At 50.3% G+C, this 71,133-nt stretch overlaps 1 protein-coding gene across 1 annotated transcript; it reads right to left on the bottom strand.

Annotated features, from left to right (window-relative positions):
- Nucleotides 1-30,530: 30,530 nt before the first annotated feature.
- On the bottom strand, nt 30,531-54,061 carry FAM50B (family with sequence similarity 50 member B). Its single transcript, XM_060163955.1, is given in 9 exon segments — nt 30,531-31,016; nt 31,018-31,073; nt 31,075-31,146; nt 31,305-31,558; nt 31,561-31,681; nt 31,683-31,786; nt 51,190-51,326; nt 53,164-53,297; nt 53,990-54,061. Coding segments are annotated over 9 exon segments (1,425 nt in total). The 3' UTR covers nt 30,531-30,541.
- Between the last annotated feature and the right edge of the window lie 17,072 nt (nt 54,062-71,133).

The following is a 71,133-nucleotide window of genomic DNA, read 5'->3' on the forward strand; positions in this document are numbered from 1 at the left end:
ACACCTCTTGTCTCTTGCCTATAAACTGGGTGGTAAGATACTAGTGGTCAAAAATTGCTTGTTACACATCTTTCATGCTTAATGGAGTACTGAATTGAAATTGCTTATTTTGTGGACCTTTGCCACACCTGCCCCAGCAGGAGCCGGTAAATCACTGACCCAGGATTGGAAACTGAGTCCAGACAGGTTGGCTAGTCCTACGTACATCATTGATACAGGTTTGCACTAAATAAAATATTTACTGGGTGGAATATATACATTAATTATCCTAGAGATAAAAATGGGGGGAGATACAATTTATTATGGAAAATTTCATAAAATTTTCATAAATATTGAGAAGAAAAATAGTATAATAAATCTTCATGTATTCAGCACCCAGCTTACCAATTATCAACTAAAAAAAAAAACCCAATTATCAACACATACCCAACCTTTTTACATATATACACTCCCTGTGGATTATTTTGAAGCAAATCTCAGCTATCACATTTTGTCTATAAGCACTTCACTATGGCCCTCTAAAATAGTAAAACTCTTAAAAAAAATAACCATTATAACAATACCACCCCTAAAATAATTAACAATTAGCAATTAGCATCATCAAATATCCATTCATTTAAAATATTTTTCAGATTGTCTCATTTTTTTTATAGTTCTTTCAAATCAGGATCCAAAGAAGGTCAAATCACTGTCATTGACTGATATGCCGCTTAAGTCTCTTTTAAGCTAATCTCTGATTTCTCCCTTTCTCTCCCCACCCTTTGTATTTGTTGAAGAAACCAAATTATTTGTCCTGTAGGTCTGGGTTTTGCTAATTGCATTCCCATGGTATCTTTTAGCCTGTAGCTCTCAATGGTGAAAAACTGAAAGCATTTCCTCTAAGATCAGGAACAAGACAAGGATGTCCACTCTCGCCACTATTATTCAACATAGTTTTGGAAGTCCTAGCCACGGCAATCAGAGAAGAACAAGAAATAAAAGGAATACAAATTGGAAAAGAAGAAGTAAAACTGTTACTGTTTGCAGATGACATGACCCTATACATAGAGAATCCTAAAGATGCCACCAGAAAACTACTAGAGCTAATCAATGAATTTGGTAAAGTTGCAGGATACAAAATTATGCACAGAAATCTCTCGCATTCCTATACACTAACAATGAAAGATCAGAAAAAGAAATTAAGGAAATAATCACATTCACCATTGCAACAAAAAGAATAAAATACCTAGGAATAAACCTACCTAAGTAGGTAAAAGACCTGTACTCAGAAAACTATAAGACACTGATGAAAGAAATCAAAGATGACACAGACGGAGAGATATACCATGGTCTTGGACTGGAAGAATCAATATTGTGAAAGTGACAATACTACCCAAAGCAATCTACAGATTCAGTGCAATCCCTATCAAATTACCAATGACATTTTCCACAGAACTAGAACAAAAACCTTAAAATTTGTATGGAGACGCAAAAGACCCAGAATAGCCAAAGCGGTCTTGAAGGGAAAAAATGGAGCTGGAGGAATCAGGCTCCCTGACTTCAGACTATACTACAAAGCTACAGTAACCAAGACAGTATGGTACTGGCATAAAAACAGAAACATAGATCAATGGAACAGGATAGAAAGCCCAGAGATAAACCCATGCACATATGGTCAACTAATCTATGACAAAGGAGGCAAGGATATACAGTGGAGAAAACACAGTCTCTTCAATAAGTGGTGCTGGGAAAACTGGACAGCTACATGTAAAAGAATGAAATTAAAACACTCCCTAACACCATACACACAAATAAACTCAAAATGCATTAAAAACCTAAATGTAAGACCAGAGACTATAAAACTCTTAGAGGAAAACATAAGCAAAACACTCTATGACATAAATCACAGCAAGATCCTTTTTGACCCACCTCCTAGAGAAATGGAAATAAAAACAAAAATAAACAAATGGGACCTAATGAAACTTCAAAGCTTTTGCACAGCAAAGGAAACCATAAACAAGACAAAAAGACAGCCCTCAGAATGGGAGAAAATACTTGCAAACGAAGCAACTGACAAAGGATTAATCTCCTAAATATACAAGCAGCTCCTGCCGCTCAGTACCAAAGAAACAAACAACCCAATCCAAAAATGGGCAGAAGACCTAAATAGGCATTTCTCCAAAGAAGACATACAGATGGCCAAGAGGCACATGAAAGGATGCTCAACATCACTAATTATTAGAAAAATGCAAATCAAAACTATAATGAGGTTATCACCTCACACCGGTTAGAATGGGCATCATCAGAAAATCTGCAAACAACAAATGCTGGAGAAGGTGTGGAGAAAAGGGAACCCTCTTGCACTGCTGGTGGGAATGTAAATTGATACAGCCACTATGGAGAACAGTATGGAGGTTCCTTAAAAAACTAAAAATAGAATTACTGTACAACCCAGCAATCCCACTACTGAGCATATACCCAGAGAAAACCATAACTGAAAAAGACATATGCACCCCAATGTTCATTGCAGCACTATTTACAATAGCCAGGTCATGGAAGCAACGTAAATGCCCATCGACAGATGGTTAAAGAAGATGTGGTACATATATACAATGGAATATTACTCAGCCATAAAAAGGAACGGAATTGGGTCATCTGTAGAGACGTGGATGGACCTAGAGTTTGTCATACAGAGTGAAGTAAGTCAGAAAGAGAAAAACAAATATCGTATGTTAATGTATATATGTAGAATCTATAAAAATGGTACAGATGAACTGGTTTGCAAGACAGAAATAGAGACACATATGGAGAGAACAAACGTATGGACACCAAGGGGGGAAAGCGACGGGGGTGGTGGTGGTGGTGATGGTGATGGGATGAACTGGAAGATTGGGATTGACACGTATACACTGATATGTATAAAATGGATAACTAATAAGAACCTGCTGTATAAAAAATAAATTTAATTTAATTTAAAAATTCAAAAAAAGAAAGAAAAAGAAAAAGACATCAGGGAGCTAAGAGGACATTGAAGCCAGGAGCCAGAAGCTGGGGAGGTGGCCTGGAGGCAGAGGCGCTGCTCCAACTAGAGGTGCTGACTCAGCAAGGGGCACCAAGGGGCCTCTGGGCGGAGCTAATGGTCTATTTGTTGACCTGCTGCTGGTTACACAGTGTGTTTACTTGGTGGAGATCCACTGAGATGGACTCATGATTTGAGTACTTTTCTCTTTATATGTTTTGCCTTAAAAAAAAAAGTCATTTAAAGGCTTTGGCAATTAACAAACTAGGGTTTGAGGCCCAGCTCTGCTGCTTGGAAACGTGCCCTCAAGAAAGTTCATCTTTTTCAAAACCCAATCTCTTTAGGTGTAAAATGTGGAGTGTAAGTGACAGCCTCATGGGAGTGTTCTGAGGTGTAAATGAGAACTTGTCAAGTGGCCTGTCAGGTGCCTGGAAGCTGGTGGGGCTCAGAGAACAGCACCTCTGATGATGTGTTGCCTTTTTCTGAGAACCTGCTATGCCGGGTGCTGCGTTTCTATCTCACCCTCTGCGGTCTGTGCCGTTTCACAGAGAAGGAAGCCAAGGCTCAGCGTGGTGAAGGCCTTGCTCTGGATGGTAAACGGCAAACAGCAGGGCTGAGATTCTGACTCAGGCCTTGTCCAGGACCAGGGCTGGGAACCCTTGTCTATATGGCTGGCAGATTAGTCATTACATGGAGAATCCACTTCCAGATCTGGCCTCTGTTTCTGCTAAGTGGATACAATCTCAAGATTAACTTCTAGATTCAGCCTTGTTTCACAGTATTTCCAGTTTGCCCAGATTAAACGTACTTGTCCCGATGAACTCTGTAGAAAAGGGAGGCATTTAATCTCATCTCAAGGTGAAATTGAGAAATGTGGTAAATTAGATTGCAGAGTAACCAAAATAAATCTTTGCCAAGCTCAGAGGTAACTCAAATGTTCATTTGTCTTTTTTTTTTTTTTACATTTTAATACTTGAATCATTGGAATTCATTTTTTGCAGCAAATATACATTATATTTTTGTATTATTTATTCTCATGACTATGAAATCACACCTGTTTATGCATCCTCCACGTTCCATACCCAAATGCTTATGATCAGTGAATTCATATTTTTACTTTATGTAAATGTTCATTAGTCTTAAAGAAGAAGGGGGAGGGGGAGGGGAGGAGGAAAGGGCTTCCATTTTCCAGGGCCAGGATGGAGGGGGCTGCAGTGGAGGCTGGGGACGTGATGCCATGAGCCCATCCCAGAGCAGAGTTTAGGAAGCAGCTTCTGGAATGTGCTGCAGGTCCCAGCCACGTGAGCCACGTTCTGCCTTGCTGGCCTTGCAGCCTGGAGAGGCCGACGGGCTTGTGCGCTGAGGCTCGTGCGCTCTCGTCAGGCGCGCCTTTGCGGGAGTTTAGGTGTCTGTCCCGTCGGGAGGAGGCATCTCCCCTCAGCAAGCTAGTACTTCATGTTTTTGTTTTTGTTTTTCCCTTGAGTTGCCTAGTAAACACTTCTACTGGAAAATTCCAACCTTGCCTTGGATGAACTAAGAGGAAAAGCAATGTGTCCACACCCAGGCCAGCCCAGCCAGGCAGGGCAGAGGCCCTGGGGACCAGCTTCGTCGACGTGGCCACACAGCTGCAGCTCCAGCTGGAACTCGGGGGCGTCTGGACAGCGGCACGGAGCGAGGTGGATCCCGGGGGGCGTTGACATTGGCCCCAGGCCCTCCCCTCTGCTCTCTCCAGCCCTTTCATACTTGTTGCTCTTTGTACACAGTCCCGGCACTTATCACTTAACACATCTGTTCTCCCGACTCAGAGCCAGAGGCCAGCCCTGTTCACTGGGCATCTCGGGGGCCTACGTGGCATTTATATGTAATCAGTGCTCCTTGCATGAAACCAAATGGTGTGAGATTGACGTGGGGGACGGTCGGCACGAACCAGGACCGGGGGGAGTGTCCCAGTGTGACCTCCCTGGAGAGCGGGTAGGCACACAGTACCTGGGGGGCCCTCGCAGGCGAAATTAGAGTTATTTGCTTTTAAATGATTATTCTTTTGAACAAATTGAAAGAATGTTGTCAAATATACGCTCCGATGCACTCGAATCAGATGATGGCGAAGGTTGGTGAGTTTGGCAGACGCGGGCTGGGAAGGGGTGCAGGGTGGGTGCCAGGAGGATCCTCGGGTCTGTCCACAAGGTGGCGCTCACCTCTCGTTCTCAGTTCCCATCCACCAATAGTCTGTCCTTAAATCGCTGCAGGACAATTAGGATGACACTGCTGTGTCCGTATCTGGTTTCAGGCACCACCCCCCGCCTGCTCTAGAAGATTTCAGACACTCACGTGTGGTCTCGTGTCCCCAGGAGCCTGGCCCAGAACCGGCCCGGGTTAGCTCACGCACAGGTGTTTGGGTGGTGACAGGGTGTCTGCTTTGAGTAACTTGCTGTATTGGAACCTGTGGCCTTAGCTAGTGGGACCGTTGTCCTTAGTCTGTACTGCCCCTGAGGTGACCTGTCACACTGACCCGGTCACTGCAAACATGCCTGGGCTTTTTCCGTGCAAAAGTGTCAATTTACAAGAGAAAGAGTCTTGGTCTCTGAATTACATGAGAGGAGTTTTTAAAATGCAGACTGAACGACCCAGTATAAACAATGAGGAAAATCCTCCTTCTTTGCCTTAAACTTCCATACCATCCCTGTGGACACAAGGGGTGCGCCTATACAATTGTTCCATTGTCAGAGAGAACGAGCTTCATCAAGTTTCTTCCCTTCAAACGATCTTTCAAACTGCCCCGCAAGAACGTTGACCAGGCATCTCACAGAACAATGAGACAAATTCCCCAGATGCTAACTCGGCCTCTTGACGAATCTCCAGATTCTTCAGGTTGAACCCAGTTGTCACTAGTTTTGAGAAAATTTGCAGTGACCATCCTTCCCCACGTCGTGTGACAGGGCCGAGCATTGTGTGTCCTACTTGGTGTAGGAGTCTCCGTAAAAGGGGAAACAATTCCCAGCCCGAAAACATTTAAAACAGTGCGCCCGTGGGCAATCTTCTGAAATGTCACCAGCTAACGAAAATAATCTGTCACGTTTCTGCCCTGCCTTACAGTCCATGCGCCCTTACACCCCGAGTAATCCTGTGGTACCCTGTGAGGGGTCCCGCAGATAGATTACTGTCCCACCGCGGACAGGAGGAAATGAAGAGTCAGGAGGTCAAGTGACTTGTATAATGTCACCGAATAGGTGAGTCTCAGAATCCGGACTAAGATCCACCTTGCCCCAGTCCCGGCCCCTCTTGCTTCACGTCCTTTGCTGTTTCCAGGAGCCAGGCACCTTCCTAGGTGTCAGGGACACAGCCGTGAACAAGATGCACAAAATCTCTGCTTTTGTGGACATCTTAGTGGGGAAATGTGGAGGCACAAATGAGTCACAACGTAGGTGTTTTAGTAAACGGTGATGGGGGCTTTGGAGAAAAAGACAGCAAGGCAGTGGGGCACCCGGAGGGGGAGGGGGTCTGGTGCAGTTTTAAGGGGGCTCAGGCGACCTTTGAACAGAAGCCTGAAAGTGGGAGGGAGTGGGTCACACGGAACCTGCAGGAAACACTCCCAGGCCGGGAAACGGTGCTCACCCGGGCAGGGCCGGGGGCAGCGCAGGCGGGCTGGTGAGGTCAGAGGGGGGATGGAAGCGGCCTGAGGAGGGCGCGGGTAGGGGCCACCGTCCTGGTCTTGGCTTGGAGATAGAGCCCTTACAGGGTTTCAAGCTGACGTGTGATATATTGCTTCCGTTCTAACAGGGTCACTCTGGAAGTTTCCCTTACAACGTAAATTTCCAATGAAATCCAGGGAAGCAGCGGTCCAGGTAAATGTGGCTAGGCTCACTTTCATTGTAGTCCTCCTAATGGCACAAGGATGGGTGCCTGCTCTGGGGGTCCCTGGTAAGGGGCTCGCTTCACCCACCTGGTCTCATCCTACCCTTACAATCAGCCACACGATGTGATGGCTATTACACCATTTTACAGATGAAGAGACTGGGGTGCAGAGAGGCTGAGTGACCCGAGTTTGAAGGTGACCAGCGACATCCCTTGAGCTCAGACTAGACTCAGTTGTCCCTCTTGTGCACATGTGCTCATTAGTGGCTGAAATGATCTTTGCAGTGGAAGAAAAGGTGATCCTTGCCCAAGTGCCTCATAAGAAATGCACTTACGGGCTTCCCTGGTGGCGCAGTGGTTGAGAATCTGCCTGCCAATGCAGGGGACACGGGTTCGAGCCCTGGTCTGGGAAGATCCCACATGCCGCGGAGCAACTGGGCCCGTGAGCCACAACTACTGAGCCTGTGCATCTGGAGCCTGTGCTCCGCAACAAGAGAGGCCGCGATAGTGAGAGGCCCGCGCACCGCGATGAAGAGTGGCCCCCGCTTGCTGCAACTAGAGAAAAGCCCTCGCACAGAAACGAAGACCCAACACAGCCATAATTAATTAATTAAAAAAAGAAATCACAAGAGGCTTTATAAAAAAAAAAGAAATACACTTACAATAAAAACTGGCGAATATTTTAAGTGTCTTATTAACACAATGGCAGTGTCCCTTCATGACATTTGTATGTGCCATTCAACCTGCAAATCTTATTTTCAACAGTGAATCTAGTAATATGTAATAATTTTTAACAGAGGGCCTCTGATTAATCTTTGGTCCTATTAAGAAAACCAAAAACAGTTAAACAGCATTTGCAAATATAATAATTTGATTTTCTTAATTATCTGATTAACAAGCAAATCGTGCCAAGCACTTAAGTAATTATCCCTGGAAAAATAACAAACAGAATCTGAACACATGACGAATTTTACATTTTCTTAAAATGTGAACGTAAAATGAGAATCTGAGACAACTATTTAACTGCACGCTTTAAATTAGAATTTCAGGATTGACCTGGCACTCCAGCACAGAATTCTCTGAAACATAACAAATCAGAAAAAACCCAAATATTCACGGGCTTTTTCTTAACCCCAGTATTTCAAAGATAGGTTTGATTTATCGTCATCATTTTTACACCTAATCCTGTATCTTGTCAAGACGCGACGCCGCGTGCTCACTGAGGAAATGATGATGTCATTCCCAATGAACTTGGGGTTGAATTCCCAGGTGAATTCTGGAGACCCCTTACCACTGGCTGAGGTCACAGGATGTGCAGGAGAATTAGTCAGGAAGTGTGGGCCAGAGGTAGGACGTCCAGGGAGAGTCGTCTTGACGGCCAAGCTGCACCTGGTTCCATACTTGCTGTGTCTGGTTCTGTACTTGCTGTGCTGGTTCTGTACTTGCTGTGTCTGGTTCTGTACTTGCTGTGCTGGTTCTGTACTTGCTGTGTCTGGTTCTGTACTTGCCATGTCCATGTCTTGCGAACAGCTTGGTTTACCCCCTTGTCCCCTACATTCCGTTGTATGTCATCTCCTTCCTGCCATTTCTCTACCCCACGTGAATGGACTTCACAGTGTTACTTCTGGCTGAATTCTAGCTTCTTTTCATCTTTTGCACATTTGCTGCAGCCATAATGTACAGGCATTTAGATGATGCTGGACGGGGCTCTCTCTCTCTCCAAGGCTTGGTGTGACTGTGACCACAGTTTGGAGTCAGGCCAATGGGGAGACCAGGGCATGTGTGGTAGACAGTGACAATGAGGAAGGAGAAAGCAAATCTGAGTGACCCTGAATGACCTTGAGGCAGGCAGAGGAGCGGGACGTGGGGAAGGTCTGTGAGGTATGTACTGGCTGGGCTGGGGCTGCAGAGAGCCGGGGCCGGGGCCGCAGGTTCCTGAGATGACGGGGGGACACAGGAGCCAGCAGGGTGGCTGCGTGCGCGTCTCTGAGCCGAGGTCCTGGGACCCCCGGGGGGAGGGAGGAGTGAGGGCGCAGCCAGGGAACCGGGAAGAAAACAGTGACCAGAGGCAACGGTGGGAGAGTGAGAGGTCAGGCGCTGAGCACACGAGGGGCTGCGAGGGACGAGGATGGGGCTCAGCGCCCTCAGTGAGGCAGGCTGGGCCGGACGGTGCTGCAGAAGCAGTCATGTGTGTGCATGAGTATGCGTGTGTGTGTCTGCGTGTACATGTGTGTGTGAGTGTGTGTACATGTGTGTATGCGTGTCTGTGTGGGTTATGTGTGTGCGTGTACGTGTGTGTGCATGTGTGTGTCTGTGTGTATCTGAGTGTGTGCGCGCACCTATGTGTGTGAGTGTGTGTCTGTGTGTGTACATGTGTGTGTGCGTGTGCGTGTCTGTGTCTGGGTTATGCGTGTGTGTGTATGTGTGTGTGCGTGCCTGTGTGAGTGTGCATATCTGTGTGTGTGAGTGTGCATATCTGTGTGTGTGTGCGCGTGTGTGTCTGTGTGTGAGTGTGCGTATCTGTGTGCGTGTGCATGTGTGTGAGTGTGCATATCTGTGTGTGGTGTGTGTGTGTGCGCGTGTGTGTCTGTGGGTGAGTGTGCATATCTGTGTGTTGTGTGTGTGTGTGCATGTGTGTCTGTGTGTGAGTGTGCACGTACTCCCATTCCTGGGTCGGGCACAGCTTTTGCTGAAGCTGCCGTGGCTCGTCCTCCTACTTGCCTTTGGGACACAGAGGAAATGGTCTGACCAGGATGTGTGTCCATCTGAATGGCCGCGTCCTCAGAAAGATCTGCCCACAGCGCAGTGACATCATGACACTGGAATTCCCTTCACTCTGGAAGACGTGAAAACAGCTGCACACGATTCTTTAGGGTCTGGTAGCTGTAGTTCTCCATGTTTATGGAATTTTCTTTTACCTTAAAGTACATTAAAAATACTGACGTGGCAATATAAATAACCTCTATTCTTGTTTTTAAAGCAAGAAGTCTCTTGAATTTGTATTTCTATTTAAAACCAAACCCCCAAGGAAAGCCCAAGCATACACAAGTTCCTCAGTGCTCCACGCACCTCTGTGGTCCCCAGCAGAGACAGCGGCTTCCCCGGGGTCCCCCAGGGTACAGGCAGCCCCCTGGACCCCTCCCCTTAGCTCTGCAGACAGTGGGGAACAGAGCTGGTGCCGCAGCCCTGCAGTGTGTCCAGATGGGAAGCCCATATTCTGCCGTGTTGCCGTGTCCTGCACCCCCCGGCCGGGCTCACCACATGCACGATGGGCTTGTGGACGCAGGGATATTTCGAAAGCAGAAGCCTTTGGCACAATGACTCTTACTCTGTTTGCAGAAGAGAGTTGCCATCCACACAGAAAATTATAGTTTCTATGCATGTGGGTTTGGAATTTGAACAAGAAGTGGCTTTGTCCTGGAAACGCTTTATCATAGCTGAAAATTACGACTTCTTTCTTTGCCACATCACCAGATGCACAGAAGGCTCAGAGAGAGGAAAGCTCTGTGTTCACTGCTTGCAAAATGCAAAAGCCACATCAGGGACGTGGCCATCATCTGAACCAGCATCTTGTCTGGAAATAATTATGCCTCACGAAGAAAGCTAAGGAAATCTGCAGTGCACAAAATACGACATCCAGACCCCAACGAAGGCGACAACATTCCCTTACGCTTTGGACCAGCTGGGCCCAAGACCCTCGGGGTGGAAAAAGCAGGTTTTGCCCACAGCTTCAATTAGAAACAGAATCAGATAAAATTAAAAAAAAAAAAGAAACAGAATCAAAGTCACGTTCATTACCCTGTTAAATAATGATGTATACATGAGGAGGGAAGCTTCCAATAAACTGAAAAATCATTTTTATTGCTCAGTTTGAGACCGGGATTCTCGTAGCACTAAAACCATTCCAGATTCTTCTAGTATGTTCCTTCTGTCTACACAAGGGGCATGTGATTAAAAAATATGTAGACTTTGCAGACCCCATTCATCAGTTGGGAAACTGAGACACAAAAGAGGCATGAGTTTCCTCATTCGGTCTGGACTCAGTTCCTTTCCCAAATCGAGGAAACTGTGCCGTCCTGCTGACCACGTGGGCAGGTTTGTGGCTAATGCACGCTGCGTCTGGGGCTGTGGGAAATGTGGGATGGGGCAGCGTGTCCTGCTTCCAGGCCCTGACACGTCTCTTCCTCTGTATTCCGCCCACAGAGGAACAGTGGGGTTCACAGTCCCAGCCCAGGGGGTGAGCTACGAGTTCAATAAAGAACAAGCCAGCCGTGCAACCAGCTTTGAGTCGCACAACAAACTAGGCTCTGATAAGATGGCGCCCTTGGAAGGGAGGTGGGAAAACGTGTCGGTGTACCCAGCTCCTGCCGCTGCCTCAGCTGTGTCTGAGAACACAGGTGCGTGGGGAGAGGGGGTGGGGAAGCCAGGGGCTGGGGGGAGGGGGCTGGGGAGTTACTGTCTGATCTGCACAGTTTCTGTTTTGAAGGATGGAAAGAGTTCTGGGGATGGAGGATGGTGATGGGAGCCCAACAGCGTGGAGGTCCCTAACGCCACTGAACTCACGGCACACTTATAAATGGTTTAAGATGATACATTTTATGTTCTGTGTGTTTTACCGTAATTAAAAAATACATTTAAAAAGAAGCTAGTGGGGGGACTTCCCTGGCGGTCCAGTGGTTAAGACTCCACGCTTCCACTGCAGTGGGCACAGGTTCAGTCCTTGGTCAGGGAACTAAGACCCTGCATGCCGCATGGCCCGACCAAAAAACTAAATAAATAAAAATTAAAAAGAAATAAAAAAATAAAACCGCTAGATGACATTAAAAAAAAAAAAAAAGCTAGGGCATAAGTCAAGGAATCAGGATTCCTTCTCCTGCCCCACGCACAGTTCTGGCCTGGCAGCCAGACTTGTGAATACAATGGAATTTCACTCCTGTCTTTAAGTTGCTTATACGGTAAAGATAAAGGGGTTTTATGGATGTAATTCAGGTCCCTAATCAGTTGACTTTGAGGTCATTAAAAGGAAGATCTTCCTGGGTGGGCCTGACCTAACCAGGGGAGCCCTTTAACAGAGGACTTCCTGAGAAGAGAGATGTGAAGCAGCGGCTCTCCTGTCTGCTGAGCAGCAGGGAAGGGGGGCCCTGTAGGAGCTCTAGAGCCACACCCATACAGTCACAGGGACCTGAGTGCCACCAACTTGGCACTCAAGTTGAGCACTTGGAAGGGGACCCTCTCTTCCAGCCAGAGGAGACCCTGCAGGGGCCCCACTGCCTTGCGTGTGGACTCCTGACCACAGGACCTGTGGGTTACCGTGTTTGTGCTGTGAGTGGCTGGGTCTGCGGTGCTCTTGCAGCAGCAGCAGGAGATGAATGTGACCTTGCGGTCGCCTCACCGGGCCTCTGCTGCGGTACACGCGCCGGGTACGGCCTCTCCCTGGAATCCCACGGCCAAAGGTGCCCACCCAGCGAGAGGGAAGCATTGCGTGGGAGACAGGCGCAGACGACCTTGCTTTATTTTGATTAAGTAAATGTGGAGCTGAAAGAACCCAGTGGAAGAGCGCAGCCAAGCTCGTGTCCTACAAACACATCAGCCTCTCAGACGAGACAAGGGCATGGGTCTTATTAAACACACTTCAATACTTGACATCCGCTCTCCCAAGCGTGGATCTGACCTTGGGGATAGCGCTCTTCTCGTGTGGCCTTGCCCAGGATGGGGAGAGAGCTGAGCTGTGCGTGCTTGGAGCTCGGAAGCATTGAAAGGGAAGGTGGAAACAGTAGCGAGAGGACGTGGACGCCGTCTGTGGCCACAGGCAAGTCACCTGGTTCCTCATCTCTGCATCCACACAGTGGTATAATCAGAGTGGCGCATCAGCGGGTCTCGTCCAGGCTGCGGGGAAGGCGATGCACCCGGGGAGCCGAGGTCCTCGCATCAGCACTTCTATCCCGTGGACTTCGCGCCAGCTCCAAGCTGTTCCTGACGAAGCAAGCGCGTACTGGACCAGGAGCCGGCAGGAGGATGCTGGACCTGCAACCCCTGTGAAGTCAAGGCCATTGAGTCCCAGCGGCCTCTCGTGTGGGGCATAAGCTGAGTGAGTGAATGAACAAACGAGTGTAGGTTTAACCAGGCATCGTGGTCTCTGGAGCTGGAAGGCAGCCTTGAAATCAAGGTGCGCGGCAGCTGCTCCAGGACCACCGGGCCCGCGCGCGGTGCCCCGCCCCCCCCACCGCCCAGTCTGCTTCCACTCCGGTCCTCCCACGGTCTGCCCTCATGGGAGCCCGAGCGCTGTCTTGGACATCAAATCAGACCATGTCACACCCCTACTTAAAATCCTCCAAGGCCTTCCCACCTCCCCAGCGTAACCCACGCACCCCTTACCTGTGCGTGTCGCCGGCAACCGCCCGCCTCTCCGCGTGGGGTCCCGGGCGATCTGAGCCGGCTCCTGCGGCGTGCCTCTCGCACCCCTCCGCTGGAACCCTTTCCCACCCTCTCTTGTCACCCAGGCTTATCCTCAGAGAGCCCTTCCCCGGCCAAACTAAGTGCCCCTCCCGCCCCCCAGGGTTCTCCATCACGTACAGCTGAGCAGGGTTTACCAACCAGGGGAGAAGGAAAACTGGAAAGAACCTTGAGGGGTTGGACTGAAACTAGAAATATCCGTATGAACTCATGCAGAGTGTGTGTGTGTGTGTGTGTGTGTGTGTGTGCGCACAGAATTAGACATGGAAATTTTTACAGACGTCTGTGTGTGTGAACGTGGTATATATATATGTGTGTGTATGTGTGCATATATCTGTTTTCACACACGTGTGTATGTACACACGTACATATACCTACACATATTTCCAACCTCTGTCAGCTGGAAGGGCCTAGAAGCAATGACACCCCAGTAGCAGCACGCACACTGGTGCTCAGATCTTAGTGGGAGCTAGGGCTGCTTCCAGGGCTGGGGTAGGAAAACCACAGGATGAGCCTGAAACATCTTTTCGTGCCAAAAAGTAAGGAAGCACGCAAGAACGATGGGAACGTGTCAAAAGGACACAAGAACCAGCTTGAAGGGGCTCCCACTGGCTGATTTTTAGAATAGTTTAAGCATCAAAGGAAATAATCGGATTACAACCCACTGTATGAGATGGGAATCTGTGAGTCGTGAGTCCATACTGATAAAAATAAGTAAGTAAATAAATAAACACATGAAGAGAAGGGAAAGCTGTTCTTTTTTTTTTTTTTTTTTTTGTGGCGATACGCGGGCCTCTCATTGTTGTGGCCTCTCCCGTTGCGGAGCACAGGCTCCGGACGCACAGGCTCAGCGGCCGTGGTTCACGGGCACAGCCGCTCTGCGGCATGTGGGATTCTCCCAGACCGGGGCACGAACCTGTGTCCCCCGCACCAGCAGGCGGACTCCCAACCACTGCGCCACCAGGGAAGCCCGGGAAAGCTGTTCTTATAGCAGAATGCCAACCAATAGATGTAGAAGGAACAATGGAAATAAATAAGTACTACTAGGCAATAATAAGAATAATGGTTGACACATGTGTATGTCACTGGTGGGTGGAGGTGTGATGAGAAACAGGATATTGTAAAAATATTGGACCATCTCCCCACAAAATGATTAATCAGATGCAAGGAGGGAAGGGGCAGACACAGCCTAACTCGGTGATCAAGGTCACAGCACCACAGCTGGGACAGGAGGGCACCATGAACACAGCATCCCTGCAGTGGTGTTCCTGCTGGTGGAGGGGCCTGTGCCCTTGACGACAGTCAAGGATCCTAGAGGCGGGAAGGCTGGGAACTGGTCCAGATGGAAAGAGCCTAGTGGGGCCGAAGACCCACTGCAGTGTGTGCTCCATGTAGGAGCCTCTGTGGGGAAGGGAAAGAGAGCCTGCTGAGCCGGCCGGTGAGACGTGGGCAAGACCTGCAGGTGGGATGGCTGTGCTGTGTGGACTTTCTGCCTTGGAGACTCATGTGTGGCAGTGGAGGGGAGGGCCCTTGTTGCTAGGAGGTAGCAGGGAGAATATTTAGGGGTGATGGGACATGAGGTCAGGAAGACTATCAATCTACATATCATCTATCTATCTTTCTATCTATCATCTATCCATCCATCATCTATCCATCCATCATCTATCCATCCACCATCTATCTATCCATCAATCATCTCCCTATCATCTATCCATCTATCATCTATCCATCCATCTATCTATCCATCCATCTATCCATCCATCATCTATCTATCCATCTATTATCTCCCTATCTATCATCTATTTATCTATCTATCTATCCATCTGCCTATCCATCTATCATCTATCCATCTATCAGAGAGAGAAGGTGATGAAACAATGCAGTAACATTAATGATTATTAACAACTAATTACATAATTGATAACCATATTAAAAATTTGGAAATCTAGGTGAAGGTAATTCTTCGTACTATTCTTGCTTTTCTGTGCATTGGAAACTACTTCAAAATAATACTAAAACTGGATATGGTAATGCCTTCTCTATCCACCTTCCAGGGTTTTTGAAAAGACCAGACGAAATCATGTTAAATCTCTATTAAAAGGTGTTTTAATGCAAAAATATGTAATTATCTTGATAATATATCTGCCTATTTGTTTATTACCCATTTCCCTGAACAGAATGTCTGCTCCACATGAGATCAAGGCCCTTGTCCTCTTATTTCCTGTTGTTTCCCCTCCATGCCTAAAACACAATAAATATCTGTAGAACACATAAGCGAATCACAGAAATGAGCTCAAATTTTCACTCGTCATCATGACAGTACCATGGTGTCTATGTTAATAAAGAGAAAATGTAATCGATTTTCTCTTAGAAACCTTTATAATCTAATAGTCTATTGACCTCCTACTCAAATAATTACTGATACGTGACTGTGTAGATACTGGTGTGTAATTAGGTATATTCATTTGTGTGACAGAGTTTGATCTCCCTTAACACAGGGGTTGAAGATAACTCCCAGTTAAACAGAGCGGATAAAACCTGAGGAGTAAGCGTGCATTTTCTACTATAGACACCCCCCCGAAGGGACACTGACAAGGCCCGAGGATGCCAGGGTATCGCCCTGCTCAGAACTAGGCCTTGGGTTTTGTGCCATTGCACGAGCCACCACTGTGAGCCTCAGAGTAAGGAAGTGATCTACGGAGACCATTTTCTGGCAGACAGATCCTCTCGTTGTATAAGAGTTTGGTTGAATTTTCAAGGTTGGTGCAAAGTCACAGATGGACCCGTGAGGGAGGGAAGAGGAACAAAGAAACAGTGGTTCCTCTCGAAGCCAAATCAATGTGAAGGATTTTCCGGTTTGTTACTCCAACTGCTAGAACGTTCCAGGGAGTTGGAATTTGCCCCATTGCTCAACTGGGAGAATCTGGTCCTTTTAAAAGGACAACTTCAGCCCCTAAAGTCCTAAGATGTAGTCTGAAGACATAAGAGTGTCTGATACAAGAGCACTGTATAGCTCTTTCACTCTCTCTTATTAAAAATACACACTGCAGGGCTTCCCTGGTGGCGCAGTGGTGGAGGGTCCGCCTGCCGATGCAGGGGACACGGGTTTGTGCCCCGGTCCGGGAAGATCCCACATGCCGCGGAGCGGCTGGGCCCGTGAGCCATGGCCGCTGAGCCTGCGCGTCCGGAGCCTGTGCTCCGCGACGGGAGAGGCCAGAACAGTGAGAGGCCCGCGTACAGGAAAAAACAAAACAAAAAAAAAAAACACTACAGAAATAATTCTTTCCTTTTTCCTCTACTCCTCTTCAGGGTACCTTCCTAAACCTCCACAACCCACAAGTCAAAGTTACTCCCAAGATTCCCTATTTTCTTTTCCTCTAACTGGGGAAATGCCTTACTCCACCACTTTCTGCTCCTGCCTTTCACTTTAAAACTGTTGCTTTAATCTAGGAAAATGGATTTAAAATAATCTTAGAAACTGAGAAAGGCTGTACAGGGACATAAAACCTGGAGAACACCCTCAGTATTTCAAGATTAAATAGAATCATGGATTCAGGTAGAGAAACTCCTGGACCATGAAAATTCTAACATGTGGAGGAGTAATGTGACTAAAACATCTTTATTTATGTATCTGGCTCCATTTTGTTTCTACGTGTATTTGGCCTTTTCCTTCTCACCTACATCTAATTTGTGTCATTTTATTGAAGTTCGCATGTCTCTTTAGTTCACCTTACCTTCTGTTTGTTTATGTAATACCCACGTTTCCAACCAACTTGTGAGCAATCTTTAGTTACATTTTATTTACTGCAGAATCATCAACAGAGGCACTGGAATATCAAAATCACTTTCATGAGCCATCTGTTGACAATATTCTAGATCTTCTTGGAAGTCATATCTTGTTACAAGAGTGATTCATACGAACCAGATGTCCAACGATATGGAAATAGCTTAGTAAACGGCAGTACTTAAAGATCATGGAATATTACGCGGCCATTAAAGTTATAGGTATATGATCTATTTTGAAACATAGAACCATGTAATAGCTTATGGAAAAAATAATACATAAAGTTTATGTACACTTTGATTATAATTATGTTAAATATTTATATATCAGAGAAAGAGTTCAAGATAATATGCAGAAATGGTGCCTGACTCATCCTAGGGCCTAAGCGGTTTTCTTATTCGTCTTTCTTTCCTTTTCATTCTGTTCCCTCAAATAAATACTCCATGATCTGTTGCCTGGTAGATCTCTAGAACCAAACCAAGGAATAAGAATCTACAGTTCTTTGCTCCCTAGTTTTCAGTTTTCTCTCCCCTAATAAATTTCTAGGAAAATCATTGTTAGGACATTGGTATTTCTAGAACTGGATAACTGGATTTAGTTACTCTAAAATCAGCAGACAATTTTGCTAATGGAATAATATACATGTTCATTGACTGTAGTAAAAAATGGAATGATATATATCTGTTGACAATAGAAAAAGGTGGAATAATATTGATACATTTCTGTTGACTGTATTAAAAACTAAAGCTGAATAACGCTTTCAAGCCCATTGTAGCTAAAAGAGGGAAACATGGGGGATTTAATTCGTTGTCAAATGATAATAGTACGTAAAACACACAACGAAAACAAAACCCCCAAGCTACCTTGCCACAATCTCAGGGCAAACAGATCTTCAAACCAGAGCAACGGGACTGGTAAGGGCAGGGACCTCAGATTCGCTGTCCAGGGACTCACACATTTGATTTCCTACCTGCGGGAGCAGTGCATTCACCTGTTTAGGAACGACACATAGATCTGGTCTGTTTAACAGTGAGGGATATTCACGTCCTCCATAAGCCGTGGAGGTAGGTTAGACCCAGGTACAATCAGTCTGAATTAGCATAATTCATGGGGCGTCATTACTCCTGAGTTCACTCGGTGACCCGAGGCTGAGCCAGGGACTGAGACCTGCACGTGCATTATTAATTCTTCTACAGACCTCTGGCTCCCATGAGGTTTGCCATCAGTTTTTGGCCAGGCCCACAGTCATCCGGTGGCTTGAGTCAACCACTCTCCAGGTGGCTCCCCCCAGTGGATGGCAAGATGGTGCCGGCTGTTGGCCGGGGGGCCTCAGCTCCTCCCCACGTGCTCCTCTCTGCAGGGCTGCTCTCACAACACCTGGTGACCCGTTCCCCCCAGAGCTGGCTGGGCAAGAGTCTAGGTCAATGGCCCTCAACTGGGGGCCGTTTTGCCCCCTCACCCCAGGGACATTCAGCAATGTCTGGAGACATTTCTGATTTTTACAACCGAGTAGGAGGTGCTACTGGAATCTAATGGGTAGAGGCTAGGGATGCTACCAAACATCTTATAATGCACAGAACATCTCCCCACAATAAAGAATTATGTGGTCCAAAGGGTTCGTGGTGCCACTGTTGAGAAATCCGGGTTATAGGTGGAAGTGGCAAAGTCTTTCACGGCCTGGCCTCAGGAGCCCTACACTGTCACTTCCCTGTATTCTCTTGGGCACACAGGGCCGGCCCTGATGCCGTGTGGGAGGGGTTACACAGGGGTGCAGATACCGGGAGACAAGGATTATCGCGGGTTCATCTTGCAGGTTCGTTAACACAGCACCAAGTCTTGAGAGTGGTCGTCTTTCTGCAGTGGGACTTATTTCCCTCTCTCTGCTTGTCTATATTTTCTGAATTTACGGAATAAGAATGTACATTTATATAATAACATCTACCTGTAACATTACATAATGCAAAATAAACATCAAAAACACTGCATTAAATCCCTGTAACACTACCTAGTGTTTTGTGAGATGTTATCCGCTGAGAATCATGGGGTCATTGGCCGCACGTACATGATAATCTGACATTACAGGCTGTTTTTAATAAGAAGGTCAGACAGTAGCCAGGAGGGGTGGCTGGGATTCCTATTGTCCCCTTTTGGTGAGAAGACAGAGCCATTGTTCCTGAGCATCTAGAGACCACTGCTTCCTGGAAGCCTAGTACCATCTGGGCTCTGACGAGAGCTTTCCTTGGTGTCCATTTTCTCTCTAAATCCTATTTTCCTGTTTCAAAACTTCAAGTAAAGCCAAAGCACCAGGCAACACTGTTATAGAAACTTTAGCTGACACTGTCCTTCCCTTTTCTGTTATCTGAACGAGTTATTTTTCAGATTGCCTCTGACTCAAAGGGTAAATTCCCTTCCTCCTCTGCAAGGCTGGTTGGTGGTCCAGCGGGGTGCGCTGGGTTTAATCCTTCTTCCCTCATCTGGGGTCCTGCTCCATCGGTCACTCCCGTTCTCGGGTTATCATCAACTTCTCCCTCACTATTGGCCAGTTCTTCTCAGCACATAAATGCACTTAAATCTTTCCATTCATTAAAATAATAATGATGAAATGGTACACGTCTTCCTTCTCTCCCACATCTGCCACTGGCTAGTGTCCAATTTCTTCTCTTCCCCAACTTCCTACAGAGATGCCTATACTCCCTGCTTTTACTTCTTCACCCCCAGACCTTTCTTGTCCTCCCCAAGGTCAACACGGAGTCAAGGCAGAGATTTTTTGCTTGTATTTGCCCGTGTTTCTCAAAGACCGGCCCCACTCACTTGCAGTAGAGTCACCTGGAGGTCAACTGAGCTGAACCTCTTGGGTAGGGGTTGGGCTGGACTTTGCAGTTTTGAGGAGCTCTCGGGACTCACGGTCCCCAAAGTCTAAGAACCACCATCTGGCCGCATAGGTGAGAGACCTTCTTCCCACAAACTGTTATGTCGATGCTGCTTTCAAAGGCAGAACTGGGTCTGACTCGCAGCAGAAATTCTTGTGACGTGAAATCACATATAACGAGAAGGAAAAACACAGCCTACAAACACACATTTTGGTCCTGAAGAACATTTTTAGAGTTTGATCTCACTTCCGTTTTCTTTTTTCAATACCTACTTACCATAGAAATTGAGATTAGTCTTGGTGTTTCGGTGTGAAGGCGGAGGTGGAGGAGATTTGCATCTCTATCCAGCAGCACATCTCAGAATGACCCATCTTATCCACCAGGGAGGGAATGACTGTGTAAACGTGGAAGTGGGTTTGGAAGATCAAAGTGTTTACCTTGAACTCTGTCACCTCATCCCCTACAGCATCAGATTTTATCCGTGACTTTAGGTGGGTGATAGGGTTAGCAATGTGCTGTCTTGAAAACCCTAACTTCTTTAAAAAGACAAAACTAAACTAACGTGTCAAACCAAACCAATGCCCTAATCTACTGGTTAAATATTTGCATTTCTGAAACCTGGAGGTCGCGGACTGGCGGAGCCCTGGGACGCAGGTGGTGGAGACTTGCAGGAGATGACAAAGGGCCGCCAACATCAGGAGGAAAGCGCAGGCTCCTGGGGTCCCTGTTCCCCAGGGAGGAATTCCTGGTAACCCTGCCAGGACAGCCCCTCCACGTCCGCCTGCTTCCGAGCAGACAGGGTCCTGCGTGCACAGGTGGAGGTTCGGGGCCCCTGCCACTGGCTGCGAAGAGCCTGCCTCAGCTCATCCCCTTCTCAGCTCAATGCCCCAGCCCTGACCCCACAGCCCGGTCCTCTGGTGACAGGAGACAGGACAGTCTCCATCTGGCAGTCCCGTCAGATCAGAACATCCTTTCTGGGGAGGACACTGCTTTGCACTGGCTTTTTCCAAGGCAGTCCCGGGTCTCAGTTCCTGGGCACCCATGGAAACACAGAAGGAAATGACCCATGTCCCCTTAGCTCACCAGGTAACAGCCCCGAAGCAGCCCACCGACTGCCCTGTTGAACACACTCGTTCAAGGCCACCCAGAGGTCCAGTGTGAGCGGCATGCTGGTGTGACAGGAGCCGGATGTGGCTCAGAGGACCTTAGCGTCCTTATTTCCTCTTTCTCGCAGGCAGCCTTGAGTTGGAGAGGCCGGGCTAAAGCCGGCATCTAGGCATTTAGAGGCATTAAAGGTGGCTGGAGTGATGAAGAGAAGGAGGGAGGTTATAAAGGAGAAGTCGGCAGGTGATTATGTCACCAACAGGGGGAAATGAGGGATGCAGTTTCTGAGCAGGGAAGGGCTCTGTCCTTGGCAGGTAGACTGGGACCAGATCTGGGCCGGGGTTCTAATGGGCTCTTGGAAAAAGCAAAGGAGGTGTGGTTGGGTGAGCTGGGAGGGGTAGAGGGGGCAGTTTTACAATTTTCAAAAAGTTTTCTCCCTCCTCCTGCTTCCCATCCCCAAACTGAAATGAAACCAGTTGAGTCCAGAAGGATTCAGTTAGGAGGGAGGCAGGTTGCAGAACCTCCATTTGCAGGTTTGGAAGGCAGTGCCTCGGTTCGGTGCCGTGACAGACCGTGTCCCATTGGTCCGAGGGAGAAACTTAACCCCACAATTACCTGATTTGAAAAGAGGCTTTGCTGTCTTCTAAAACATTCTGTGTTTAGTTAGTAGACTTTCAACTTTTTAAAAACAGGAAAAGATTCTAGGCGTGTTTCCCAGGATATACCAATGCATGTAAATTACCACAAAGAACGCATAGGAGATGCTGCCACTGTAGAGAGAAAGCCTAGCTTGAAAGCAATTGTGGAAAAATAGAAGTGAGGCCTGTGTTCTCTTTACTTTGGCCTGTCATTACTGCGGACAACAATTCAAAAAATCTAGAACACTGAAAATTGCATCTTCTAAATCTGTACATTTTGAAGACATATATGGAGTATACATATATTTTTTAAAAGCATGAAAAGGGATAAATGGAGATGAAAATATTTTGTGGGGTGTTTTTGAAGACAACGTGGGGAAAATGCTTTAAGAAGCAAAAAGAAAATGCTTCTTAAAATGGTAAATTTTAAGAGCATATTACAAAATTGCATATAAATAAATATTTCTCTTTGTCCCGTGTGGGATAGCTGGTCCCTGACCTTCTTGAAGCTCTCCGCACTCCATACACCCACAACTGAGGAACTGCACAGATGTCAGACACGGTCCATTAGGAGGAGCAAGACGGAGCCACAACAATCTAGCCCAGGGAGGAGGAAAGAGCGGAAAAGCCACGTGCTTCTCTGGGATAACGGAGAACATCTGTCGCAGACTCACAGGGCTGGGAGGACAGCTCTAAGACCTTGCCACCCTCCCTGGAGCATACTTGCTGCTTCTGGCCGGAATCCCTTTCCAGGGCTGGGGTGGGACCCTGTTTCCACCTCCCCATCTCTGGATGGACATCTCTGTAGTGGTCCACCTGCCAGCTCTGGGTGTCTGGTGGTGAGGCCACCCAGACTCCGGGAACCTGGCCTTCTTGAGAAAGTCAGAGGGTTCAAGGCAGAGGTATGACCAGAGGTGGGGGGCCAGGTATGGGGATAAGAGGGTCCTGGGGCACCGCTCCGGGTCCTCGAAACAAGCCACTGCCTGAAAACCCTGCGTTGGGCACTTATTGGAAGGGAGACCCGTCTGAGAGGACGTAGTCTTTCCTCTGCTGTTCGTTCTTTCCATCCGGACGATTGAGGATCCCTGCGCTCTGTCTCTTCCTCTGCAAGCTTGTGTCTCTACTGGCTGGTCCAGGAGGCAACTCTGCTTCGCAGAGCGTGTTTTCAGGCCCCCCTCCTTTTTATAACATCTCAGAGAGGAGACGCAAAGGGGCTTGGCTACTGAGTGTCTTTCACACTGTGGCCTGAGACACACTAGTGCGACGAGAAATCCATGTCATGAGTTGGAGGCGGTATGAAAAACAAACAAACGAAACAAAACAGAAGGAGACACAGAAGGAAACAGGAATGAACTGAATTGAACCGGAACCACCAGAGTACCCGGCACAGAGTCAGGGTGAGTGTCATTTCCTGGAGTCTGTGTGAACCTTTTGTTCACGGTAACATCCACACAAGCGCATCTGTGTGCGTTGTGTTTGTGTTCTTGGTTAGGATGGGAGACTTTTGTCCGGGCCGTGGTCCAACGGGTTTGGAAGCCACCGGTTCAGGGAGGTGTTGCCTCCGTGGGGCTGCGCAGAGGAACCTGTATTTGGTCTTCGCCCCTGCTTCCAGGCACAGACCTCCCAGCAGCCCTGGAATTTCCGGAGTGATGAGAGTGTGTTAGTCACACAAGCCCTTCCACTAAACCTGAGCTTACGTTAACGAGGTGCCTCTTGGTGGCCCCTGGGCAGCTTTGGGACGGACGGAGATGGGCAGCCAGAGGAGCCAGCGGGTGATTAGAGGGTTGGCACTTGTAGCCCCAGCTCTGGCCTTTGGGGAGGGGAGAGGGGCTGCAGATTTCTAATCACCCATGGCCAATGATGTCGGCAGTCATGCCTATACAACAAGTGGCCCACAAAACCCCTGAACAGTGGGGTTCAGGGAGCTTCAGGTTGGGCAACACACTGAGGTCCTGAGGGGCATGCACCCCCCAGAAGGCGCGGGGGCTCTGCATCCCTCCCCACCTGTTGCCCTGTGCCTCTCTTCCATTGGGTTGTTCCTGAATTGTACCCTTTGTAACAAACCAATATATGTAAGTAACGTGCTTTTCCAGGTTCTGTGAGTCACTCTAGTGAATCATCAGACCCGAGGGGGGTGGGTCACAGGAGGCCCCAGGCTTGTAGTCGGCCGGACAAAAGGGGGTGGTGGCCTGGGCCCCTCATTTGTGGTTTGAGCCTGAAGTGAGGACAGTCTTGTGGGGTCTGCGGTCACCCCGGGTGACAGTGTCAGAACTGAATTGAGTTGCAGGACACCCAGTGGGTGTTGGAGAGCTGGGCGTGGTGTGAAGAACCCCACGCATTTGGGGTCAGAAAAAGGACCACACGGGGGCTCAGAGGAGGAACGCGGTTCCACTGTGATCTGCTCCGTGTCGCCCGCAGCAGGTGGGCAGCAACCAGGCGCCTGTCCCCGATGGCGACCGACTTTACTCTCCCGCCCCCTCAGGGGCAAAGTCCAGGCGTTTTCCTGATGGACCTGCTGTGGAGTCTGTCTCCTCTGGCTCAGGTAAGGCACATGTTGTCTATTGTTTGTTTAGCGATTGACGAGACACTGCCATAAAACTCGTTACTGCTTTCTCGGTGGACTTCTCAACCCCTGAATAATGGGAGATGTTAGCAAAATGAGGCAAAAGCTGTCCTGCCTGTCCTGATTTTCTCTACCACTGTCCCACAGAAAGCCACAGAGGTAACGTTACATTTTCTAATGACCACTATGAAAACGCAAAAAGAAATGAGCAGAAACTAATTCTAATAATTTATTTTAGCCAATCCAATAGATCCAAAATATTATCATTTCAACAAGTAACACAAAAAGATTATTGCTGAGATACTTCACATTCCTCTGTGCTGCTCCCCCTTTTTTTTTTTTTTTTTTTGTGGTACGCGGGCCTCTCACTGCTGTGGCTTCTCCCGTTGCGGAGCACAGGCTCCGGACGTGCAGGCTCAGTGGCCATGGCTCACAGGCCCAGCCACTCCGCGGCATGTGGGATCTTCCCGGACCAGGGCACGAACCCGTGTCCCCTGCATCGGCAGGTGTACTCTCAACCACTGCGCCACCAGGGAAGCCCACTGCTCCCTTTTTGATTCTTGTGTATATTTCACACTCACAGCACACCTCAGTTCAGAATTGGCCATATTTCAGGTACTCACTGGCTAAATGTGGTGAGTGGCTATCCAGTTAGTGCAGCTCTACGTTGTCTAGCACACAGAGAGGTTAAGCCACTCGCCCAAGGCTACCCAGCTGATTAGAGGCAGAGCCACGATTCATAGCTAGACAGCCTTGACCTGGGCCTGGGCCCGCGGTCACTTTGCTGTGCTGCCCCTCTGTGCATGGCCACCACGGGCATGGCATTTCTGATGCAAAGGGAAGGGCTCCTTGGATGGTGGAGGGGGGACCGTGGAGTGGTGACCTAAGATGCCCAGACTGCATGGAAGAGGAAACACAGCAAGGAGAGGCTGATGTGGCAGAGACCACCCTGAGTGTGAAGGGAGCGGTTCTGCGGAAGTTCAACGAAGGGCAACGTGAGAAGGTCATTGGTGGCTCGGAGCCAGAGGTCCTGAAAGAAGAACAATACCAGTGATGCTGACCTCTGGACGTGCTGTGAAACGGCTGAAGGGAGAGGAAAGAAAAGTCATCGGAGTTAGGAGGTCAAGGAAGGCAGTGAGGGTAGGGTGAGAGCTGGAGGTGGTCAATAACTCAGGCAGGGCGCAGATGGAGAGAGACCACGTGAGGCTAACGTCCTCACCTGAAGCCTAATGCAGAGGCAAAACACGCTTGAAAAGAGCTGACGAGCACAGACCGAGGAACCCATCAGCAAAGGCAAATTATGTAAGGAAATATGTGGCTGGGATACTGCGTAAAAGTCTATGAGGTGGGGTTACAGCAAAAGCATTAAATGATGGATGGATTTTATCTGCATAAAAATGAAAAACTCCTGTACCTAGAAAAAGTTATAAACACATTAAACATAGATGAAACACAGGATAAAATATTGCCATATGAAAGAATAAAGGTAATAAACAAGTTGTAAAGAATTCAAAACAGAATAGAAAGGAAAGCAAATCGTAAAAGGGCAGCTTGCAGAAAAACTACATGTGACTAAGAAAAACAAGGAGAAAGACAGTCTCACTAGCAGCTAAAGAAATTCAAGTCAACATTGAAATGCAATCTTCACCTATCACATTGCAAAGGTGAAAAAAAATACCAGGTTTGGATATGGGTTTGGGGAAAGAGGCACTTATATAAACTACTGATGAGAACGTACGTACATCGGGGCAGTCTTTTTGGAGGGGATTTCAGTTCTATTGCTATGTAACAAAAGACCGCCAAACTGGGTGGCTTCACAGCTATTTTATTACCTCAAGGGGTTCTGTGGATCTCCTGGGCTTAGCTGGGTGGTCCTGATGCTGGACCTAGAGTCACCTGGGGGCTCCTGCTGGGCTGGAGCATGCCAGGGTGCTCATGTACACGGCTGGCCGTGGAGCTGGCTGGAAGCTCGGTTTGGAATGCCAACGGAAGCACCTCCACGTGCCTCTGTGGGGAGACCGGCAGTTAGGTTTTAAGAGAGGGTGTCTCGGAAGCAAGTGTTTATGAGAGGCGGGAAGGGAAGCCACCGGGCCAGCTAAAAGCCTTGTCTACGGGCCCAGTATCACTTCTACCATATTGCATTAGTCAAAGCAGGCCCGGGGCCCACCCACGGTGGTGGAGGAATAAACTGCACCTTTTGGTGGGGGAGGTACGTTACAGAAGAGCGTGTAGGGTGAGAGATGCTGCCACTATCTCTGGAAAATTCAGTATCCCACAGAAGGCAATTAGACAATATTTATTATAAGTCCCTAGTGTCCGTAAATCCTTTGTCCCAACAAATTCTGCTTCTGAAAATTAGTTTGAAATGCATAGTTGTAGATATTCCTGAAGACTTGGCTATTTAAAAATTGTTCCTCATAACATCAAGTTGAAAGGTATTCTCGTGCCTTCAAATAGGAAATTGAGTGAGTAAATGCGTGCGCAGATCTAAGCAAAGCAGCGTCCTGAGGTGGGGTTTGGGGGTTGGAAAGGAGGGGTAATGCCGTTGGGTGCTGTTTTCCCCTTGCCGGCTTGGAGCCTCTCAGACACTCCTGAGCAGGGGTTTGGGGGCAGCCGGGAGGTCGGCAGATGGGGTCCTTTGCCTGCTGAGCAGCAGAAGGAACTAGGGATTTTGAGCTGCTCGAGAGGGGCTGAGCGTGAAAATGATCTCCCCAAATTCTGAATTCTGATTTGTGGCGGTTGGAGCAGAGATTCTGCTTCACAGAAGCCAGAGCTAGCACGGCAGGTGGAGACAAAGGCGAGGCCACTTCTACTTCCCCGGAAGGGAGGACTTTCGACGACCTGAACGGGGACCCGAGGCACACGGTGGCCGAGCCCCTCTGCACACCGGGAGTGGGCAGGTGACAGCCAGCACGGTGACAGCCAGCCCGGTTCAGGCTGTGTGTCGGCCCGAACTTGGGGGACGTGCCCCTCCTCTGTGGCCCCTGGTGGTCCATTAGAACAGCGAGGGGTGAAGTCCAGGACCCCCGGCACGGGGAGACCCAGGGCCCTGAGCCTCGTCCGCAGGAGCGGAGTCCCCTGCCTGCTTCTCCGCCCGGCTTTCCTGTGTCAGGCAGTCCGTCTCCGCGCAGGGCCTCTGGGCGCGGGGGACACACATCGCCCTGTATGCCGTGGCCCCAGAGGAGAGCTATTGCCCGTCACTCCCGCGACTGTGCCGGGGGCATCCGCTCCTCCTGGCCCGGGTCGTTCTCAGCCCTGAACCAACCGCAGTGGCCACAAGATGTCAAAGCAGACCGCTGGGCCCGGGGGACGGTACAGCTCTACCTGAGCCACACGGGGTCAGAGCAGGGGTGACACTGTGGTCCCCCAAAAGGACCCTGAGGGAATATACGCCTGGTGGGAAAACAGTATGTCCACTCCAGAAAGTTACCCAGGGTCACCAAGGTGGCTGGACCACAGCCAAGTCCAGGCCTTTGCAAAAGATGACACCAGCGCAGTGTAGCGCTTCGAGCCCCAGCTCCGCCCTCACGGCTCTGTAACTGTAGCCCCTCTGCCCCTCGTCTGTAAAATGGGAAAAACAGAGCCGGCCTCACAGGGTCCTCTTAAGGGTTAGATTAGTTAAAGCAGCAGAAGTGCTTCGTCAGTTCCCGGCACTGACTGAATGTTGGCCCTCACTGTGGATGGTCCTTTACGAGGTCTGCAAAGCCCAGAACGGGCAGCTGGCCGATGGAAACGGTCCAGTAGGAGGGCGTGCTGAGCGGCGGCGCTTTGCTCAGAACAGACTTCACCCTAGAGGCCACGCAGTGTCGACTGCATCCCTGGGGTCTCCACTGAGGGTCAGGAGCGGGGTGGGAGGGGGGTGGGCTGTGTCTTGCCCTCTGTGGCACCATCAGTACCACCGGGGGAGGCAGCAGCTCCCCGCACACACCCCCACCCCACCCCCGCCGAATTCATTTGGACGGGAGCCTCTGAAACAGTGGCCCAGGCATCCCGTCTGTTTCAGGCTTGAATTCCACCCAGAAAGCTTTGGGGCCGGCTGAGGTCTGGGCACGTACACTTGGTGCTGTGTTTGGGATATCCCGGAGTAAACACCATCTTCATCCAAGGCAGTTAAACCAAGAGTTCTGTGGTCCAGGCAGTCTGGGGAGACAGGAATCGTACAGCCTTGACTCCTGGGCGTAAGGACTTCAACACGCAGACGTGAGGAAAAGCTTCACAGAACACAGAAAGTAAGACAAGTGCACAGCGCTGGGAAGGGACTAGGAAATCAGATGACGAGGCCGAGGAGGGCTTCTCCCTCTGAGAAGAGGCCTCTTCGATGGAGTCCCGGACAGGTGGACAGAGCAGCCTGGACACACAAAGGAAGGGGCGGTGAGAGGTCAGGGGAAGCTGCTGTCAGCCTCTGCTCGCTGGAGGGTCTGGGATGCTCTTCCCAGCTCTGATGCGACCCCTCCTACACACGAGTTTCTGCTCAAGGTACTAAGTGGAATAGTCAAGAAAACAAACTACGAGACGACGGAGCAATGCTTTGACGTCTTGACAGACAGCGATTTCCATCTGCCACGCTTCCGGTCGCGTAGGAGGGTAAAATGAAGAAGTTTTAGATAATCAAGCTCTAAAAACAAATACTTCTCAGAAACCCTTGACCGTAAAGCCAAGGAGGACGTGCTCCGTCTACAAGAGGAAGCAACTCAGAAAGAAGGAAACCCGAGACCCAGGAAGCATGGAGTGGAACCCACCAGGCAGGTGGAGGGGATTCGCCGGGCGTCAGCCACGCGCGACAGCGAGACACCACGCCCGACCTGGGCAGGTCGGTGGCTGCAGGACGTGTGTATTCAAGAGGCTGGGATTGTTAGAGCGCTTCTGAACATTGGGATGTGTGTTCTGGCTTCTGGTTTAGGCACGTAAGGAGCTTGGAAGTCACCACTCCACGCTAACAACACGTAAAAGGTCAAACAAACTGAAAAAATCAACAGCTCTTCTTAGAACGGCCAGAGAAGTAAGGTCATAGCGCAAACTGCTGCCCCCCCAAACTGGAGAGACAGACGGCTGGACACAGAGCATCACAACTTACTGCAGAAACCGGATACCTGGGCTGTAATTAGTGAAGGACTTCAGCGCAGTGTGGGCCACTCCAGGGGACTCAGTCATTGGCGGGGGGGCTGGGGGCGCACACTTTTGTGAGCTTTACCTCCAGGAGCTCAATCAGGTTCCCACTGTAAATATCAAAGAAAAATCCCTTCCCGCTTCCAGCAGGGGGAGGGGAAAGGAGACCATCTCGAATACACCAGAGCACTCTGTTCCTCTCATCAAGGTCTGCTCTCAGAAGACACTGGTTAACCAGAGCCCAACCTGCTGGGCTGTTATCAGAGCGAAGCTGACCCGAGGGAAGGGACACCCCAACTCCAGCCCCCTCTAGCCATCCAGTCCCACGTAAGCGGGGAGGGAAAAAAACCTGAGAAGCACCTCTGCAGCTCTCAGCCCAGGGGCAGAGGTTCTAAAAGACTTTTACCTGGTGTATCACGGCCAGCTATCGAGAAAAATATTATAGGGCAGAGCAAAAGGCAAAAAACACAATTTGAAGAGACAGCGAAAACATCGGAACCAGACATGGCAGGGATGTTAGAACAACCATTAGATAGTTCATTAGACTAGGAACTAAATATGCTAAGGGCTTAACGGGTAAAGTAAACAGCATGTGAGAACAGATGGGCAACGTAAGCAGAGAGACAGAAATCCTAAGAAAGACCCAAAACGAAATGCTGGAGATCAAAAACTCTACCCGACATGAAGAATGCCTTTGATGGGCTTATTGGTAGACTGGCCCCGGCTGAGGAAAGATGTGAGCAAAGTGCAAAAGCCATATGGAGCTTGAGGCCAAAGGAAAAACAGTCATCCTAAACCCTCCACCACACGCACACGCACGTGCACGCACACGCACGCGCACACACACGCACACATGCACCAACTTTCTGTTCCCCTGACCCCTGGGGCTAAGTGGCCAAGCTGAGGAACACCCAGGGCAGGGCTGCTCCCCTGATACCGGGAAAAAGTGATGGGCAGGTCCGCCTTTGCCCTCAGATGGTTCTGAAATGGGCCATATAAACTGCTTCAAATAAATTAACCAACAACAGAAGAATAAGAGCAGGTATTTATTGAGGTCTAAGTGTTTGACAAATACAGACTCATTTCATCCTCGCTTTGATCTCCAGTGCTATGGTTACCCCTATTTATAGGAGAGGGAACTGACGCACGGAGTTTCCATCAGTTTGCCTCAAATCACACAGCAAGTAAGAAGCCGGGCTGGGACCCGAACCCCGACAGTCTGGGGGCTTGGGGACCAAGTCCACGACCACGACTCCTGGCCACAACGCTGTGACCCAGGTCAGAGCAGCCTTGACCCTCACTGCCGTCCACCGCGCGCCCGGCGAGGCTTCCACCCGGCCCAGCAGAGCCAGGCAACCTTAGAAGCACTCCGAAACCCACCCAACGACCGAGAAGAACACCAGCCACAGAAGGACCACATCCGCACAGCGCCAAGCCTCGGTCGGTCTTGACTGAATTCCAGGGCAGAGGCCAAGGCCACCGGAGCGCGCTGGCGGGGGAGCGGACTTGGCGTCGCCGGACGGTGCAGCCGTCCCAGCGCTTCTCGGGCTCGTAGGGCTCCCGGCGGCGGGTGGGGAAGAGGCGCTGGCTCTTCCCGCGCCTGCTGCCCGGCGCCGCCTTGTCCGCGGGCGACTCGTTCTTCTCCAGAGGCGTCGCTGCGCAGCCGCACGTCGTCGTGCACGTCTACGGTGAAGCGCGGCCCCTCTCTTGCCGCGCGTCGGCGCCACCCTCAGGTCGTAGAAGGGGTGGTCGTGCGGCCGGATCCGGGCCTCCGCGGCCTACAGCGGCCGCTCCGCGCCGGCCGCGCGCAGCTCGCGGAAGGCGGGGCGCCGCGCCATCAGCGCCTCGCTGAGGACCTGCCCCGCGGGCCGCCCCTGTGGATGCGCGCGGCGCGCCGGTGCCCGCAGCTGGCTCAGGAGCTGGACGTCGCCTCTACCTCCTCGCGCTCGTGGTCCGGCAGGAAGCTCGTGTCCACGGCCGCGTCCTTGCCCTCGGGGTCGCCCCCCTCGGGGTCCTCGTCGCCGTCGTCGTCCAGCTGCCGGCGCCGCCGCCGCTCCCGCCGTTCGCGCTGCGCCCGCTGCATCTCGCGCTGGCGCGCCAGGGCCTCCAGCCGCGCCTTCACGTCGTGCAGGGTCAGCAGCCCCGCGGTGCTCCGCTTCAGCTCGGCCTCCATCGCGTCGCAGTGGGCGCGAACTTCCGGCCCACCTTGGGCTTGCTGATGGTCTCCTCGGCTATGCGCCGCTTCAGGACCCCCGTGTGCGCCTTCTGCTTCTCGCGCTGGTTGAGCGGGTGCAGGGCCCGGCCGGCCCGCGCATATGGTGCCCTTGTACCGAGCCGTGCCGCCCGCCGGCTCCCCGGGGCCACGCGCGCCGCGTGCTCTCGACCCCGGCCTGGGAGCTCGGAGCCACCGCGTGGACTCTATAGCGGGGAACAGAGGCAGGGAGTTCCGGAGGGGCCAGAGTGACAGCTCGGCGAACGGTCTAGATGGACGCGTTCCAACAGAATGGAACGTTCTGTAGCTGCGCTGACCCACGTGCAGCCGTATGGGGCTTACTGAGCACGAGGCGCTGGTTTTTCACTTTATTTCAATTAATCTAAATTTCAGTAACCACATGTGACTGTGGCTCCCGTACTGGACGGTGCAAGCCTGGGAGCTGCACATGGACAGGGTTGGTCTACCCAGCAAACTCTTACCTGTCCAGGTACCCACTCAAGCACGGACATGCAAGAGTCAGAGCCGCCAGAGAGCCGACCTGCACTGGACCTGAGCCTGGCTTCGTGTGTGCTGACCGCAGGAAAACTGTGTGAGCGAAAAGCACCTCTCTCCTCAGTCAGGTACATGGCTCCTCTCGGGCACACAAGCCACTGAGGGGAGAAGGGTCAGACAGAAGCATCTTCCCGTACCTCCGTGGAGGGTGTTAATGTCAGCTGAGTTCCCGTCAGTATGTTAGGGGCGGGGCAGGACCGTGCTAGTTGCTGTCCCTACCCCTCCCTTAAGAGTCATTCCTGCAGTATCTGTGTGTCCCCCTGGTGCCCAGCGCGCAAGTTCCCAGAAGCAGTGTGGGCACAGCCCTCACTGGGGGAGCCGTAGGGGACAGAGGGGATCTGAGCCCAAAACTGACTTCTTGGCGTTTTAACCAAAGCAGAGTGAGGGCCCCCTAATTCATTGATCTCCACCTGAGCCAACCGTCTTCCCTTGGGACCAGACCTGTCCTGCCTCGGGCCCCACAGCTCCACCCCTATAAGCTCTGGACGTTGACTCATCCAGCCATCCTGCCGCACTGTGACCCCCTGGAATGCAGCAGCCCGTCAGGCAGAGACTCCTGAACCCTCGGCTGCCGCCGGGAAGCCTCCCATTGCCTTCCTTCAGCCTCAACGAGAAGCCTGTATCACAGGAGGGTAGAACATGGCACCTACGTGCCCAGAAGCAAGTAGGGTGGTGGTACCGCCCACCAAATTGGCCAAACAAGAAATCTGGGTGATTTCCCGGACTGCTATCCTCCACACGTAGCCAGTGACCGCACCCCCCCAGATGATTGATAGGTTTTCCTTTTCTCTCCTTTCCCACCACTTGCCTTAACCCAGGAGCTCTGCTTTTTCCCCACCTAAAGCCCACAGGTGCCCTGTCGGCATATTCTCAATCTCGTCCATCTTGTGTACACTGTCCAGGGATCCTCGCAAGAAGGGAACCTGGTAATGTCGCTCTGCTCCTTGAAAATCTCCTCCAACTCTCCCTTTAAGATCACATGGGAATCCTTCCTTCTCCTCCCAGGTCTCTAGTAACGCCCCCCCACCCTCCATCTCCCAACACCCCACACCACCCGGCATCTAGCAGCCACCCGGAACTTTCCACTGTTCCTGAACAGAGCTGTCCCTTTGGGGACACTCTTCCTACAAGTCCTGCTCCCGCCGGGGGTCCCTCAGGACCTCCCACAGAAAACCTGCAGCTCGCAGCACAGCCCCTCCCAGATGTACAAAGCTACCAACTCCCTCCTGTGTCCAGGCTCCCCAAATCATAACCTTTCTTAGACATAATACAAATCGGACTACTTGGCGGCCCCCATTCTCAATTAGATACGCCAACCAGTCACACTTTAATCCAATCAACTCCAGTATGGCCACAGCCACTGACTGCCCTTCCTCCCATCTAATCACATGTCAGTGATTATGTCAGTGTCGTCCCCAAACCTCATCATCCCGGCTTCCGATTAGCCGGCTTCCGATTAGCCGGCATCCGTCCTCTCAACTCAATCACAGTCTCCGTACAGCATAGCCAGCCAGCCCCCAGAATGAACAAGGTTACTCTCAAACTCCTCGAAAAGGTTGGCAGGAGGAGGCAGACCTATCTTAAGAGTCTCAAATCCTGATTTTACGAATATTCCCCACACGTTCCCAGATGCTAACCGCTTGTGACCTCAATCCTCAATGAAAAGCAAAACGCTACTGCCTTAAACTCTTTTCAACTTTATCTGCAGATAACAGTGACAGAAGAGGGGCTGGAGCAGCAGTCTGCTTCAGTGAATCTGAAATGCCGATTAAATAAGCAAATTTTAATTTAGAGAAAATGTAATCGACTCCAGGCTTAGTTACAAGGTGAAACAAACATGCAAACGAACAGCAGCAAATTTTTTATTTTATTTTTTTAAATTTTTACATATGTTCCCATATCTCCTCCCTCTTGCGTCTCCCTCCACCCTCCCTATCCCACCCCTCCAGGCGGTCACAAAGCACTGAGCTGATCTCCCTGTGCTATGCAGCTGCTTCCCACTAGCTGTTTTACATTTGGTAGTGGATATATGTCCATGCCACTCTCTCACTTCGTCCCAGCTTACCCTTCCCCCTCCCCGTGTCCTTAAGTCCATTCTCTACATCTGCGTCTTTATTCCTGTCCTGCCCTTAGGTTCATCAGAACCTTTTTTTTTCCTTAAATTCCATATATATGTGTTAGCATACGGTATTTGTCTCTCTCTTTCTGACTTACTTCACTCTGTATGACAGACTCTAGGTCTATCCACCTCATTACAAATAGCTCAGTTTCGTTTCTTTTTATGGCTGAGTAAAATTCCATTGTATATATGTGCCACATCTTCTTTATCCATTCATCCGATGATGGGCACCTAGGTTGTTTCCATCTCCAGGCTATTGTAAATAGAGCTGCAACGATTATTTAGTTTTCCTTTTAGTTTTGTGGAATTCTCCACACTTCAGTTTTCTCATATGAAAAATTACAAACTGGATTATCGGGTCCTTTTGAGTTGTACAGGTGTAGGGTTCAATCAAGAGAACTTGCTCGTAGCTCATCTAATTTGATCACAGCCATGGCTCAGGGAGCCTGGAGCTTCTTTGCTTGGATAATTCCTACTGGCTGCTGGTTATCTAGAAATCCAGATTTCTCTTGGGGGGGTGGGGAGATGCCAGCTCAACCAAAGGCATTAGCTCATAGACCATATCAGACTTCGGTTGGCCACAGCTGGGCTGACGTGTTATCAAATTAGTCCAAAGGTAAATCCAAAGGGCTGGGAAAGGAGTAGATTAAGTCCAAGAAACTACTGATTTGGTGGCAGAGGAGTTGGGGCAGCCTCTGGCCTTCATGGCCAGAGCCTGGCAAATGGGTGCTTCTCAGACTTTCCAAGGACCCAGTTGTGAACATCTTCACTAGTAGCTTAGTCTAGGGGAATGAACATAAGGAACCAGATCCCTTTCGTTCCCTTGGAGCTGATTGACTGTGAGATTTTTCCATTCCTAGTTTCCTGGTTGGGGAAGTTCTTCACTTCCCTGAGAAGCCCTTCCCTATGCCCTTGCCAACCCTGCAAACTCACTCCATGCACTACTTTGAGAGGGTGGAGTGTGTAGGTCTCACTCGGCCCCTTCTCCTTTCTTCCATCCTTCCCAGACGTAACAGTACTGTCACCTGCCACGTGCTTCATCAGTGCTCAGAAGCCGGGGACAAGAGGGATGAATTGCACTGTCAAGGCGGCCCCAGATTACCCAACCCAGATTGCTCTCTGATTTCTGTTCATTTAATTTTTTGAAACAAAAATGTTTTTATACTACATGAATTTTGTAAAAACTTTATATAAAATGGTCTTTATGTAACCCAAGCCTGAGAGAGAATCATTATTCGTAGTTGGCATTTACTTCCAGACTTCAAATGCATATGTAAATATGTATTTTAATATAAATGAGACCATTGTGTACATTGATAACTTCAAATGATATGTCATACTTCTTTCCATTCTAACACTTAAAGGCCTATCAGATACTTTTCAGTGGCCCCAGTGTATTTCAATACAGGAAAGTATTACCGTTTACCAATTTTCTATTGCTTGACATTTAAATTTTTTTAACTCTACAATGATCATTCTTAAAGCTACATATCTGTGAGAGAACTCTTATAGTGCCTGGCATTTAATATCTATTGTTATTATAATTATTAGTAATTCTTTTTAATCTGGTAGCTCTTGACTTTCTTTGATTTTAAGTTGAGCATCTTGTGTTCTTTAAATTTCATGACAAAATTCTTAACCTACTTTTCTATTGAGGAAATTTCTTCTTTTCTTATTGATTTATAAGAACTCTTTATATATTGAGAATACCAACCCTTTATCTGTCATATAAGTTCCAAACATTTCTACCAGTTTGTTCTTTGCATTTTAACTTTGTTTAGGGTTTTGTTTTTGTTTTTTTCTTGCCACATAGCATTGTTTTGTATTTTCATTTTTATGTAGCCAAAAGTCAGTCTTTTTTTTTTTGACTTGTGAGTTTAATATATGTTTTAAAACTCAATCAGTTTTGTAGCATTGTTTTATGATCTGGGATCTTATTTCTGAACATACTGTAAGGCAGTGATTTAGATTTTTTTCCCAAAAGGTACTAAATTAAAATGAAAACTTAGGAATATTTCTCAACCTGCTCCGTGGACCATACGTATTTTTTCTTACTAGTAGTAAGAAAAACAATAAAAATGAATTTTTTTCGTAGGGATTTGCCATGTAAAAAGCTTGTTTACATACTGTATCAGCTAGGAACCTTTCTGTTCCAGGTAAGAGAAGCCTGACTCAAACTGGCTTAAATAAGAGATTCAATGACCCACTTATCTGGAAAGACCAGGCATCGTGTGGGCTTTGGATGTAGCTGGATTCAGAAGGTCAGTAAGCTCACCCTCCTCTCTGCTTCATTCTTACGCTGACACTTGTTAGGGTCATAAGATGATGTCCAGCAATTTCCAGGAATTATCTGCTGTCTCACCCATATCCAGGGCAGAGAGAGATTGTTCTTTTGATCGTTCTCGGAAGAGTGAGGGAGTTTCTTTCCCAGGTCCCATAATAAATTTCTCTTTGTCCAGCCATGGAGTCCAGGAAAACGATAAATGGTTTCTTTCGATTTAGTCAGTCAGAGCCTTCTCTATAGCAGGGGGCGGGGTGGTGGGGGGCAGTGGTGGGATGTGCTGGGGAAAGGTGACGATCCAACCAAGCAAAAATTGGGGTCACGTCACTGAGAGGCTGGGAGGATGGAAGCTGAGCGCTCAAATTAGCAAGCCCTTACCATGCATACACCATCCTGTTTGTTACTTATAGGAACCCTGTGCAGGCAGATGGTTACTAACTTCCCTGTTTTATGGATGAGAATACCAAAGGCTAGAAGAGTGACATGATTTGCCTTGATCGCTCGCCTAGATGGTGGCAAAGCTCAAATCATATGACTCTAGACTCTCCGCTCAAATCATATGACCCTCAACTCTCCGCTCTGCCCAGTCCTCAAATGACCTCCCTTCAAGCTTAACATCGCCATTTAGTACGTGGGACTGCATCCGTTCTACAAATGAGTTTAAAGAATTAAAAGGTCAAGAGGAGATATTAGCTGTTGGCTGAGTCGATGCTCCTAATGGGGCAGAGCATTATGTGAGGTTCCACCATGGTGGCTTCAGAAGAACTGGGCGTGAGGATCCTGGTCTGCCTCAGCCGGGTTCCCCCAAAGAGGAGCATGTGGTACAAAGGCTTATGCGTGGGTGGTTTATTTGGCAATGTGGCCACAGGGGACAGGAGGGAGAGTCCGGGTGAGACGGGAGGCTGAGGAGGACAGCCGGGACAGTCAAGGCAGCCACCTCTGTAGGGGACTTCTTGACCCCACAGGAACTTTTGGAAGCTCTAGAAATGGGTCATCACAGGGTGGGGAGAAAAGGGGAAGCATTTATCCTACAGCTCACGTCCCCAGTCGTCCCTGGTTTTTCTCAGGGTGTCAAAAGCCCTGCATTTCTGAGCTGTGCATAAGTGAGTGCCCAGTGGGTTGGTTGGACATCCCAGCCGGTCACTGCAGTGGCCAGAAGGAGATGGGACAAAGCTGTGCATAAGTGAGTGCCCAGTGGGTTGGTTGGACATCCCAGCCGGTCACTGCAGTGGCCAGAAGGAGATGGGACAAGAGGATTTTAAGTGGGGCACCAGGGGTCTTCAACACGTGATCCATTATAAGCCGATAAAACAAAGCTTGAGTTAACGAGATGATACACAAACAAGGCTGAGTTCCTGTTTCCCTAGCTAACATCTGATAAGTTCATGCCTGGAGTATTACAACCACCTCCTGAAAAGGTCTTCCTGGTTTTTCTCTGTTCGACGACTGCAGTAATCTTCCTAAAACACACTAAAAATTTCCATTTTGTCACTACTTTACTGAAAGGGTTCATTCCTCTGCACTGCTTGCAGGATTATGTACAAATGTTTTTGCTTGGCATTCAGTATTCTTCACATCGGTTTTACCATCATTAAACAGCTGTACTCCCCCTGTCACTACCCAAGCTGGCCTCAAGCCAGTCTAATTTCCTTACCGTTTGGTAAGCAGGCCAAGATTATTCCTTCTCTGTGCCTTCGTTAATATTGTTCCCTCTAACGGACAGGGATGACATGCAAAACATTTACCAACCGCCAAGGCAGGCACTGGCCAATTGGCATGAGGTCTGAGCCAGTCAGAACCGATGGCAGGTGTAACTGACAAACGGGTTGACCAGTTGGCTCAGCTGCCATTCTCCTTATGTCTCTTGGACCCCATCTCTCCCTGTCCTCCATGAAAGTTTCCTGGATTGCTGTTACTTATGTTGTTCTTTCCTTCTTCCTGCCTTGTGTCCTGAGTATTCTTAAAGCTGTTCATGTGATGACATAACAGCCTAAAACACCTGCACTTGTGGGCAACACTTTACTGCCTTTTCATATGGGGACAATTTCATGATATTTTCTGTAGAGAGAATAGAAAGATATAATTCAGTCTTTCCTATAACATAGCTGATCAAAAATAGTTATTGATATTTCAGAAAAGTTTCAGCTTCAAAAATTTATGACTGATGACACACACTCTTAGAATTTTTGTCATATGTGAGGAAACCTCTACTAAGGTTCCTTCATCTCTGAGCTGTAAAATTTCAGGAGATTTAGATGTCTGTGGGATGCCCTTTGAATTGCCTTTGGATAAATTCCTGAAAGCCATTCCAGCACCAGGATAGCCAACGATATTTTATCTGTGTGATGGCGTCAAGACGTGGCCCCCAAATTCTTAGACACTTCTCTCATTGAGAGATGGATCTATGTCTCCTCCCCCTTGAATCTAGGTAGACTTGTGATTTGGTTGTAACCAACAGATAGCTAGACCAGGAAAAGCAACACAGATGCTACTTTGTTCTCTGGGATTCTCGCCTTTGGAGCCCCGATCCATCATGTAAGAAGTTGAGCTCCTCCAAGGCTGCCATCCTTGGGAAGGAAGCCTGGGCCACATTAGGAGCTGAGGTCCCAGCTGACAGCCAGCACCAACCAGCAGACGTGATTCTGGCCCCAGCGATAGAGTCGCCCCTTCCATGGGGTCTTCCAGCCGAGGCCCTGGACGTTGTGGGGCAGAGACATGCTGTGTCCTGTCCGAATTTCGGTCCCAGAGAATCCATGAGAGCAATAAGACGGTTGTTTATAGCACTAGGTAACACAGTGCTAGTGACCAAAATAACCGTGGACAAAAGCAACTGTGACCTAGGTACACTCCTAAGGTTGTGGGGTGCCAGGCTTGAGCACAAATGGAGGTCTGTATATCACACGTGTAAATATCTGAAGTTTTCTAAATTAAATATTATAAATCATGCTAATAAACTATTAAATAAAGGTGCTGTCTCCTCCTTCACTGAAAAGTATCCTTCATGGTGACCGGGAAGGCCAGGTTTGGATTTAGAATTCCCATCAGAGCCCCCTCCCCTTCTTCAGATCCCCCCAACTCCACCCAGCACCTGTGGCATACGCATCCCATGCTCCACCCATACCCCCTGAAAACAGCCCCATCGTAGCCTTTCTTGGCCCTACAGGGGCACAGCCAGCAGTGGGGCTTGGCATCCACATGAGGGTGGCTTCAGATGAGACCACATCTGGGCAGGATGAACATCAGGGCAGGATGTTGCAGGATCCCAGGTCTGGTGTAGAGTCTGGGTGGTGGGCTCTGGTGTGCATCCAACAACGTGGACCCGCAAACTTCTCACCAGTGGTCGGGGCGGAGTCAGTCTTGTACAGCCCAAAGGCATTGCTTGTGCCAACTACAAAAATGAATCTCTCTCAACTCAGACCTCAATTTTCAGTTCGACTTCCCCTTTGCCATTTCCCAAGAATATCCCCAGCCAGTTCAGTGCCACCTGAGAGGAGGGGAAGTAGGACGGAGGGCAAGTCATTGTGGAAAGAGACAGCCATACTGTCACTTGTGGTCGGAGCTTCTCACTTTGGGAAACACTCCAGGAGCATGGGGTGCAGAGAAGAGGCCCAGGCAAGCAAGGGGCTGGGAAGCTATAGCTCCATTCGCTTCATGGAAACCCACCTCCATCCCATTTCTTGGCTCGCTCATGCCCTCTTGAAAGATGCCCTGCGGAAACCAAGATGTACGTCAGATTTGGCCTCTGAGACCCGGAAAAGAATTTCAGCTGGAGCAGAGGTTGACGTTAGTGACCCTCGGGCTACATTTGACCTGCAAATGTGTTTTTATTTGGCCTGTACAGTGTTTTAAATGTTTTTCTGAATAAGAGGTTAGCCTTTAAAAACTGGAAGATATCACATGAAATTCTCGATTTCTTGCTTTTCCTAGAAATTAGAATGATCTGGAACACGGGGCCTGCATTCCCCCAGAGCAACAAGCAGCCACCCCTTAGATAGGACACAGGCTCCTGGGGTCTCCAGGCCTCACCACCACACTGGTCTCTGTCTGGGTCTACTTCCTGGGGCGTTTGCGTGTCCAGTGCGTGGGTTAGAGAAGCTGGACATAGACACCTGCAGAAGATGGTACCTGCTGATGGACGGCCCTGCAGATGGCAAAGGGCTTAATGTCTGCTGAATGAGTAAACGTCTGGAAAAGTGAAAGTTTAGTAAACACATTCAGGAGGAAAGAGAGCAAAACAAGAATCTTAACTGTGGTCTTCCCTGGTGGCTCAGTGGTTGAAGGTCTGCCTGCCGATGCAGGGGACACGGGTTCGTGCCCCGGTCCAGGAAGATCCCACATGCCGCGGAGCGGCTGGGCCCGTGAGCCATGGCCGCTGAGCCTGCGCGTCCGGAGCCTGTGCTCCTCAACGGGAGAGGCCGCAGCAGTGAGAGGCCTGCGTACCGCAAGAAAAAAAAAAAATCTTAACTGTGTCAGTCCCCTTTAATGGGTAAATCTAGTAGCGCTAGGGTTATTGATTTTATGTTATAACACTGACTATATCTTACTAATAATAGATTCTAATTCAATCCGATCCTTAAAGAGAAGGAAGCTTGTAACACTTCTCAAAGTGGATAAACCGAAACAAAAGGCTACATTGCAGCCCCATCAGTGAACTGCTTCAAATCTGTCGTGAAACCTGTTTATCGTGCTCTTTCTTTAAAAAAATTTAATTAAAAAAAATTACCTGCCCATCTTATGTAACCCTTTAAAAAAAACCACAACAGTATGGCAGTTCCTCAAAAGATTAACATAGAATTACCATATAATCTAGCAATCTCACTTCTGCATATGCACCCAAAAGACGTGAAAATAGTCTTGAAGAGATATCCGTGCACCCATGTTCACAGCAGCATCATTTACAACAGCCAAGAGGTGGAAGCATCCCAAGTGTCCATCAAAGAATAAGTGGGTCAGCAAAGTGTGGTCCATGCGTAAAGTGGAATACGAGTCAGCCTTAAAAAGGAAGGAATTCCGACACATGCTGTAATAGTGGGTCAGCAAAGTGTGGTCCATGCGTAAAGTGGAATACGAGTCAGCCTTAAAAAGAAGGAATTCTGACACGTGCTGTAATATGGATGAACCTTGAAGACATTATACTCAGTGGAAAAAGCCAGTGACTAAAAGCCATATACCGTGTGATTCTAAAGAGGTTCCTAGACTCGTCAAGATGAGAGACAGAAAGTAGGATGATGGTCTCAAGGGGCTGAGGGGGGCATAGGGAGTTAGTGTTTAATGGGGACAGAGTTTCTGTTTGGGAAGATGAAAAGGTTCTGTGGATGGATGGGGGTCACACAGCAATGTGAATGTACTTAATGTCACCGACTGTAAATTTAAATACCGTTAACATGGTAAACACAAAAGATACACTTGCGACCGTCGGCTTCTCTTCTGAAGCTTGCTTCCCCCGAGAGGGAGCAGAACAGCTGTCAGAGAGGCGGCCAGAGCAGAGGATGGAGCAGGTCTCACGAGCCCGATGGGCCAGTGGAGGGGCCTCGTGGTCCTGGGTTAAAGGAGGTCACCGTCCGAACCCCACAGCTTCCTGGCCGGCAAACACCTCGTTAGACAAGTGCTGGGGGGATCAGAGCTCAACAGTCACAGCTACTTTTCAAAATAACTGTTATCCGAAGAAGATGCAGGAAAGCCAATTAAATGTGGACAAGCCCAGCCCAAGGTCTCCAGAAAAAGGTTATCACCCGGTCAAAGTAGCCTTGCAGCCCAAGAGGACCGACATTTGGAATCAAACCAGGAATACAGGACCTCGCCTGCTCCCCACGTGCAGCCCCGGTGGCTGCAGAGGTGCCTGTGGAACCAGCCAGGCAGGACACAGACCTGAGCCTGGGACGCACAGGCTCCCGAGTGTCCGATAATATTGCTGTTCCCCCTGTGCGTGTACGAGATTGTATGTTTTCGCCCCACAGCAACGTGTCTCAGTAAATACGAACGTCACATCTCATTACACCAAATGTATTACACTAAAATATACCTGGAGTTTCTGAAATGGGTACGTGAGTTTTACAAACTGAGATTCTCAGCTGTAATAGTATACTCACGTCACACAGCACCCACGTGCCCACAGGCACTCAGAATCCTCCCCATCTCCCCAGGCTTGGACACTCGCCAGCCCTGCGACCTTAGCCAAGGTGCCTCCCTGCTCTCAGCTTCCTCATCTGTAAAATGGGGACAACAGTTAGTATTTACCTCAGAGGGTCGGGCAGTAAGTGCCTGATCGGTCCAGCAGTGGGTGTTTGTGAGGTAAGGTAAGCTCACCTTCCAGGTAGCAGAGCATCTGGGTAACTCCTGCCTCTGACCCTGAGACCCTCCTCGTATGTATGGGTCATTGATGTTTTAGTTTCAAACTCACCAGTTGAAATTTTTTTCTTTTTTTTAATTTATTTTATTGAAGTGTAGTTGATTTACAATGTTGTGTTAATGTCTGCTGTACAGCAAAGTGACTCAGTTATGCATATATATACATTCTTTTTAATGTTCTTTTCCATTATGGTTTATCCCAGGACATTGAATATAGTTCCCTGTTCTGTACAGTAGACCTTGTTTCACTTTTCTGTCAACACTGTTCCCCGAGGGCAGAGATGTGAGATGCAGAGGGAGAGACACTGGGGAAACATCGAGGGGGAGGGGGAGACGTGATCTCTAAACACAATCACAGCCTGCATCTGAGTGCCTCAGAGTCTGGAACACTCGGCTGGGTTCACTGTTATGACCCCCGTAGTGCGCCCGCCCCTCGAGAGCCAAGACGGGATGCGCCCAAGGGCCCCGCCGCCACTTTGGCTGGGACCCTGCCTGCCTCGGCCCTGGGAGTCTCCAGCTTTTCGGATGAGATCACCACCGTCTGAAACCGGGAGCAGAGCGCTTGGCCAGAATGTTCCAAATTAAGCCAGACACTGTGCTTTTTTTTTTTTTTTTTTTTTTTTTTGAGGCGGGAGAACATGTGTTCGAGCTTTGTAAGAAAAAAACTACTCAGGCTTCGTGTTTTGATGACACCTGGCTCCCACCTCCTATAAGTCCAAACGTCTGTGGAACAGGGAAGTGAGCCCTGAGTCGAATGATAAAGCTGATATGATTCATGAGTTTGTCGGGAGGAAAGGAACAGGAAACGGAGGGGCTGGTGCCAGGGCTGTGACATCATCACTTTGGCATCCAGGCCCGTCCTGGAAAAATGCAGCCTGCACCGCCCTGACGATTTCGAGACACAGGAGACAGAAGCTATTTGGTTGCTTGGCCAACTCCTGAGAGCAAGGAACTGGATTTTGGAAGTCTTATCCCCCAGAGTGCGTGAAGGGTGAAATGTCAGTATGTGGACGGCCGCCAAGAACTCCAGGAGAAACCAAAGAAGAAACAAAACCCTTCACTTAAAACACCAGTGGAATACACACGTATATACACATATATCTGCACATACACATATACATATATATCTAATCCTATGTGTGTATACATATGTACCAACACACACACGCACACAGACACGTATATATTTAATCCTATGTCCTCTAAGAGACTTCTTAACGAGGAGGGAAGGCCAGTGCGGGGGAGGTGGTGATGGGAGGAGGAGATGGGATTTTCATCTCCTTTCACCGAGGAGGACCAAGGGTACAGGGTCCGAGCCGTACCCACACGGTGACTATACCTAAGACTCTTCCACCTGGTCCACAAAGGGACAGTATTTCACCTTCACAGAACAAGTTAATGACCCCCTGGTCCAAAGCAAGAGAACTGCAGGAAAGGGAGGGCCCCTCTGGCCTCCCAGAACCAGAGGTACGAGCCCTCCCCCCACACACACTGCCGACCTTGCTGCCTCAGGGCCATCTGGCTAAGTGAAGCACTGGCTGCGCCGCCTCTGTTCCGGATTTTCCCGCGGACTTTGCTGGTCGTGCGGCCGGACTGGACCTCACTTCAGCCCTGCAGTCCCTCCCACGCCCGTGATGTGGTTCCCTTCTCTCTCTCTGTGCTCTGTGAGGGCAGGCGAGGCTCACTCATTTTGCATTCTCAGTACCTACGATATAATAGATGTTCAATACACTGATTTTAATTAATAAGTGCGCAAACAATGGATGAAAATTTTAAATTAAGAAATGAGTTGAGGCCCTTATCGCATGCAGACAGCCTCCATCCAGCAGGAAGGGACCCAGACATGACAGTTTCTGGGCAGCTACAAATGTAGCCCCACTTGAAGCCAGTACTCTTTTACCACGTAGTCCACATTTATTTAGTGAGAAGAGATACATTTTCTTTTGGTGAAAATTGTATATGTCTTCCACCTAGGGGTTTATTAGAGACATTGAATATAACGTAGCATCGAAACTGACTGTATTTGGAGTTGTCTTTCATTTCACTCTTTCCATCACTTGTGACTAGATTACAGTGAGTCACTCATATACACAAAGAATTGAAATAACACAGAGCCTTATTCAAAATGGATTTTAAGTTTATTTTTCTTGGCTTTCATTACCCCAAAAACATTTTCCATTTTTCTGGAGTCTTTATTATCTCTTGGGTTTTCTTTTGCAATTTTCTGAATACAACTTCTTGTTTACACGCTAAACAGTCTGAAATTTGTGCAATAAAACAAACCACTCAGTCCCGGGAAGCACCCTCTTCAGTGTGTTATCTGGTGTCAGAACCTCGCTTGACGTGGGATGAGCCTCAGCTGATGGAGACCAGTGGCCGCACCTTCAGTATTCACTCAGCTGGGAAGATGAGCGAATCCAAGGGGCTTCGTCTCGCTCTCCACTTGGGGGAATGCACCGTGTGGGTGGGGAGAGGACCAATTTATATCAAGCCATTTATCTAAAGAGTCATCCATGGAAACCCGCACTAACCAAGTCCCCATTTGTGACTGGCTCCAGTAAGGCCTGAGCCCATGGGGGGCCTGGGGCCCAGAAAAGGTGCCTGGTGTCTCACACCAGGTACCTTAATTCCAACCTGGGCCCGTCTCTCACTTCCATCAGAAGGCAACATCAACAACCAGCCTTATGGTGACTGATGGCCATGAACTAATAAGGATAATAAGGACAGCTCCCCACCAGGTGTGAGCCCCACCCAGGTGGGTGTGTTTGCCGCGTAGCTGGTTCCCGGGCCGTGGGAAGCAAGGTCCAGTGAGGCAGCACGTTGGATGCAAGAAACAGGTGCTCATTGAATAGCTGCAACCGGGTGAATTTGCTGAAACATGGCTCTGGGTAAAGTTCCCTCTGTGTCCTTTTACTGAACCCTTACGATGTAACTGTGGGTGGAGCACTGCTGTGTCCATTTGACAGGTGAGAAAACTGAGGCGCAGAGGCAGACTGGTCCCCATACTTACAGCCGGTGAAAGGGACAGCTGATCTGAGCTCAGACCTGTTTGACCTCAGGATCTGTGCTCCTTCCGCAATCTCACGTGGTCCCTGGAGCCCTGGAGCCAGTTCTTTCAGAGAACTCATTGTTGTGTGCTGCCTGGCAAGGCACAAAGAATACCCACTGGAGTATCCACTGCCCACAAAATCACCAGGCAGCAGAGGTTCAAGGCCGCTTGCAGGGCAGCAGAGCCTTATCTACTGCCAACTGCAGATAAAGCCCAGCCAGGAGCTTCCAGCGTGTCACTGCCACGAGGTGTGGCTTTATTTGATTCTATGTGGGCAGATTTTGTGAGGTAGAGAGGGGTCGAAGTCCGGGACTGCAGAAAGCAGCCCGCAAGCATGTTCTCGCAGGAGGTGCTGGGTTTGTGAGGGATGGGCCACGGGTCGGGGCTCCGTGGCAGGCTGGGAGTGCTGCACACAGTCTGTGGTGTGCTCCTGCCTCTGTGTGTGTGTGTGTGTGTGTGTGTGTGTGTGTGTGTGTGTGTGTTCTGTGCGTGTTTTCCACGTCACATAGCACGCTTATGTGTTGTATGCGTGTGTGTGCATCGGTGAAGGAGGGGCACATGCCTGTGACCAGCCCCAGCACCTGGGCCTGGGGCAGAATCCCCGGCAGGGGGTGCGGCAGCTGGCTGAGCGGGGAGCTTCTCAGACCCGCTCCAGACCCGGTAAATCACCTGCTCTGGGGCTGGGTCCCAGTTAAACTTGCTTTTTAACATGTTTCCTAGGCGGTTCTTATACTGAAAGAACCACTGTTGGAGGGATTGGGCAGAAAGATGGAGGTACACTTTCTCCTCTTAGACGTGTGCAGTATTTGATACTTTTGTAATTTAAAAAAAATACAGGTTTGAGGGAAGAAAGAAAAGGAAGGAGAACAGAAAAAAGGCAGCATAGTTTGGGGTGGGGCTTGGATGTAGGAACCCCATTTCCCAGACACTGGATTCTGGACCGGGCCGTTTACAATCTGCCGTCACACTGTTCCCTCTTCTCTGCTTTTCCTTCTCTCTCTGTCTCTCTCTCTCTCTCTGTCTCGCTCTCTCTCTCTCTCTGTCTCTCTCCCTCTCAGACACTGTCACTCCCCACCAAGCAAATACCACTACCACACCCCCTCCCAGAAAGCCCCCAAACAGCCCCAAACTAGTATCTGCAAGTGGCGGCTGCTGGAATTGCTTGTCCTGCCCAAGGGCCCAGCGTTACTATTTCCCGAGCTGTACAGCACAGACAAGCCGCCCAAGAATTGCTTACAAAGTTGCCTTCTCATCATGAGCAAATACACCCACCATCTCCTGGCTTCCCGTCGACGTGGGGTTTATTCCACACACCTCGGTTACAAAATGAAGGTTGTTTGAGTTCAGTTTTTGAAAATGAGTTTCTTTCACTTCAAAACGCAGAAAAGTCCATTCCAAAGAGCACCTTCAATTCTAAAATTTTTAGTTTTTCACTGCTGGAGTCTTTAAAGGGAAGCCATTCAGGGCCTGGCTCCCCGGCAGGTCCTGGCAGCTGCAAGTCCTACGCCGCACCAAGGGCAGGCAGTGCAAAGGGCCTGCGCTCACCGCAGGGGCCTTCCAGCCTGGGTGCCGCACGCTGGCAAACACTGACCTGAACTCTCAGCCCCTCGAGTCCTCTGCCGCTGGCTGTGCAGGCCTCTTGCCACTGTGCTTGTGAATAAGAGCAACCAGTTACCGGGTCTCTCACCGAACCGGGTACTTGACATAAGCTGCCCCCGATCGGCCTGCCAACCTGCAGGGTGGCGTGAGACCCGCTGTGCGGGGGAGGGGAGGGTGAGAGCCACCTGGGGCTCCGACCCAGGTCCACAGCTGCCGGCACGTCTGTGCATGAACCCTGCTCTCTGCTACACTTGGCGGTGCCCGAGGCCTCACAGCAGCCCTCACCCTGGCTCCAACCATGCGGAAGGAAGCGGTAATGGGGCTCTTTATGGGGGTGAGGCCAGGTCTTCGCCAGGTGGGCAGGAGCCTGCGGCGTGGGTGGAAGAGCCACAGCCAGTGGACCAGTCCGTTCATGCAGGGCATCCTCGACCCAGGCCACACGTTGGAATCACTGACGAACTGAGGTCAGGAGATCCCATCCCAGGCTACACCCAGACCAAGGAGATCAGAATTTCTGGAACTATCTGTGAAGTTCCACAGGGATGCACAGCTGAGGTGGAGACCCCTGGGCTCCAGGCCGGTCAGCCTGGCTCCCCTACTGCTCCCTCGCATGGTTGGTTGTGGGCCTGCAGCCCTGGGTCACCCGGGGCGTCAGACAGGCCCAGCCTGGACCTCTCAGTAGGAACCTGCGTTTTAACAAGGCCCTTGGGTGATTCGCTTGTGTGTTACAGTCCCAGAAGTTCGGCTTCAGATGACTACCTCAGATGCCCCAGCATTTGAGAACCTCGGCAGACACCCCGGCAGCCAGACCTGGGGAGGGGTCTCGCCTTGAGCTCCCATCAGCAGCACGGCGGGAGCTGGTGACTCCCTCGCGGAGCCTTGCGGCTCTGACAGCCATAGCGCAGGAGCGGGTGTCAGTGAGATCGTCCCCACGGACAGCTGCATCGCGGTTCAGTGCAGTTTTGGAAAATAGATCACCACTGCGATGATAATGGGTTATTTTCTTGTGTCTTAATGACCTTTATCGTGAAACAAAGCATCCCGTAACTGAGTAGCTTAAAACAGCAACTATTTGCTCAAATAAAACTGCTGCTCAAATAAATAACTGTTTATTTGTTCAAGTGCAACTGTTTATTTGGTTCAGCAATGTGGGCTGAGGCAGCTGGGAGGTTCCGCTGCCGACCTCGCCTGGGGTCACCCTCGCAGCTGTGGCTACCTGGTGCGTCAACGAGCCGGGGATGTTCTGAGACAGACGCAGTGCACAGTGGGCTGTGAGCCGCACTGCTGCCTGGGGGCCTTGGTTCTCCTGCACCTGGCCAGGTGAGCCTGGGCTTGTGACACGGTGGCGGCAGCAGTAGGAGAGCAGGACGTGGACGCCGAAAGATCTCTGCTGGCCTCGCTCAGCATTCGCACGTCACTTCCAGCACATTCTATCAGTTAAAGCAGGTTGCAAGGCCAGCCCAGGCTCCAGGGATAGGGAAAGAAGCCACATCTCCTGACGGGGGCAACTACAGAGGTTTTGCAGCTATTTTTAATCCACCCCATCTTATCCTTCGGCTACAGTTATTTCCATCATTCCCACGTGCAAAGTGCACTCCCCCAGCCCGAGGCCCCCTGCAGTCTCATCCCACCGGGAGGAGCGCAGCAGACACGGGGTGGCTCCTTGTTGGTTTGTGTTTGAGCAGAGCCTCGCTGCCTGCGTGCAGGGATCGGGGAGGCTGGGCCCAGCACGAGGCCCTCAGAGCTGGGTGCTGGGCCAAGTTCCCAAGGTCAGAGCTGGAGGCGAAGACAGGCCGGAAAATCACCTCTGTCTCTCCCCTCTCTTTCTCTCTCTGTGTCTCCCATTTTCTTTTGTTCATCCCCTGCCCTCTTCTCCGCACTGCAGTTTGTACCTACCTTCCATCCATCCATCCATCCGTCTATCAATATCTGTCTATTATATCTACTATCTATCTATCTGTAATCTATCTAAGGGATAGCATTTGAGTGCGTGCTATAGTCCAGGGATTATCTCTTCAACCCTCATACCAGCCCTGGAAGGTAGACATCTGTTATAGACTGAATGTTTATATCCTCCCCGGATTTCTGTGTTGAAGCCCTAACCCCCCCATGGTGTTCGGAGATGGGGCCTTTGGGAGGTAATCGGGGTGACATGAGGTCATGAGGGTGGACCCTCACGATGGGCAAAGTGCTCTCTCACTATTTCTTTCTCTCCCTCTCTCTCTCTCCCTCCCTCCCCACACAAGGGCACCCAGAGGAAAGGCCACGTGGGGATGCACTGGGAAGGCGGCTGTCCGCAAGCTGAGAGCAGAGCTCTCACGGGAACCGGCCTGGCTGGACCCCTGAGCTCAGACTTCCCGCCTCCGGGACTGTGCAAAGATACATTTCTGCTGTTGAAGCCCCCGGGTCGCGGTGCTTGTCACAGCAGCTGAGCAGACGTCTGCAAACCCTTCTTCTGTCTTACAGATGGGGGTGTGGAGGGTCCCAGGAGCTCAGCCACTGGACTAAGGTCAAACCCTGGGGAGGATGGAGCCAGTCTCAGTCGGGGTCTGTGTCCCACCCGCCGGGGCCCTGCCACTTGGCTGCCTGCCTCGTGGTCACCTTGAATTCTGAACTGTTCCTCAGTGATGCCACGTTGCAAATGGTTCTGAAAGTAAGGGCACAGATTGAGGCGTGGGGAGGGCAGGGCAGCCTTTGCCAGCCCTGGACTCTGCTCGGATGCCCCTGTTTGCACCCAACCCCTGCTCCAGGCCACAGGAGCCTCTCCGTCGTTCACCAGCCCTGCAGGGCCCCCCGGGTCCCCTTTGTGCTCCTGTCTGTCCTTCAGGCCTTGAGAGATTGGTTTCTGCCTAAGCCGTCCCGGTAAAGGGAGAGGAGGAAGGGTGTGTCTAGATTCCCGGGGATGGGAGCCACGATGGAGCCGCCGTCAGCACGCCCTCGGCAGGTGTACCTGAAGGGAGGTGCTCACCAGCGAGGAAGGAAAGCACAGGGCCTCTGTGTGCAACGGCCCAAAGCTGCTCGTGGAGAATCTCACTGTGAATCCGGGCTCGGCGGGGAAGTATTTCGGAAATGCATTAATGTGCCGCTGTCCCCCCCGTCCCGGAGGCCCCTCGCACACCCCCTGCCGCAGTGGGCGAAGAGGTGGGGCGGGCTGAGCGCTGGTAAGGCAAGGGGACCAGGTTCTCAGAAGGCCTTACTGTTCACGCTGCTGTGGCCCTAAGAGGGTGTGTGACCAGCAGGACCGCGGCTCGAGAGCCAGGCTGTGCTGAGACAAGTGATGTCACGAGGCAGGTCTGGCCCTTTTCCCTCGGGGGGTGGGGTTGGGTTTGTCACGTGGCTGACTTTGTACGGATATTACTCCAGGATGAACGAATAGGAACACTTAATCCCGCTTATAGCCCTAGGAAGTAAGCATCGTTGGTATCTTTATTTTAAAGATAAAGAAACCTAGAGAAACCAAGTGCCCTGAGGGACAGAGCAGTTCGGCAGAAGCCCCGCCCCAGGCAGTGACTCAGCCTGGCCGGGAGCAGAGCATCACGTGAGGAGTGCTCAGCCTGGCGGGGTGGGCGTGGGGCGGGGGCCGGGGCAGAGCAGATCTCCTTGGCGGGCGGATGCACTGGACGGTCGAGGGAGGCTGGGCAGAGGGGCTTCCGCTCACCTGCCAGCTCCAGCCCAAGCTCGAAGGAGCCTGCCCGGCCGAGCGCCCATGCCACCAGCGAGGGCCGGGCACCCGGCCTGGCAGAAGTTACTGCCTCACTGTCCCCTTGGGCTCCTGCCACATTCTCAGGTCCCGAACTGGTGTGCGGGGGACCCAGATGAAGCCAAGTTGAGGACCAGCCCCCTTGGTGCTGATGGTGTGGCCTGCGACAGAGGCTGCGGTGCGGACAGCCCTGGCCCGGGGCCACCGGGAGGGTGTGATGAGTCTGGTCCCCTGGACGGTGGCTGACCCAAGGGGGCAGATGGTGAGAATTCAGGAGAACAGGCAGCCCCACAGGCCATAAGAGAGAGCCAGGGCCGGGGACAAGTGGAGGCAGCAGGGGGCTGGAGGGACCCGGGAAAGCCTGGCCCTGGCGAAGCCGGTCCCGGGAAGGCTGCTCGGGGGGGGGGGCCGGACAAGCAGAGGGGAACACTTTCCACCCTGGGGCCGCAGAGAGGGGCAAACGTCATCAGGGCTCAGTCAATAGAACCGGTGTAAGAACCGGGCAGGACTCAGCTACGCACATCGGGGCCCAGGTTCTGAAAGGGCCCAACCTCAGGGCTGCCCTGTCCTGAGTCACTGAGCTCCTGACCTACGGCTCCTGCAGTCCCCCAGCCCGAGGTCAGACCTCAGGCTCAGACCTGCAGGGGATGTCAAGGGCAGCTCTAAGGGCTTGTGGAGGCAGTCAGGCCAAGGAGGCCCTCCCCGGCCCACTCCCTGCCCTAGACTCTGACTTCCAGCCACCCCTCCTGCTGTGACACGTTTGCAGTCAGCTTTGCTCCACCTGTCTCGCACCCGCCTGGCTTCCGCGTGGCTGCCCTCTGGAAACGTTTTTCTTTCACTAATACATCCCTCAGAGGTGCTGCTGTTTCCAGACTTTCTTATTATTGCAAACAATTGGAGGAATTCTTTTTTCTTTTCTTTTCTTTTTTTTCATGGAACAGTTAGAAACAACAGTGTAGATTATAGATGACAGAGACTTGGAACCTTCTCCAGGACATCTTGTGAGATGAAAATTCAAGTTGCAGGAAAATATTTTTATCTAGCATGATTTCAATGCTATTATTTTTATGTTTGTCCGTGTAAAGATGTATTTCTTTTTTGTTCGACGTTTGTATGTATTTGGTATTTGTATATATTGCGAAATGATCACCACGATAAGTCTAGTTAGCGTTCTTCACCTTACTTAGTCACACATTTTTTTCTTGGGATGAGAAGCTTTCAGAGGTGCCATGAGTATTATTTATTGGCCATAGTCACCCTGCTGTACATCATCGTTTGGGCAAACTTTAGGGGTAATCTCCGTGGTGATTTCTTCCAAGAAGAAAGATCTGCTCTCACAAAAATGTATCTGAACGAGAAGAAAAATTCATGTTTTTCTTCCTTGTGAAAAGTGTCCCGTCATGGGGGCGGGGGGGAGGGGAGCAGGTGAGAGGAGGGGCACCTGTGAGCTGGGCACTGAGGGGCAGGAGGAAGGGTCCTGCCCACCGGGTCTCAGGGACCCTGAAACACCGCTGCTAAAATGGCCACATGTCCTGGTGGATTATGTTTCAAAGTTTGTGAGGAATATTGTGGAACTGGGAAAGCATTTTTCTGTGGAAACAGTACCGTCAGTGGAGGATTCACTTTTCAGACACATCCACGCAAATGCGTTTAATCCACGTGGGCCTCGCTGGCTGTGTCCCGTAGGGCGTTGGTGCGCGTCTGCCCATCTGCGAAGCCAGGGGTCCTGTCTCAGAGGGTCGCTGGGAGGAGGCCACGGGTTTCTAGCTGTAAAGTACTTGGAACAGTGACGGGCACATAACTAGGTATAGGTGTATATGTACCTTATGTGGGTACATGTATACCTGTGTGTAGGTATATATATACCCCTGGGGGGGGCTCAGGGCCCAGGGCGGAGCCCTCAGAGGTGAGGGCTGGGGGCTGCGCCCCCACCTGGGCCCCACGGCGGTGCTGGGGAGGAGCCGCAGCTGAGAGGATGCGGTGGAGGCAGCTCCTCTGCCAGGGCCAGTGGTTGGCTGCGTCCCCGGCCCTGGGCCCAGAACTAGCGACGTCGAGGACAGGATGCTCTATGACAGGAGGGTGCAGGGGTGTGGGTGAGAGCTGGTAGCAGGATGGGCTCTGAGCACAGGTGTGAGTCTGGGAGCCACTGGGGCACCTGGAGGGGGACTGTCCCCCGAGTTGGCCCAGGAGCCCTGTCCTGCCTTACGAGACCCTCGACTGAGATGTCCCCGACCCGTCTGTGGAAGAGTCTTCATCTCTGCGGGTCGCACTTTGTGGCAAACACCTCTGCCCAAGGCCACCAAGTGGCTGATACAGAGGCCAGGCTTCCGGGTTCCTGAGCCCCTGGCCCCCTGAGCATCCTTCCAGGGCCTCTGAGTCACAGAGCACCAAGGACTCGCGTGGGGATGGGGATGGGGGGCCCTGGCATCCCGGGGGGCGAGGCATCTCAGGACCAGGGCCCGAGGGGCCGGGGGGCAGGGCTGCGCCCCACGGGGGCTGGAAGGGGGGCTGGAAGGGGGGTCAGGAGCACGTCACCAGGCCCCCGGTGAGGGGGTCCAGCTCGGGCTCCTGCACCTGGTCTTGCCTCCCAGGTGGTCTTCCTCCGACCCCATCTCAGCCCTCAGCCCTGGCTGAACGTTTCAGCAAAGCTCTGCTGTCTCATGCGGTTTACAGAGCTCAGCCTCACGTCCTCATCTGTGCAGATTTATACGTCCTAATACTTTGTATTATTTCACACATGCACGCACTTCTACCCTACCGTCTGCACAGATAGCAATTCACACTCATAAACACTATTTCCACGACGTTCCGGAAATGGGGTTGGCGTCATTTCGAAGGGTTTTGAGTGATAACGGGCGAGGCCTCTGAGGTGAGGCTCTTTCTCAAAGCTCCTCCCTGCAACACTACTTATTTCGCCCACGGGTATGTATGAAGCATCCACTGGGTCATCCCCAGTTTCACGGAAACTGGCCTCATTCCAGGTAACGTGGCATTTCCAGAATCACACAACTTGCTGTTGTACCTTTTCTTTGCGTCGGCTCCCAGCACTGTTAGTTTTTTTGTTTGTGTGTGGTACGCGGGCCTCTCACTGTTGTGGCCTCTCCCGTCGCGGAGCACAGGCTCCGGACGCGCAGGCCCAGCAGCCATGGCTCACGGGCCCAGCCGCTCCGCGGCATGTGGGATCCTCCCAGACCAGGGCACGAACCCGCGTCCCCTGCATCGGCAGGCGGACTCTCAACCACTGCGCCACCAGGGAAGCCCACTGTTAGTTTTTGTTTGTGGCAGGTGTTCATTCGTAGAGGTGAGTGATCGATTGTCATGACTTAGAACAGATGTCTCTCACTTCCTGTTACACCCAGCTTTCACCCCCTCCCTGAAGTCAAACGAACTTGCCTCGAGCCCCATCCACTATGGTGGTAAAGGTCCAGGTGTCTGATGTGGGGGGACAGCAGGATGGAAGTCTGCGGGAGGTGCTGTGGGTACCACTGGGTCCCCCGAAAACCTAGGCTGAAGCCTCGCCACGTGGGATGTTTGTTTTAGACCAGACGACACACCTCTCTCGCGGGTGCTGTCCTGCACCTTGTGGGGTGTCTAGCAGCACCCCTGGCCTCTGCCCACTGGGTGCCCAGAGCACCCCCCACAGTCATGACAACCAAAGATGTCTCCCGATTTTCCCCCCAAGGGGAACCAAGGGTTTACATAATCCATCAGGAGGTTGACGCTTGTGTGTGTTTATAATAAAGTTTTTGGCTGTGAACACAAAATATGAAATTTGTGTTGAATTGCATCCCCAGAAAGGTGGGTTGGCGTCCTAATCTGGCTACCTGCGAGTGTGAGCTCATTTGGAAACAGGGTTTCTGCAGGTGTAATTAAGATGAGGTCACACAGAAGTAGGCGGGGCCCCAGGTCCAGACGATGTCCTTACAAACTGGATCTGGGAGAGGAGACAGCACAGCCCTGGAGCGGCTCACCTGAGGGCGGACATTCACAGGTGTAAACCCCCAGGTTACTCATCCTGGGTGGCGAGGTCCCTGGAGTCAAAGCCCGGCCTGGGGTCGGAGCCCCGGTGCTGAGTCGTGATGAGAGCTGGTCGCGAATCCTTCCCCACGGAGCTGAGGATGGAGGTCAGAGCAGTTACGTGAATAAACAGAGAGCCCACAGGCACATAAAGAAATCGCAGGACACTGGTGTCCAGGATGCGAGCACGAGGCTGTGTGGGGCTTCTCTCCCCCGACGAGAGCTGCTCTTCGCCGGCTGTCTGGTGCAGCCCGCGCCCGTTCAGAGCAGCGCCGGAGCCCCTCCTTCTGAAGCCGCCCCTACGAACAGCTGAGGGGACTTCCTAGAGGTCTGGTCGTTTTATTCCGTTGACTTTCCACAGCATGCCTGTCTCCTCATTCCTGACAGGTGGCTCAATCTGGGTTTCAATTCCTTAAAAATAAAATCTACCTGCCCAGGTTGATGACTTGTATCCACGATAATGGCTAATCAAAAGAATATGCCCCTGGGTAGGTGTCACAAGTGCTAAAAAGGGTTCAGACCCTTTCACCAAACACGCCACTGAGGGGATGTCACGGATCCTCGTAAGGGCACTGACACAGCAGAGGATTATTTATGATCAGAAATGAGCGGAAACTACACATTCCCCCGAAATGGGGACTGTTCAGTAACTTTTGGTACATCCATACGATGAAATACTCCTGAGGCGTTAAAATTTAAGTTTTGAACAAAGGTTATGAAACACTGCCAGTGTAATCCCAAATCTATTACAACAAACACTGAAAGGATGTGCTTCAATACAATGCGTGAGTCTAAAGTTCTCCGTTGGGCTTTTCTGTATTATTCATGTTTTCTACAATGAATATCTATATCCTTTTGTAATAAAAAATAGAACACAGGTTGACTAAGGCCTACGCAAACAACGTAGCCCACTGTAAGTGTGCAGCTCTTGGAGTTCTGATACATGTAGGCGTAGTGTAACCACACTCACAGTCAAGAAGTAGGACCTTCCCACCCCCAGCAAGCTCCCTCTGGCTCCTTTGTAGTCAAGCCCCATCCCAGCTCTTGGAAACTGCCGCTCTGTCTTCTGTTGCCATAGTTCTGACTTTCCTAGAATGTCACCCACATGGGATTACACGGAACGGAATCTTTTGGACGCGGCTTCTGTTCTCGTAGCAGTTTCTTGAGATTCATGCGTTGGCCTCCGTACTTCACATGAGATAATGAACCGTCTTTAATGCTTCAGCTGCTGTCACTTGGGTTTTCCAGGCCTTGGGGTTGGCATTGCTCTTAACCGATAACAGTATTGGACACCACTTTGGAAATTCCACTCATTGTTTGAGGTCCTCCTTAACACGACTTCCTCCCCGGGGAGACGTTCACGATACTTCTGCTCCCAAACAGTTGCGATTCCTCTGTTTTGAATCCTTATGGCATCTTATGTTCCACCCCACCCCCCAGAGACAGCCGTATTCTTCTCTGTAATACAGTTAACTGTGCTCTGGTTTAATCGATCCCGGTATTCCCAATCCATTAGACATTGGGCTTCTTAAAGCCAGGAGCTATCTTACTTGACGGCAATACCTTCCGATCTACACACATCACTCCCTGCCGGCCTGATGTGTGAGAGCATTGCCCTCTCTGCTCTGGTCATTCCGGCCTCCTCGCTGCCCCGCGCGTGCCGTGCTCACTCCCGCTCGTGTCCTCAGGGGGGACAGCGGGCCGCAGTGTCCTCAGTGCCACCATCCTGGTGGCATGTTCGTGACGGGTCAGAAGGCCAGGTGTCTGAGTCTGGGGACGGTCTCTGCCCAGCACGTCGCAGGACAGGCTGGCTCACAACGTGCTTCTGGGCAGAGGTGGCCACGGACCCTTTCGAATTCTCTTCTCCAACTGTGGCCTCTCCAAGCTTTGTTTTGGACCCCTTAAGAAAACCGACAACTCAACCCATGTCCTGTGTGGCTATGCCATATGGAAGTGGGTCCCAGGCCGCCCCAGGCCCCCCGAATGACTCTTGCTCCTCTGCTGCGGGACTTCTCAGAACCTTCAGAAAACCATGAGTTTGGTGCACTCCCAACAGAAGGATGGCGTAGCCAGCCTTTCCCAAGTGCATTTAACCACAGACCCTGGCCCATTTCAAAAATCTTCACTTGGAAATGATTTCAGGCTCTCAGCAAGCTGCAGAAATAGTCCAGAGAGGTCCTGGCTTTGCTCCCAGCTTTTATTTTTTGTTGCAGCAATCTGTCGGACTCCGAGACTTTTGGAAACTGCCTTTAAGAATTATGCGTTGCTTGTAACCTAAGGTCTCCTGTCAACAAAGACAGAGAGAATTACTGAGCTCCTGCAAGAAACCTGAGGGGTTTTCACATTTAGCCATGAACATTTGTTTATTTGTGAACCGCACACACAACTGCTCTCTTCAAGCTTAGCTTCTAGATTCCAAGGGCCAGACCCATAACATGTACGTTTCAATTGTTAGCAGAAGCTACAGGCAGATTAACACCCGACCAAAATGCTGTGTTTTCCGAGTAGAATGTGTGTCAGGTGGCTTATTCCTTCCCGAGAGTTCGTGGCTGGCACTGGTCATCGGCAGAGGAAAGCAAGCCCTAATCACAGAGGGGCCAGGACGTGAGCCGTCGCAATGAGAGCCAGAGTCCAGCCACGCGCAGCCCCCGCTGCCCTACAGATTGCCACTTGCTTGGGAGTAACTTCTACTCAAGGGCAGGCTAAAAGGATGGCACTCCTGACCCGGGTTTTAGGAACACCTCTCCTGCGAGCATTCCAAGCTCATCACAGATGCTCTGGCCTCACCCTGCCTTCGAGTGTTTCTCTTTCCCTGGTCCTCTCCGGCCCTCCCCACACCTCCCATCACATCAGACCTGGGCCTCCCCCGGGCCAGCCCCGGCCGGCCGTACCTCTGCACGGGCCAGGCTGCCGCCTGGCCTGGCCCCCACCTCTGCCTGGAGACACCCTGCTATGTCTTCAGCCTCAGCTGGACGCCCGACCGGGAAGGCCTCCCTGATGCCCCAGGGGGAACCAGCCCCCTCTCTCCCCTGCTTCCTTGGCCACATTTTTATCAGTCTGAATTGTCCTGCTAGGCCCGGAAACCCAACCCCGACTGACTTATGCAAAAGGAGGTGATTTACCGACCTTGAAGCCAAACTGCGGGAAGGACAGGGGTGCCAGGAAGCAGAGCCTGGGCCGAGGTCGAAGCTCTCCTGGCCTCTCTCTGAGTGTCCCAGACCCCGTCCACGGGAGACCCCATGGCGGCCGTGTTCCGACCCAAGCCCACAGCCTCACACCCAGGAAGGAAAGGCTTTGTCCTCTCAGCAGCAGCTCAGCAAGTCCCGGGGAGGACCCTGGGATCCTCACTGGGGCTGGGGGCAGGAGGCATCCGGATGGGGCCAGGGCAGGTCGGGGGTGTCAGAGTCCACTCAAACCACTGACAGGGTTGGCGGGGGCAGGATGCTCACAGTATTGGCAGAAGAACCGGGAAAGTGATGGAAGACGGAACAGTAGCCACCGGTAACAGGACGGTTCTGCTTCTATTAAGAGCAGCTCGCATCTGAAACGGTCTCACAGACATAGAGAACAGATGGGTGGTTGCCAAGGGGGCGGTGGGGGAGGGCTGGAGGGGGAGTTTGGGATGAGCAGATGCAAACTAGTCTATACAGGATGGCTAAACAACAAGGTCCTACTGTAGAGCACAGGGAACTGTATCAATATCCTGTGATAAACCATCATGGAGAAGAATATGAAAAAGAATCTATGTATGTATAACTGAGTCACTTTGCTGTACAGCAGACATTAACACAACATTGTAAATCAACTATACTTTGGTAAAAAAAAAAAAAGAATAGATCGCATCAGATACATCTGGACACACAGGGAACCTCTGTGCTTTCACTCTGGTCTGAGAGCTCTTTGAGGGAAAACACCTGATCTCTTCCTGATCCTTCTGTCCCCTGAGAGCAGCACAGTGCCATGCCTTATACTGAGGAGGCCCCAATAATGTCTGCAGAGTTGAATAGTCATTAATAAGGTTATTTTGCAGGGATGGACTTAATGTAACAGGATTCATGAAGTTGGTAAGATTTAGGATCTCTGCATATTTTCATTGAACCATGGGGGTCAAGGAGGAGGCTGAATGAACAGTTCCTCAAGGTCATCTTTCCCCCATAGAACACTTATATACTGGCCCAGAACTTGTCCTTAATTCTCTAATTAAGATTAAAAAAATAAAGCAAAGTTCCACTGTCGAGCGGCTATTTTGTGAAATTATTATCTGTTAAAGATTGCATTGTCTGATAGGGATTTATTCTGGGTTAGTTCAGTCATGATAAGGATTAAGAAAAACACTTTCATAGATTTTAACTTGCCAAGTTCAATATTGCTATGTTTTATATAAGTGGCTGGCCCCCTTTTGAGTCCTATGACAGCATTAGATAAAGTAGTTAATATTCCAATAAACTAGTAACTCAAAAAAGAGGTGTTCATTTTAGACATATTGTCCCAGGCTCTCCAGGACAAAAGGCCACTCACATTCATACAGGGGTGTTTTGGAAAAACATATAGTTTGCCTATTAGGTCCAGGAAATGCTAGGCCTGGTGTGTACATAAGGGCGCTTGAGGTGGGAAAGATGTCCCTCCCTCCCTCTCCGGAGAGATATCTTGGGTCTTATGCCCTGTCTTTCTCCCTTTCTCTGTCCCCATTCTGCCCTGTAGATCCCACCCCCTCAACTTCACCAGGCTCCGTGTCCTTGTCTTTATCCTGATATGAGTGCCATGGGCTAGGTCTGCATTCTCTCCTCCGAGGCCAGGGATTGGCAACCTTTTTCTGTAAAGAGACAGATGATAGACACTTAGGCCTTGTGGGTGTACAGTTTCCGTCCCAGCTTCTTAGTTCTGTCGCGGTAGAAACGGCCATAGACAGCGTGTCTGTGAATGGAGGTGGCCCTGGTCCAGTAAACCCCAGGCTGCGGGCTGCGTGTGGCCCTCAGGCTGTAGTTTGCCAAGCCCCGGAAAGCATTCTCCAGCCACTTCATTCCGACGTCAGTGGCCTGTGTGTTTTTCGTCTTTATGTCTCCAGGCTCTTACAGGGTGTCTGGTACCTAAGAGACATGCAATAAAAGTTTGTAGGGAGAGTGCTGAGTGCCCCAGCCCAAGCATACACGTCGAGGATGTCGGTCTGTTACCGAGCTGTTAGATATTACTTCAGTTTCAGTAACTTAAAGGACTTGGAGCTCTTTTTAGATTTACTAAAAATTAGAAATCCATTCCCCTTCTAACAACAGAATTACATGTTTATTGTTTTATGAACAGTTGTTTCAGCAACATGGCATCCAGCACCTCTAATTATAAGCCTTTTAAAACGCATTCCTCTTGGTGGTAAGTTTGACCAAGGCTTAGACAAGAGGTGTTTTGTTTTTTGTTTAAACAAGAGCATCTCAGACACAGGTGAATGATGAGATCTGCTCGCTGCCAGGAAGAATGTCGGATCCTTAAACTCCTTGTTAGCTCAGGCGTGTTTTGCTTATCTTTAGGGTTAATCATTCTTGGAAGAAATTCCTCACCGTGTTCCTCTAAGTCACAGCAAAAAAGCTTTGCTCTAAGTGTTTGCTCTTAGGAGGAGGGGTTGCCAGGGGTCACACAGCCTTTCTCTGCCCAAACACAGCTCCATGCTGGGTGTGGGCGTGCCCCTGGGTAGGCACGAAGCCGTGTGTCCTGTGCTAGGCAGGCGCAGTCACCAGCAGAAGGAAACCCTGTGTCAGAATGAGATTTGGGTAAATTAACCACCAAACCCATCACCAATCTCCTCCAAGGCATTGTGCTTTTGAGAAACTATTAGAGGATCACAGAGCAGCCAAAATACCTCCCAAACAAAGCAGCTTTGGGGCTATAGACACCCTGTTATCTGCCCAGGCGCCAGGGAGGTGCTGCAGTCCCTTCCACAGCCCTTGAGAGCCAACGGCACCTATCTCCCCGCTATGCCTTCACACTGGCCACTTGGAAGCAGCCAGGGGTGGTGGTGGTGGCGGGAAGCACCCATATGATGGAAATAGGCAAACACGACGAATCAGGTCCAGTGCACCACTCAATCCTGTGTCAAGTCAAGCCTTCTCATCCTCCCACACTGGGATGTATTTAAAGACAGAGCAACTGACCAGCCCAACGCATTATTTCTAAAACCATGAGTTTTAGAAAGATTGATATTATTTGGTTCCTGCCTTCAAGGGGTCTGTCTGGGAGATAAAACATGGACGTATGAAAAGATGACTAATAATGTCAACCTCTCAAAGTGACCTCTGTGAGTTTCTTAACCACCCTGCATCTCTGTTTTCCCATCTGTGAAATATCTGTAAAATATCTCGCAGGAAACATAGGAGGTTAGATTAGATAATATATATAAAGCATCTAGCATGTAGCATGGCTGATAGTGTGTGCTTAATTAAAAGTGGCCGGGCTTCCCTGGTGGCGCAGCGGTTGAGAGTCCGCCTGCCGATGCAGGGGACATGGGTTCGTGCCCCAGTTGGGGAAGATCCCACATGCCGCGGAGCGGCTGGGCCCGTGAGCCATGGCCGCTGAGCCTGCGCGTCCGGAGCCTGTGCTCCGCAACGGGAGAGGCCACAGCAGTGAGAGGCCCGCGTACCACAAAAAACAACAAACAAAAAGTGGCCATTATTATTATTATCATTATTATTATTAATTAAGGAAGAAAGAAGTTGGAAATGAGGAGGTGGCAAAAAATTAAGATTTGAAACAAGTGAGCCGGTGGCGGTAGTTTCCATCTACAGACCACTCAACAGTTAAAAGGTCCGCGTCAGGTATCTGGTCTACCATCGAGGCCCACGTAGCGTTAGGACCTGAAAAGGGAGAAGCTCTTGGCTCTCACACCGATTCTGCTGGTGGCTTCAGGCTTCTCTCAGAGCCTCATCGATCACAGAACTCAGAACAGGACCAAGAGAGAAACAGCTGTTACCCAAACCTACTCAGCTGGCCCTACACCAAGGTCTCAGGAACCTCGGCAACGACACACAGAGCTCACAGCGAAGCTGATGTCCACGGGAGCAGAAGGAATCACATGCCCATCGGGACACGTTCTGAATGGCTGCGTCTCTGCTGTGCTTTGAAAAGGAAGCTCTTGCCATGGTAACTGGGTCACCCTGGACCCTCTGAGCAACCACAAAGGCAAGAAGAACCGATCTTGTGTTTCCTTCCAGGAAGTAGAAAATAATATTTCATGTGTTTTTTAGGAGGATTCTCTTAACGATTTACTTGAATTTTACACCTCCCTCACCTTGGAAATCCAAACATAAAAATGGAAAATGTTTTGATTTGATATGCACTAGGACTCAGAGATGCGTCTACTTTATATGCTCAAAAGAGGTGGCACGTGGGCAATTTGCTAACAGAGGGCTTCTCGCGGGCAGTATCGTCCATAGCTACCACTGCCTGTGGGTTATTGTGTCGGTCAGTGTCCTTAGATGTAAGCGACAGAAGCCGATTTTGCTATTTTAAGCAAAATGGGAATTGATTAAAAAGGTATTGAGAAGCTCAAAACTCTCTGGGAAGGATGGAGAGGCAGCTTGGACGCTATGCAGACAGGAATGGCCTTCTCCACCCACAACAAAAAAGCCACCGCTGGGATAGGGTGGGGAGGATAAATTAGGAGTTTGGGATTGAGATATACACACAACTATATATAAAGTAAGCAAACAAAAAGGACCTGCTGTAGAGCACAGGGAACTCTACTCAATGTCTTGTAATAACCTATAATGGAAAAGAATCTGAAAAGAATTTACATATATATATATATTTATATATATATATTTATATATTTACATATATATATATATATATATATACACATAACTGAATCACTTTGCTGTACACCTGAAACTAACACAGCATTGTATATTAACTACACTCCAATCAAAAAAGGCCACTGCGGGCTTCCCTGGTGGCGCAGTGGTTGAGAGTCCTCCTGCCGATGCAGGGGACACGGGTTCGTGCCCCGGTCTGGGAGGATCCTGCTTGCCACGGAGCGGCTGGGCCCGTGAGCCATGGCCGCTGAGCCTGTGCTCCGCAACGGGAGAGGCCACAACAGTGAGAGGCCCGCGTACAGGAAAAAAAAAAGGCCACTGCTGCACCACAAGTACTCTTGACACGGATGTCACGGGCCTAGTTCCTGCTGCGGCCAGAGCCACGGCCCTGGCCACCGGGGACACTGGATGCAGCCTCTGTCCCCTCCACTGCATGAACTCTGCACCACCTCTGTTCCTTCACACACTGGATTCTGACACAAGGTCTGGCCTGGGTGCACCGTCGGTGGAGCCCAGGCAGTGTGTCCGTTCTGAACTGCACAGGAAGCTGGGAAAGTGACCAGTCAGCACAGTCAGCTTCTGTACCGGGGGCTGTGCTCTGCCATTTAAGGCAGGAGATGCCGCAAACCCAGGGGAAGGGATCAGATCAGGAAGAACGCTTTTGGCTATAGCACTAGCTTATCCAACTGTAAGCAGCTTACACAAGGACTTACTGTCTCGTAAGGAGGAGTCCAGAAGTGAGTGGTTCCAAATATGTTAAATTCAGCCCCCAAGCAGGTTATTACAGACCCGGGTGTGTCCGTCCCTCTGTCCCACCGTCCACAGAGCAGTGGTCTTCACTTCCGGGCTTGGCGCCTCGCGGTTACAAGACGAGGGTCACGGCTCTGGAAGTTACATCTTCAGGTAAGCAAGTTCCAAGCACAAGGAGTGGGGTTTCTCTCTGCGGATCTCTTCTTACCAGGAAGGAAAACGTCCACCACAGCTTTTACAGGCAGAATACAAACCCTTGGCCAGGGTTAGGACACACACCTATGTCCTTGCTGCAGAGAAGCCTGCGAAACCAAGTACCTGATACCTTCAGCCTCCGAAATGGGCTGTGGATCCTGACGAGAAAGAGAAAGCCGGAAGAGCAGCTAGGCCACCGACGGGCTCTGCCATCGCCACCCTCCTGAGACATGCTGGGTGGCTCCCGGGCTGACGTTAGAGCGGGATTTCCACTGGGCTTCACCCTGCATGAAAACGCCATCTTTCAGCAACACATGCCTGATGGGCTTTGCTGGGAAGGGCGGTGAAGCTCTGCCCGGGCTCAGCGGTAAGGAGTGATGTCACCTCAGTGCCGCCTGCCTGCTATCGGGAGAACCGAGGAAGTGTGGGTGCACGAGCCACCATGTGCCACATCCGATCTGGAGAGAGGCCGCCTGTCCTGGGGACTCCCTTCACGCCCTTGCAACGCTTCTCATCCTGCTTTTGGAGAGCTCGGCGCACCACGGTTAGTCCCAGCGGGGCGGCCGTGGGCCCGGCGCTCCTATGCCATCTCAGCCATCCAACGGCATTGCTGCCCTCCTGAGAGCCAGGCTATTCCTTTGCTTGTCATGCCTTTCCGGATGAAATGACTGGGACGAATCCTAAAGGCTGGCAGCCACCCATACTGGCTGGGGGAGATCGACTGTGTTAGGCCTGGGAGCCAGGGCTAGTTCTTCAAATGTTTATTTCACCCATCATGGCCACTCTAGGTGAACGTTAACAAGGGTGTTAACAAGCAAAAAGGGGGAAACAAACTCACCCCTGGGTAAGTGAGAACAAAAAGACACAGAACCATCCTGCCACTGCCCAGGGGAAGCAACAGGCACATTGAAATCACTCCCACTTGGGCAATTATACAGAACTTCCCTCTCATATCACATTTTCCAGAACTGTGCCGGGGGGTTACCCAACTGACCAAAATTCTACATGGATTACTCTCTCTCCTTTGCCCATGAACTCAGTCTGAGGCGTGGGTAATAGGGGAGATAGGAAACGTTTTATAGACTTAATTTAGGGAGACTGTTCATTCCACGCGCCTTTGCAGAGGAAGGCACTGTCAGGGGACCACTGCCGCCACTGCGGGGGGACCACGGGGCATGCGGGCTGCCTCTTCCCAAGGTTCTTTATCAAAGCCCCCAGGCTGGCCTGCGCAGAGGGGAGGGAAAGACCCCAACGGTCCCCAAATCCTGCTTCTGCACCTGGTGACGCAGGAATGGAGCCACACTGCCGGCCCTGGTCCCACCCCAAACTCCATCTGCGGAGCTAAGATGGGGCAGCGCAGAAAAATGCTCCCATCATTGAAGTATTGTTTTGATAAAATACTTGTATTTTGGAAAAACCGAGACTTAGGAGCATTTCCAAGGGAAAGCGTTCACTTCACACTGATTTGCCGGGAGAGTAGAGAACCGCATAATTTCCACAGTGACAAGAGAAGGGTCCTGCTGGGAGGGGCCATTTGATCAATCCTACTTAGGGAGATAATCCGGGGAAAACTCAGACGAAGAAACTAGAACCTCTGTTCCTAAATGCTCAGCAACATCCCGATTTGGAATAGTTAGTAATAGAACCTACATCTGAGAGCGAACGGATGTGAGGTCATGGTCAGGGGACAGACCCAGTGCCGTGGAGGTCTCTGGACCTCTCCTCACTGCAGAGCTGGCCAGACCGGAGCAGCCCTGCCCACACAGCTGACGCCCATCCCTGGGAGGAAGTGGGTCTCGAGATAATCCAGTCCAGGGCTTCCCATCCTTCTGTGAGGAGCAGCAAAGCACCGCCGTGAAGAGAGTGGACTCTGGACTCAGGCTGCCGGAGTCACATCTTGGCTGGGCTGTCACCACCCGGGAGTCGACCGAGAACCTTGAACCATGTGATTTGGAAGCAACAATGCAATAGCAGCTGTTCACAGCACGGCTTAGACCCAAGCAAGAGGGGCCCTGCATTGGCCCCAGGCTTCACGGGTCCCTGATCTAGCCCCACGCCCGCTGGGGTGAGGATGTGTCCACCTGGAGCCCACGACTCTCTCCGGACTATGTTCCAGGTCCTTGGGAGCCCGTATTTCCTGCCCAAACTGCCTGTTCCCACCTTCAGGGCTGACATGGACCCGTTCCCCGGGTCTCTCCTCCCGGGGTACCACACCCCAGGCCCTCGGGGTGAAGCAGGGCGGCTGCTGGCGGGCTGTGGATGGGGCTGGGAGGCCTCTCGGGCGTTGGGGAGGAGACGAGGCAGGTCGCAGGCTGGTCCTGCATCCCTGCGTGTTATTAACCTCAAAGCGCCAGAAGTCCCAAATCTGAACCTGCTCCTCAGGTCATGATGAAGGTGTACTTGCAAAGGCAGGGGGACAAGAGCTTAGTCTGTTCGACCATCTGATGAGTAACTTTTAAATATGTAGGCCGACAGGGTGAGGACCTCTGCTCGTGCTGGGCCTTGGCACCCACGAGTGTCAGGGCAGAATGACTCCCACAATCCGTTGCGTTTCCATCACCAGCCACCGTACAAAGGGCCCTGATGCTCCCCTGCTGCGCACGGAAGAGTCCACTCTGTCCTGGAAGCACACGTGTAGGGCTTCATTATTACATGTATGCTTTAAGGGAAGCTTGAACCAAACGCTGAAGAAACAACAGCACGAACAGGCCGCAGTCCTTGGGGAATGGCCATCTCTGCCCCCAGAAGGGGAGGCGGGGGCCCCGGCTCCAGAGCTACTCCCTTAGCGAGGCTCAGCTCCTCCCGCCCCAGCTTCTCTCTCTGTGTCTCTGACACAGTCATTCCCCTTCTAGAAACGTATGCTACGGAAACAAGCAGGATGAGACTGTGAGCCCCAAGCCCAGGGCAGTGATGTCTTCCTAACCCCAGGAGGGTGCCTGGTGTGTCATGGGCGCACAGTGCACGGTTACCGAATGTGTGAAGGGGTGGCCAAGGGTCTGGGAAGAAAGACACTTACTGAGACATTATTTGTAACAGTGAAAATATGGAAACAATCTAATACCCAAAATTAGAAATATGAGGAAATGAAATATTGAACATCTAAATGATGGATTGTTGAGCAGTCATTAAAAGTTGTCTCTTAGTCATGTACCAATATGTTCATTGCAGCTCTATTTACAATAGCCAGGACATGGAAGCAACCCAAGTGTCCATCGACAGATGAATGGATAAAGAAGATGTGGCACATATATACAATGGAATATTACTCAGCCATAAAAAGAAATGAAATTGAGTTATTTGTAGTGAGGTGGATGGACCTAGAGTCTGTCATACAGAGTGAAGTAAGTCAGAAAGAGAAAAAACAAATACCGTATGCTAACACATATATATGGAATCTAAGAAAAAAAAAGGTCATGAAGAACCTAGGGGTAAGACGGGAATAAAGACACAGACCTACGAGAGAATGGACTTGAGGACATGGGGAGGGGAAAGGGTAAGCTGTGACAAAGTGAGAGTGGCATGGACATATATACACTACCACACGTAAAATAGATAGCTAGTGGGAAGCAGCCGCATAGCACAGGGAGATCAGCTCGGTGCTTTGTATCCACCTAGAGGGGTGGGACAGGGAGGGTGGGAGGGAGGCTCAAGAGGGAAGAGATATGGGAACATATGTATATGTATAACTGATTCACTTTGTTATAAAGCAGAAACTAACACACCATTGTAAAGCAATTATACTCCAATCAAGATGTTAAAAAAAAAGTTATCTCTTAAATTCCAGTGGGATGGGAGAATTCTCACAGTAGAATTTTAAGCAAAAAAGCAGGATTTAAAACTATATATAGAATATAAAGCATAAATCTAATTGTGTGTGAAGAAACACACATACACATATACACAAACACACACACACATCAACTAAATCAAGGTGTTAACAGAGTTGTTATCTATAGTTGTGGAATTCTGAGCAATTTTTAATTCATTCTTTTGGTTATTTTCAAAATTTTCTACAACGTCCATATGTGCATATATTACTAAATTAATTTTTAAACTAGAAACCCCATAAACACAATTAAAAGTGGAAAAGGGCACCAAAGAAAAATTTTGCAATATATGTGTCATAAAATTCCTATCATTAATTTATAAAGAACTCACATGCATCGAATAGCAAAAGATGAACACTCTCATAGAAAAATGGGGTAAAGTCTATTGTGGCAGAGATTAGCTTTCCACCTAAATCCCTCACCCACACCCCGAGGTCCTGGTTTCAGTCTGGGTGCCTGCCCAGCTGCACTGCATGTCCCGGCATCCCTTGGAGGAAGGTGTGTGGTCTTGAGACCAGGTTCTCTCCAGAAGAGAATGATGAAAGTGGCATGTACCGATTTTATGACTGGCCCCCAAACCCTGGGGGTAGTTTATGAAACAATAGAACGCCATTTCTAAACTTAACGTTTACTGAGCTATTAACGAGAGCTCAGCACTTCACACACATGATCTCATTTAATCCTATCAACACCCCCCTGGAGAAGTATTATTATTCTCCACACTTTAGAGATGAGAAAACTGACACCAGAGACTGTTTACACTGTGGCATGTGGTATATGTATGTACAGAAATGGCCTGAAGAGTATATTCAAACATTTTAGTGGTTATTTCTGGATGTTCAGATTGTAAGAACCATATGTTCATATTTTCTCAACAAACATATATTACTTGTATAATTTTTAAATGGTAGAAAACTTTTAAGTGACAATAATTCATTAGAATTTTATGGACGATAGACTGCACAGCTAAGACATTAGCCAAAGAACTTTCAGAGGAGTTTAAATTATCCTTCCTCTCGCTCTTTATTTTTTTTTTAGTACATTCTCTGCACAAAAAACAATTTTCACTTCCACAATTGTAAACCAAATCTGAAAGGTTCAAAAGGAGGTCAGACGATCTAATAATTACTGCGACTTAAAAATGTGCCTTGCCCCTCTGAGGGAGGGAGACCCTCTGAGTCACCATCATCTTATAATGATCATGACCTACAGCCTGGGTCATTGAGTTCGTAACAGATATACCAGCATTAATTAGCATGCTTTAAACCAGGGGTTGGCATGTTTTTTCTGTAGAGAGCCAGACAGTAGATATTTTAGGCTTTCAGGTAATACGGTCTGTTATAACTACCCAGTTGGGCATGGCTGTGCCCCAGTAAAACTATTTACAAAATTAGGCATCTGAGGGACTTCCCTGGTGGTCCCTCAGATGGTAAAGTGGTAAAGAACCTGCCTCACAATGCAGGGGACGCGTGGGTTCGATCCCTCGTCAGGGAACTAAGATCCCACATGCGGTGGGGCAACTAAGCCCGTGAGCCTCAACGAGAGAGCCCGGGTGCTGCAAATTACAGAGCCCACGTGCCCTGGAGCCTGCGCGCCACAACTAGAGAGAAAAAACCTGCACGCCACAGCTAGAGAGAAGCCTGCGCGCCATTACAAAAAATCCCGTGGACTGCAAGGAAGATCCCACGTGCCACAACAAAGACCTGATGCAGCCAAAAACATTTTTTTAAAAAAGCATCTGGGGCTTCCCTGGTGGCGCAGTGGTTGAGAGTCCGCCTGCCGATGCAGGGGACACGGGTTCGTGCCCCGGTCTGGGAAGATCCCACATGCCGCGGAGCGGCTGGGCCCGTGAGCCATGGCCGCTGAGCCTGCGCGTCCGGAGCCTGTGCTCCACGACGGGAGAGGCCACAGCAGTGAGAGGCCCGTGTACCGCCAAAAAAAAAATTAAAAAAAAATAAAGCATCTGGCCTCTGAGCCACGCTTTGCCAAGCCCTGTTTCAGACTCGCTATTCAAAGTGTGGACCAGCAGAATTGCGTCACTGGAGAGCAGGTCAGAAATGCAGGATCTCAGACCCCTCACAGACCTGCTCTTCAGAATTTGCATCTTTAGTAGGATGCCCTGGTGATTTGCATGTTCATTCAAGTTTAGAAGCTGATTCTCAAGCATGTCTGCTTGCTGGTGTCACCTGGGGAGTTTCTGTAAAAAGCACCGATGCCAAGATTCAGATTTCTTTGGTGGGGGCTAGAGCCCAGGCATGGGGATCGTTAGAGGCTCCCAGGTGGTTCTAATGTGCAGCCACCACTGCAGACCTGGTCATCTGAGCAGATCCCTAATCGTGACTCAAACCCAAAGGACACCGCCCATGAGAAAGACAGAACATTCAGCAGCCCTGGCTCAGCTACTGAGAACGAAATGCGCCTTGTTTGCCCCTAACCCTGAGGATGAGCCCCGTGAGGACCCTTCCACCGAAAGGCGGAACTGCCACTGCTGGTTTTCGTTATCTTTAGCAGGTTCCTGCGTGGCTTTCACAGACTTGGCCACGGAGTATGCCGGGCCCTGGGAGCTGGGCCAGCCACACACAGCAAGAATCCAGCCGCCATGATTCAGCTCCAGGAGAACATGGAAATGCCTACATGTCACTAATCCAGAAAGGACGGATGCCCGCGGGAGTCGGGAAGGATCACGGGATCAGAAAGCCTAACCTTCATTTCACTGCAGAACATATTTACAAGAAGAACAAACGTAAAGATGCTGAACGCCAGCTGGAGTCCTTCGGAAGTTTCTTGGGGGGTGGGGAGGGGGGACGTGATAGCATGAGTTGCACCGCTCAGATCTGTTGGGGACCACCCAAGGCAAGGTACCAGTGAGAGTTTACAGTTTATTAGAAAATTGGAAGCTGCTGGTGCAGAAACTCCAACCGGATCAAGAACAGCAGTGCTACCCGGCAGTGATGCTCCAGCCTGGTCCACGGGACCTGAGACGCATCCCTGTTTGGAACGAACCCACAGGCCAAGGTTCAAAGTCTCAGAACGACGCCTGCTGAGGTGTTCAGGGGCCAGGTGTCGTAGGGGCTGCGACCTGTGCTCAATAATTGAGTCTGGGCGCTGCAGCTCCTCTTTCTTCTGTGTGCTAGTAAATTAATAAAGAAAATGGGCGGGGTTTCAAAGTCTCTGTACTAGTTATCAGGAAAATGCAAATCAAAGCCGCAACGAGATACCACCTCATACCTGTTAGGATGTCCACGATCACAAACCAGAAACTAACTTGTGTTGGTGAGGATTTGGAGAAATCGTGACCCTTGTGCACTGCTGGC

This window comes from Lagenorhynchus albirostris, chromosome 10 (assembly GCF_949774975.1).
Source record: "Lagenorhynchus albirostris chromosome 10, mLagAlb1.1, whole genome shotgun sequence".
Lineage (NCBI taxonomy): Eukaryota > Metazoa > Chordata > Mammalia > Artiodactyla > Delphinidae > Lagenorhynchus > Lagenorhynchus albirostris.